Genomic DNA, 72,089 nt, shown 5'->3' with positions numbered 1-72,089 from the left:
GAACAGAGGAGAGCAACAAAGCAGCCGCCCTGTGGGAGGGTCCCCCACGCCGGACCTTCACAAAGGCTTTCCCAACACAGGCCGCTGAGTGGCTCAGAGCAGAAAGGGCAGGGAGGGGACCCAGACAAGCCAACAGTCTCCTGCTGTCATGAGGCCAGCACCAGATCCATCCTTGGCTGGCCTTGGAGGCCGTAGTGATGAACACAGATGGGCCCGTGTGGGGCGAGGCCACCTAATTCCCCCTGACAGGAGAGACCAGGCTATAAGGGCAAGTGACAGCAGCCTTCAGAAGAAGTGACAACATGACAGTGTCATGCTGGAGCCCTGCTGGGGGAGGACAGGGAAGCCAATCAAAGCAGCAGCCACTTCACACTTTGGGGAAAGAGATGCTTTTACTCCATAACAAGATAAGGGGGAAACTAAAAGAAATGACGTTTTCACTCATAAAATTTCAAGCCTCCCATTGAGGGAGAGGAGGGGCTGCTGTCTTACAAACACAAGAGGTTCGCCCAGGGAGCACCCCAGAAACCAGGAGGTGAGTGTCCCCAGCAGCTGGCATCAAAGAAATCTCATCAGGGCCGGGCGCAGAGGCTCCCATTTGTAATCCCATCACTTCAGGAGGCCGAGGCACGTGGATCACCTGAGGTTGGGAGTTTGAGACCAGCCTGAGCAACATGCAAAAACCCTGTCTCTACTAAAAATACAAAATTAGCTAGGTGTGGCGGTGCATGCCTGTAGTCCCAGCTACTCGGGAGGCTGAGGCAGGAGAATTGCTTGAACCCGGGAGGTGGAGGTTGCAGTGAGCCGAGACCATGCCACTGCACTCCAGCCTGGGTGACAGAGGGAGACTCGAAGAAGAAGAAGAAGAGGAAGAAGAAGAAGAAGAAGAAGAAGAAGAAGAAGAAGAAGAAGAAGAAGAAGAAGAAGAAGAAGGAGGAGGAGGAGGAGGAGGAGGAGGAGGAGGAGGAGGAGGAGGAGGAGGAGGAGGAGGAGGAGGAGGAAAAAGAAGAAGAAAGAAGAAGAAAGAAGAAGAAAGAAGAAGGAAGAGGAAGAAGGAAGAGGAAGAAGAAGAGGAAGAAAGAAGAAGAAGAAGGAAGAAGAAGAGGAAGAGGAAGAGGAAGAAGAAGAAGAAGAAGGAGGAGGAGGAGGAGGAAGAGGAAGAGGAAGAGGAAGAAGAAAAGAAGAAGAAGAAGAAGAAGAAGAAGAAGAAGAAGAAGAAGAAGAAGAAGAAGAAGAAGAAGCAGCAGCAGCAGCAGCAGAAGAAGCAGCAGCAGCAGCAGAAGCTCATCAGGAAGGCCAAGGCTCAGGATAATCTGGGGCCTGCCAAAGAAAGTAAGGACAGGAAAGCCTGCTGTTTAAAAAACCAGGTACAAACTGTTCACAGGAATTCTTTATAGGGATTGCCTTGTACTTATTTGGAAGAAATTCCTTAATAAGTCACTTGGGATAGAAGCTGTGGGCTGTAGAGAATTTGCCAAAAGCCAATTCAGAGAAAGTTAATTCTCCAAAACACAAATTGCTGAATGTTTAATTCACTGAATGACCAATTTGCCCAACTGTCAGACAAGTACTGTACGACTGACCCTCGGCAGTTTGCCACAGCTGTGTCTCTGCATCCAACCAAAGTGAAGTGTGCTGGCGACTTCCTCCATAGTTTGGTCTCATGACCTTTGGGGATGAGAATTTCTCATTGCTGTGATTTCAGGTGTTGGGCGATGCCTTCTGTGGTCCATGGAACAAGATTTCTGACGGCTAGCATGTTTTCACTCAGGCCTCTGACGTCTCACTATCACATAAACCAAGGAGGTGTGAAGTAGCTACATCAAATGAATATTTTAAGCACAGTTCACACTACAGACAGTTGGTTGTTGAAACTGTTTAATATTCCAGATGTGAAAGAATGGCTTTGCTCACTCACCACTTTACCCCAGCGCAGGTTCTCTCTACCTTATAGACAGTGTTCTCAGCCTGCCACATAGAAGCGGGCACGCCACACAACCTTAGACAGAAAACTGACCCAATTGTCCCATAGAACTCATACTAACGGTTTTTTAAATAAATGTAGAAATTGACCCTCCCTGGTCTTAAAACTTGAAACTTACATTTGTCTGATTGGAGTTCCTTTCTCACGAAACTGACCCTCAGGCAAGGAACTGAAATTTATCAGGTCACCTCATCCAGACAATGAGATGCCAGACTCCTCATCCATCATGACTGCTTCCTTATCCCTCCCTAATTCTTGTTTTCCTGCCTTCCCAGCTATATAAGCCCCCCAGTTTTAGTCATTTAGTGAGACAGACAGATTTAAGAAATCTCCCTTTCTCTCCAGCCACAGCACCCAATTAAATAGCCTCCTTCCCTGGCAATACTCGTTGACTCCGAGATTGCTTTTCTTTTCTTTTCTTTTCTTTTTCTTTTTTCTTTTTTTTTTTTTTTTTTTTGAGATAGAGTCTCACTGTGTTGCCCAGGCTAGAGTGCAGTGGTGCAATCTCAGCTCACTGCAACCTCCACCTCCCAGGTTCAAGCAGTTCTCCTACCTCAGCTTCCCGAGTAGCTAGGATTACAGGTGTGCACCACCATTCTCAGCTAATCTGTGCATTTTTAGTAGAAATGCGGTTTCACCATGTTAGCCAGGCTGGTCTTGAACTCCTGACCTCAGGTGATCTGCCCACTTCAGCCTCCCAAAATGCTAGGATGACAGGCATGAGCCACCATGCCCAGCAAGAGACTGGTCTTCTATGCAGTGAGCAACAGGACCCAGACTGCACCCCTGGCATTTCAGTAACAGACATAGAGCACACGGGTCTGCCTTGGGCATAAGTGTGCACAGAGGATGGCAAACTGCACCACTCAGATCCAACTTGTTGGTCACCGGCATAGAGCTCAGCCTCTGGAATATGAAAGGCATGAAACACTGACATCCAACATCCCCACACAAACACCACAGCATGACCTCTGTCATGCCACTTTATAATCCTGGACTCTGATCATCCAGTGAGTTGACTTTTGGTGAATTACTGTCCATCCAAAAAGGGACATCCCATATCGGCCAAAACCATCTTGCGCAAGACAAACAGAGATATGTCTTCATTGCAAAGGGACAGTGGAGAAGGCTTAAGCAGAGAGGAGAGGAAAAGCAAGTGGGGCAGGTAAGATGGGAAAGGAAAGATGGCCAGCAGCATGACCCTTCCCTGGGGTCCCCAAAGTGTCAGTGGCACTTGACAGAAAACCATGAAAGGCATGGTGTACATGGCTTTCTTAGGGAGAAACAGAGTTCTGCATCCAGAGTGGGAACAGGGTGGAGCAATGTCCTACAGAGCAGAGTTGTCCAAACAGAGAGAAACCATGGGAATCTGCAGACAGCCTGTGGAGGAGGGCTCTGGGCTGACACAGGTCAAAGAAGTTGGGTTCAGTCTGGTTCAACCACATCTCCAAAAGGCAGGAAGTTCAGGTGACATCTGGACTGGATGATCAAGGGGAGACCATATTGACCCACTGGCCACAGACTAAGAGATCTCAAATATGTTCATTATTTACGTATATTTGGAGCAAAGAGATGGACAATGAAAGAAACATCCCACTGCTTAGTGATGCTCTAAAGTTTATGAGATGAAAAGAAATAGAATGACAAACATCTGACCTTGTGTTCATTTTCTCTCTCTGGAAAAATAGTCAACAAGCTTGGGACTATTATATGAAGCAAGGGAATTGCAAAGTGAGTGAGGTAGGCAGAGTAATGTTCCCCCAAGGAAGTCTAAACTCCTGTCCCGGGCAAGCAGAAGGTCACTGACTGAGACCATGCTAGGCAGGGAAGTAGACAGTGTTAGGAGCAAAAAGGAACCAGAGACAATTTCCTAAGAAAAACAGGCACAAAAAATGCTGCAAACTGATGAGCAGAGACAAGAACTAGAAGTGAATGGATGGAGGCAAATTGGAACAAGACAAGGAGGCACTGTCACTAAAGGAGTGCGTGGATACACTAAAGGAAGAGGCCTTGATGGAGCCCATGCCTTTCCTGAGGGTGTGCAGGGAATTGCTGAAAGCCTCAGGTCAGTCCAGCTCTGGGTTCCGTTTCTCACTTGATTTGGATCCACATCATCCAACCTTGCACATAGAATGCATTCATTCAACAGATAGTTGTTGGGCTTCAGCGACGTGCCAGGCACTATTCTAGGTGTTGGGTGTACACAGTGAACAAACAGGTCACAACTCCAGCTCTCGAGGAGCTTGTGTTCTGGTAGGATGAGCCAACCAAGCAAGAAATTCAGCAGAAAGCCTGAGATGGTGAGAAGTGCTAGGATGAAGGTAAAAACAGTGACGTGACAGAGACTGGGGCGGGTGCTGCATGTGGCTCCTATAAGCTGGTCAAGACCAGGAGACTTCCCTGTGAAAGTGACTTGAGCTATTTCCTGAATGACAAGCTTCCAGGCATGAGGCAATCCGGGGACAGAGTAACCCAGAGAGAGGGAACAGCAGGGTGAAGGCCTCGAGGCTGGAGCCCAGCTGGGTGTGCTCAGGGCAGAAAGCAAGCCAGCCTGGCTAACCTTAATAAATGAGGGAGGCAGGGACCAGATCAAGCAGAGATGGAAGGGATCAAAGCACACAGAGGAACAACTGTGCGTGCTCTGCCCAGAAGAGTGGAGAGCAATGGAAGAAGGCATGTGGAGGCGGTGCAAACTCCCCCATGACCCTCAAGGGCTCGTGCTTACTGCTGCCATCGTGCCTTGGGCCGTGCAGTGCCACAGGGCAGCAGGGATGGGCCCCTCTGGGATATCTCGGCATTATTTGCAAGGTTTCTTTATGTTCCGCTCCAGGGCTCACTGTCCCCCTCATATTCCTACAGCAGAGCTGTCCTGCCCCTGCTCTAATCTGGGAGAGCCAAAGGAGATTAATTGCTGAGTGGAAAACGCAGATTCTCTGCTTCTACAAGGTGTGCAGGGTTTTCCTCCTCCTGTCCTTTCTCTGCAGTGAGCTTTGCTCACCGGCCCAGTCAGCGCCAGCGTTCTGGGGAGATGTGATAAATGAGCCCATCCTCTTCGGAGACACTGTGTTTTCTAATGGGTTAAAGAGCAAAATTTCAAGATGTTATTGGTATAGCTGGCAGCCAGTTCTGCCCCATTTAATCACATTATCTTGAGGGCCAAGAGGGCAAAAGAGTTTGGGGTGTTTTTTTGTTATTTGTTTTTCAACTGGAACTCACACAAAGGATCACAGAAAGGAGTTAACAAACGTCTAAAGGCAGAGGAGGCAACGGCACCTGCCCTCCAGCGCTGCTTCTCCCCTCTACCTCCCCGTGGCCTGGAGTCTGATGCTTGCTGGGAAACCCAGGCACGTTTGGCAAGTACCAGCAGGAAAAGGTGTCACAAGCCTTAGACCAAATCATCAGCTAGGCTGTTGCTCCCAGAGAGGAAGTGGGGACCTAAAGAGCAACGTAGGTGTACCAAATTTCCCCACATAAATTGGAGAATGGGGAATTCGTTTATTAGGAAGCACACTTTGCATCATGAAGACTGTCATTGTTATAATTTCCTCACAGTTGAGGCTGACACTAGGGCATAAGAGAAGATCAATTATGTGGGCAGCTTAGGAGCTCATAGATTGTTTACCAAGTAACCATCTGCACCTCTGACAGAAAAGGCTTTTGTGTGTGTTTAGAGGTTGTGAACTCTGCTGCAATTTAGATTTGGTTTGAATATGCTGTTCAGGATTGCCTTGGCGGTATTTCTATTACTTTTAGTTCATAGCTTTTACATCCATCACGATTAAAAAGCATCTTCATGGTTGAAATATGTATTTTTAAAATAATTTTGCAATAGCAAGTCTGAAACTCTCTGACTTCTAACTCTTTTTCCTACTGAGGCAATTATTTTTATAGTGAAGCAGATCTATGACATTTTCAAAGGGTTGTTGTAAAGAAGAGTGAAGAATTTGCGAAAGGTACATAGTAGATACTCAATAAATGTTAGTTCTCTTCCTTCCAGATACCCTGACCTTTATGGAGAGTTTGAAATTATCCTATAACATTAAGAACCAGCAGGACTTTAATGAAGCTTCGAGGCTTAGTGGCTAACATTCAAACTTCGAAGCCAGCCAGATTTAGTATAAAGACATGAATCCCACTCTTATCAGTGGTGTGACTTTGAGCAAAGCACTTCATCTCACCAAACTTCAGTTTACTCATAGGTAAAATGAGGGAAGTAATTTATATCTTGAGGAGTTTGGTCAAGATGAGGAGTATCAGGAAGTCATCTATCAAATCTATCATCTAACAAATGAAAGGTGTCATTACATCACCTATCGAATGAAAGGTGTCATTACCTCTCAATGCCTGGGAAGGGATGGAAGGAAGGGCCAACTCCAACCCAGCGCCCTGCCCTCCTGAGACAGAAGTTCTGGTGCGCCCTGAACTGTCCATATTCTCTAGTTCCCTTGAAGGGAGTTCCCCAATTCCAGATCTTTGGGATCCCGTCCTGAGCCAAGAGCAAGCTTTCTTTTTCAGAAGCAAATGCATGCACTCGGGATTTATAAAGGAAAATGTGAAGCCGTCATTTACTCATAGGGTCACTAGGCATGAGGCTGTAAACGTGATTTATATCCAAGGTTTGGCCCTTGAGAGTAATATACTTCATCATCACAGCCCAGCAATGGCTTCCCCCAGAAGCGTTCTGTTTTCTCTCAGAACCCAGAAGTCAATACCAGATCTTCAGAGAATTCTGAACTCCCACAGTCTGGCAGGAAGGAGGTGAAAGGTCGTGCAGTCCCCTATTATCTGTGTGCACTACAGGAAGGGACTTGCCCCTCGGAGCCTCGCTGTTCTCCACTGTGAACTCGCTGCCTCTTCATGCAAATGCCCCCGGGCCAGTGACCGTGTGTGCAGCCACAGTAGGTGTTAGGGGAGCAGAAGCAGGTAGCACCTGGACGTGGGGAAAAGAGGGAAAAGAAGAGGAAGAGAAGCTGTTAATGTTGTTTCAGGACTAATTCCTAACAAAACTCTAAAGGAGGAGACACCTGGTCCTCGGCTCTCAGACCAGCACCACACCTGCCCCCCACCCATAACCCAGCTAAGTGCCCCCCAACCTCAGCTCTGCTCCTCATGGAGGGCAGTGTGCTCTCCACACTTGTAGGAGACCAATCGCTCTCATCAGAAGGTGGAGGCCTCTCATGAGTGGGCTTTATGTGAGTAGTGCATCCCTGGGAGAAGAATTTCAAGATGGCCTTTATAGGGATGAGGGTGATTCTTCAATTGTCACCCTTTGCGGATGGGGCCTCTCCGTGGCTGGAGTGTTCTTCTGGTTCTCCATTTCAGTCACTCACAAAACACATGCTGAGTATCCACTGTGCGCCCTTGGGAACCATGCACACCGGCCAGCAGGACAGACATTCAGATGAATGGACACCTGTAGTGGCCTTCTCTCCCTGGGGCTGAGCATGAGACCCCGTGTCTAACAGATCTGAAGGCGGGCTGTGACTCTGCCCACAAGAATGCTAACCTCTCAGCCTGTCTCCTCCTGAATGGGACAACGTTAAGATCCATTGTTCAGAATTTCTGTGAGAGTTCTATACATTCTAGTTTTATTCTACAGCCTTGCTCGACTCCCCATCATCCACCCACGTTTACAACTCTAGAGCCCCAAAGTCAGCAGCCCACCTTAAGCCACGTGGCCAGGATCTCACAAGGATGAAAGCTAGCATCTTAGTCACGGCCCGTTCCTCCTTGGCCAGCCTCATGCTCTGCTTCCCGGCAGCCTCTTGGGATGATCTCAGCCTGTGCTCCTCACACATAATGTTTTGGCTGACCCCACCCTTCCTCCTCTGCTGGGACTCTCAGGACCTGCTGGGATGGTGTCTGCTCTCAGTGGCTCTGGGCTTCTCCCACAGAGGTCCTGGAGGCCTATATTTAGCCAGGTCTACTACAGCCCTTTGCAAAGAGGAACCAAACATCAAGAGTAAAAATCTCATCTCTGAGGGTCTTCCCATTCTGAACCAAGCCCTGGCTGTAGACCCAGCTCCCCCAGGCATTCCGTTTCCCCCAAACAAAGATGGAGAGCAGATCTTATGTGGACCCCACAGGGTAGACAACTACCAAGATAGAGTAATTTCAGGGGCACAGAAAGGCTTGCATACCGTGAAATTCCTCCCTTGCTTGCTCACTGGTGCCTGAAATTACTTCAGCAGCAAAGAACATGCTTTATTCCACAATTAGAAGCAAGGCTTTAACATAGATTTCTCTGGTCAAGAAAACACCATGCTTACGCTCACACTGAAATATGAATGAATGGTTCTCGAGGGAGTGGAGGAGTATGTCATCATCTCAACAGGTCCGGGATTGAGGACATGTGCGATTCTTCCACGGACACACTCAATAGCACAGCCTCAGTTCAGGCCTTCAGAAGGGCAATTTGGTAGCACATATTAAAATGTTAAATGTGAATACCCTTTGACCCAAAAATTCCTCATCTAAATCTCTGGGGAAACTCTTGTGTGTAAGCAGAAAGAGGCATGTACCAGAACGTCTCCTCCATCATAGTTCGTAGCAATAAAAATGTATATATAAGAACCCACTTGCGTGCCCATTCATAGGGACCTGGCTTAAGAACCTGGGTGTTTCTGTACTAGGGACTACTAAGTAGCTGTTAAGGGAAAGTAAAGTAGATCAAGTGCGGTGGCTCATGCCTGTAATCCCAGCATCTCGGGAGGCCAAGGCAGGTGGATCATCTAAGGTCAGGAGTACAAGACTAGCCGAGAGAGAGAGAGAGAGAGAGACAGAGAGAGAGAGAGAGAGAAAGAAGAGAAGGAAAGAAAGAGAGAAAGAGAGAAAGAAAGGAAGGAAGGAAGGAAAGAGGGAGGGAGGGAGGGAAGGAAGGAAGGAAGGAAGGAAGGAAGGAAGGAAGGAAGGAAAGAGGGAGGGAGGGAAGGAAGGAAGGAAGGAAAGAAGGAAAGAGAGAGAAAGAAAAAGAAAGAGACAGAAAGAGAAAGAAAGAGAGAAAGAAAGAAAGAAGGAAAGAAAGAGAAAGAAAGACAAAGAGAGAAAGAGAGAAAAAGAGAAAGAAAGAAAGAAAGAGAAAGAAAGAAAGAGAGAGAGAGAAAGAAAGAAAGAGAAAGAAAGAAAGAAAGAAAGAAAGAAAGAAAGAAAGAAAGAAAGAAAGAAAGAAAGAAAGAAAGAAAGAAAGAAGAGAGAAAAGAGAGAAAAGTAAAGCTATCTGTACTGATATGGAAGGCTTTTAAGACATTTGGTAAGTCGAAAGAAAGCAAGCTTCAAGGCAGTGCACAAAGAATAAATAACAATTAAGTAGAAAGACAGTAAACCTACTTGTTTCTGTAGATAGTTATGTTCATATGTAAATGCATAAGGAAAAGATCTGGAAAGATACATGCTGGAGATAGGTGTAGTTATCTCTTAGAGGTCTTGGATTTGGGGGTGGCATTGAAGACAGACATTAGCTTTATGTAAACTTTATTTACAGTCATAATACGATCATTAAATACTTGCTAATTTAAAGTATTTTAGGAATGTTAAATAATCTTATACTTGGAAAACAAAGTAACTCCTTATAATCATAATACAAACTAAAGTATTAAAGCTAGACAAAAATCTTTTTAGGCAGTGAGTCACAGGCTAAATAATTTGACAAACACAGAAATGATAGCAATTTAATAGGAATAATATTTTGAAAAATATTTAATTTTTTCTTTTGCCTTCCTGAATGTATCTTCTTCATCATAGTCAGTCAGATGTACTTGTTTATTTATTCATTCATTCAGGACTCATGTGTTATAGAAAGAATGCAAAGGAAAAAAATGAGGAAATTAGTAGTCTGCTTCCGGCATGCAAAAGAGGATTCTGCAGCAAGGAGATACACTTGGAAGACGAGATTTGGTAGTGAGCAAAAGGTTTCTAATTCCTTTAGCTCTGACTTGGTATATGAAGAACAAAGCCTAGAATGACCATGGCGTGGAGACCCCCACAGCCCCCACCAGTGAGGGAAGACAGACCTACTGCACGTGACAGCCAAGTCATGGAGCTGCTGCATCAAAGGAGGAACGGAATTAAATTCCATCCCATTACAGCCTGAAAGATTGCAAGAAAGCAAAGCTGTTGGGTGTTCTTCCCCACCTTTTTCCCCAGGATGAGGTGTTGTGTTCAGCTTGCACGGGGAGCCCTGACTGTATTTTGGGATCTGTGTGATTCCCAGCGTGTGGCCCTGCAAGCTGCCCTGTAATAACTAGAGGCCTCAGGGGCCAGAGAACACCTTGCCCAGAATCCCTACCCTTCCTAGTTCCTGCAGTGTCTCCTCCCAGCTCAACCTCACTCCATGGTTGTCTCAGTCCATTCAGGCTTCTGTAAGAAAATACCACAGACTGAGCGGCTTTCGAACAACAGAAATTTATTTTTCACGGTTCTGAAGGCTGAGAAGTCCGAGATCAAGGCACTGGCAGATTCAGTGCCTGGTGACGGCCCATTCTTCATAAATAATGCCTTCTAGCTGTATCCTCACATGGTGGAAAGGACAAGGGGTCTGTCTTGGGACTCTTTTGTAAGGGTGCTAATCTCATTCACGAGGGCTCCCCCTGATGGCTTAGTGACTTGCCAGAGGCCCTCAATTCCTAACACCATGACTTTGGAGGTTAGGATTTCAACATATGAACTTGGGGAAGACAAAAACATTTAGACCATAGTAATGGCCACCTTGGAGAGGAGCAGAAAACTGGAGAAACTGAGACACAGGGAATCGACTCAAGGAGATCGAGAAGAAACAAACAAACAAGTGAGGATGTGGAGGAACTGAAACCCCTCACATGCTGGAGGACTGCAAAATGCTGCAATACTTTGGAAAATGGTTTCGCAGTTTCTCTCTCTCTCTCTCTTTTTTTTTTTTTTTTTTTTTTTTTTTTTTTTTTTGAGATGGAGTGTTGCTCTTGTCACCCAGGCTGGAGTGCAGTGACATAATCTTGGCTCACTGCAACCCTCCGCCTCCTGGGTTCAAGCAATTCTCCTGCCTCAGCCTCCCTAGTAGCTGGGATTACAGGCACCCGCCACCACGCCCGGCTAATTTTTGTATTTTTAGTAGAGACAGGTTTCGCCGTGTTGGCCCGGCTGGTCTCGAACTCCTGACCTCATGATCCGCCCACCTCGGTCTCCCAAAGTGCTGGGATTGCAGGTGTGAGCCACCACGCCCAGCCTGGCAGCTTCTCAAATGTGGAACATGGAGTTATGGTATGACAGAACAATTCTACCCTTAGATATATACCCAAGAGAAATGAACATAGAAAAACACATATAACTGTTTGTAGAAGCATTATTCATAACAGACAAAAGTGGAAGCCACCCAAATGTCCATCAGCTAATTAATGGATAAATACAACGTGGCACATCCCTGCAATGGAGTAGCATTTGGCCACGAACAGGCATGAAGTTCTAATACATACTACAACATGGATGAACTTTAAAAACATTATGCTAAGTGAATAAACTGAATCACAAAAGGCTACACATTGCATGCTTCCATTTTCATGAAATGTTACCAGAAGCAAATCTATAGAGACAGAAAGTAGATTCATGGCTGCCTAGAGCTGGAGGCATTGAACTGGGTGGGAATGGGGATTGACTGCTAATGGGCTCGGGGTCTCTTTTGGGAGAAATGAAGATGTTCTAGAGCTGATTGTGCTGATGGCTGCACAACCGGGTGAATATACTGAAAGCCATTGACTTTTATGTTTAAATGGATGAATTGTATGTATGTGAATTACATCTCAATAAAGCAGCTGAAAACAGAAAAAGAAATGTAGGTAATGGAAAATGAATAATTGGATTGTTTTAGGACTGCTTTTGGAACAAGTTAGGTAAGCCAAACCTTGAAAGACACCTGAGAGGCTATTGGCATCATAGCATCTACCCTCACAGTTTTGCTATGTACCAGGTTCATGACATAGGGGCCATTTGTCATTTTCCTGGGGCACAAATTAGAATATTTCACCCACATGGCGGCCTGGAGGGAGGAAGTGGCTAAACTTCCTAACTTTCTTTTTCTTTTTTTTCTTTTTTTTTTTTTTTTTTTTTTTTTGAGACGGAGTCTTGCTCTGTCACCCAGGCTGGAGTGCAGTGGCCGGATCTCAGCTCACTGTAAGCTCCGCCTCCCGGGTTCACGCCATTCTCCTGCCTCAGCCTCCCGAGTAGCTGGGACTACAGGCGCCCGCCACCTCGCCCAGCTAGTTTTTTGTATTTTTTAGTAGAGACGGGGTTTCACCGTGTTAGCCAGGATGGTCTCGATCTCCTGACCTCGTGATCCGCCCGTCTCGGCCTCCCAAAGTGCTGGGATTACAGGCTTGAGCCACTGCGCCCGGCCAACTTCCTAACTTTCTAATGGGTAGAGCAGACTGCCAACAACTTCTCTTCCAAAAAGATTGTTACTCAGTCTTTCATTGAAACATCCATAAAAGTTTTTGAGAATAATGAGCACTGTCTTTGTTTCTGTTTTTGTTTTTTGAGACGTTTCGCTTTGTTGCCCAGGCTGAAATGCAGTGGCATGATCACAGCTCACTGAAGCCTCAGCATCCCAGGCTGAAGCATTCCCAAGTAGCTGGGACTACAGGCATGCGCCACCATGCCTGGCTGATTTTTTTATTATTGTTATTTTTTAGAGATTGGGTCTCATCATGTTGCCAAGGCAGGTCTCAAACTTCTGAACTCAAGCCATTCTCCCACCTCAACCTCTCAAGGGCCTGGAATTACATGTATGAGCCACCACACCCAGCCCACTTTGTTTCTTTGTGGAAAATGACATGCAAAAGAAAGCCAATTGCACGTGCTGGTGAAGGCAATGAAGAGAGAATGAAATGGTCTAATAAAAAGTATGTGCTTTGGCCAGGCATGGTGGCTTATGCCTATAATCCCAGCACTTCAGGAGGCTGAGGCGGGAGGATCACTTGAGCCCAGGAGTTTGAGACCAATCTGGGCAACACGGTGAGACCTCTAAAAAATTTACTGTAACTTTTTTTTTAGTCTTATAAAAAATCGATATGGTGATGCAGGCCTGTGGTCCTACCTACTCAGGAGGCTGAGGCCGGATGCCTGCTTGAGCCCAGGAGTTTGAGGCTATAGTGAGCTATGATTGTACCACTGCACTACAGCCTGGGTGACAGAACAAGACCATATATATATATATATGGTCTCGTTCTTATATATATGTATGAGATTTGATATGATTTGGCTGTGTCTCCACCCAAATCTCAACTTGAATTGTAGCTCCCATAATTCCCACATGTCGTGGGAGGGACCAAGTGGGAGGTAATTGAATCATGGAGGTAGATCTTTCCCATGCTGTTCTTGCGATAGTGAATAAGTCTCGTGAGATTTGCTGTTTTTATAAGGGAGAGTTTCCCTGCACAAGTTCTGTCTTGCCTGCCACCATGTAAGACGCCCCTTTCCTCTCCTTTGCCTTCAGCTATTATTGTGAGGTCTCCCCAGTCATGTGGAACTGCAAGTCCATAAACCTCTTTTTGTTTTTGTATTTTAGTAGAGACAGGGTTTCACCATGTTGGCCAAGAAGGTCTTGATCTCCTGACCTCGTGATCTTCCCGCCTCTGCCTCCCAAAGTGCTGTGATTACAGGCGTGAGCTACTGCACCCGGCCCTCTTTTTCTTTACAAATTGCCCAGTCTCGGGTATGTCTTTATCAGCAGCATGAAAACAGACTAATACATATGTATACACACATATACTCATACATACGTATACACACATATAGTCTTCACAAGAAATGGTAAACATCTCAAGACATAAACTTCCAGCATGACAAGGATCCGCTTTGAGGGAAATAGATAAATTGAGAAAAGCAGAAACAGAGATGAAGTACACAAAGGCATAATAAAATAACCAGTAAGAAAATCACGTTCCCTGGCCTTCCCCAAAGCCTGTTCCTTGCCCCACTCCAGGCATGGTGGAATGCATGGAAATCCAGGCACTTGCAACATAAGTGTAACTTAAGACCCAAACACTTGAAAATTCAAACGGGAATTCAAGAGAGAAATAGGACTTTGGGAGAGCAGTAGAAGAGATGCCACAGCACAGGGCATGATTAATCATTGAATGAATTGAGTGGTTGGCCAGCCCTGGAGTCGCTCAGAGGCAGGAGAGGTCATTTCCGGGCAGGCTGAAACCTGCGCAGAGAGGAGGCAATTTGAGCAAGACAAATGCAAGGGACTCTAAGAATGGTAGCCTGGAAACACTTTGCCCTTTGATATCTTTTGATTGAACTTCTCCTTCCATCACAGATTCAGATCCTTTTCATGGACCCTGGGGTCTATGCTGTAGCCTGGACTCTCGTCCTCTATGAGCTGTTCACCTCTTGACAGGGAGGAGAACAGGAGGGGAAGAGAGAGGCTTGTGTTGGTTCCATTATCTATCTCCATCAAAGCTTGCTGCTGCCTCCCATCCTCTTTCACCACCTTCCTGCTAAGATCGCCTGGCTAACATCTCTTTGACTTCCTGCTGCATGCCCCAAAAATCCTATAACCTTGAGTCAGCATGACTCATGACACTGTCAGTCTTTATGAGATCAGCAAAGCCTAGCCTTGTTGCATGATTCCTACTGACAAATGCAGCAAGAATGTCAAGAAGGCCTTAAGGAAAGCAGTGTGGTTGTCTTAGTCCTTCGCTGAATGGCCAGAGCCAATGTTCCTAAAGGAAGCCACTTCCATGAGAAGGAGCCTGTGCGTTTCCTTGAGGCAGCCTATTGTGGAAATGAGTGGGAAAACACAAACTGTGAAAAAAAAAAAAAAAACAGTTTTTCCTCTGCTTTCACACCACAACAATCAAAGCAGACTTCTGTGAGCAAATGTGTTGAGGTTCCTCCCCACCAAGTAAGCAAGCAGTTCTACAGCGGACACAAGCTGGGCATCCTCCAATTCAATTCCATTCCGACACCATCTGTCTGGAGATTGCCTCAGATCCCATAAGCAGAGAGCTCAGTCTTACAAGACTGGCCCTTCTTCAGACACCAGTCACGAGGCACAGGTTGCCTCACCTGTGCTTCTGACCAACTGGTCTAAATCAAAATTCCCACAATCCCCTCCTCAGCTTCAATTTATTATTTACTAGAGCTGCTTACAGAATTTAGGAAAACACTTATTTGTATTTACTGGTTTATTATAAAGGATATTACAAAGGACACAGATAAAGAGATGCACAGGGCAAGGTATGTGGGAAGGGGCGTGGAGCTTTCATGGCCTCCTGGGCACACATCCCTCCAGGAGCCTCCAGGCATTCAACTACCTAGAAGCTCTCCTAACTCTATCCTTCTGGATTTTTTGGAGGCTTCATTACATAGGCATGATTGACAAAATCATTAGTCATTGGCGATCAACTTGACCTTCAGCCCCTCTCTCCTCCCTGTAGGTTCAAGGGTGGACTAGAAATCCCATCACTCTAATCCTGCCATGGTCTTTCCTGGTGACCAGCTCCCATCCTGAAGCTACCTAGGGACTTCAGTCATTAGTCAACTCATTAGCACTCAAAAAGACGCTCAGCACATTGAAGAGTCCAGTGATTTTAGGAGTTGTATGCCAAGAAACCAGGAAACAGACAAAGACCAAATATATATTGGAAACATGCAGGGAAGCAAAAAGAAAGGAATCATCTGTGTGCCAAGGTACTTGCTACACCCTTTACAGGCTCTTTTAATCTTTGCAATAAGCCTGCAAGCTAAATACAATTATTCACATTTTACAGTTGTAGAAATAGACTTAGAGTGATTACATGGTTTGCACAAAATCGCACGGCTAGTAAGTGTTGGGTTGGGTTATAACCCTAGGTCTGCCTGATCCCCAAAACCATCTTCTTTCCATCTTATTGTACTGCCCTGAGTCCACGTCCTATCAAACCTCATCTCCAGACTCTGCTGAAGAAATTAATTTAAAACGTTCATTATTATAACATCTGTAATATTGTTCCAGCTTGGATGCTGGTGCCAGGGACTCCATTTGTATTACTGTTAAACTTCAAAAAAGAAATATGTCAGGGAGTGATAATGATTCTCATTTTACTACCATGGATACTGAGGGTTATTTTAGTGAGGTTGGGCTAGGCTCTGTTGCAGTAACATGTAACCCCAAAATCTCACTGTTTTCACGAAATTGATGTTTAGTCTTTGTTCATGTAGTGTCTAACATGGGTTGATGGGGCTTTGCCCTATCACTCACTCAAGGACCCAGATAGATGGAGGCTTACACCCTCTTGCAGATTCACCGTCTGGGACCCTGGCTTCCTCATCACCCAGGCAGCAAAAGTCAAGTACAGTTTCCTCACACCTGTTCTATTCTTCAGCACAAAAGAACTAATCCTTACCTCAATGCAAGGAAGTACACTGTGACACGTACATGAGCACATGGATATTTGATGAGCAACAAATGTCACGGCCACAATTCTCCATTAGCTTCAGAATATTGTGCTAAACCACAGAGCTGAGACTTGAAACTGGTCTACATGTCTCTCTCCAAGGTTCACAAATCATTGTGGGATCCAGAAAAGCAACTGCTCAAATCCATCAGAGCTGTTGCCACGTGAAGTCAGTCCTGCGATTCATCCAATTTAGAATTCAGGGTCCAGAAGGAACACACAGCGTTGCAGGAAACTACAAATGTCTTACTGACTTCAATCGTGGACTTTCGTGACATCCCAGAGATGACCTGATTCATCTCAAATCTCCAGCATGATGCTCTCTCCTTTGCAGGTTACCTTGGCCTCTGTGGAACTGCTTTTATTTCTGGCCCGTCTTGCCTCTGCAGGCAAATGATTTTATGCTGCTAGTTGCTAGTCTCTTAGTTTGGATGCTTATATGTATCACCACATTCTAACAAAGACTTGCTGCAGTGTAACAAAAAATGCATAGAAAGTAAGTTTAAAAAATAAATGTGAGAAAATAGATATGGGAAAAATAAGACAAAGTCAAGGATAACATTATACATAGTGCATACTGTGGGGTTCTGTGCACTTGCTTGGGGAAAGTCCAATATGCTTTCTGAGCTTCCAGGCAGCCAATGAAAGAGTGCTATATAATCCAGAAATACTCATAAGATAAAACTTCAGCCAGATATTCAGGGGACGCTCAGCTAGTTCTGGTACTTATACCTGACAGAACTCTTCCTCATGGGACCACCCAAAGGGAATATATTATGAGAGAGTGAAGGGAAAAAGAAAACCAGAAAACGGAATTCCAGAAAACCAGTGGCATGTTGGGAACTCTGGGTAAAACTCTGAAGCATCCTGGAGAACACAGAACACAAGTTGATTGGGGCTAGAAAGCCTTCTCAGAGGGCGGGGAAAAAAATCACTTCCACAGAAGAGGGAGGCGGAATGATACCAGAGTGTAAGAAAGAAGACAATGGAAACTTCAAGCAGATTCAAATGATCTCTGCTGCCTCTGATGGAATACGATTGAGTTTAGTTGCATGAGAGACTCAATTTGGAAATGAGAGGCAAAACAATATGGCAGCCGGAAGCTTCTTTGCAGGCTTCAGAGTCCAAAATGGTGGAACTAAAATTGTCCCATGGGAGGCTGAGCAGAAGCACCAAGAAAGTTCGGAGCCAAAGTCCAAACTCCTTTCAAACATTGTAGCTGGCTGACAGATGTCCACTAGATTATGAACATGTCTGCTTTAGGAAAGACTTTTTCACGTTTCATGTACCGGCCACCAAATACATGTTGCCTTCTCTTGTTGAAGGCATATTAGTAAAACTCTGCAGGAAGTGCTGGTCCTAAATTTGACATTCTCAGGAGTAGTGGGAAAGAATATGTCAAAGGAAAGAATATATCAAAGCCAACAGAATTGGAGAGTCAGGCAAGTTATATACATTATCTTTAATCCGCATCACAACCCAAATAGTAAGTATTATTACTTTCCAATCACTTTGACTACAATGACTACTTTACAAATGACTGTACTCAGGCTGAGAAACATGGAATAGCCTGAGCAATATTACACAACTCGTAAGTAGGGAACACAGAATTCTGACTTATCTCTGCCTAGTGCCATTTCCTTTGCCTTTTAATAACAAAATACTGCCTTTAGATACCAGGTAAATTGAAGAAATGAAAACTGAAGTAAAAGAGGCATTAAAATCCCAAGAAAAGATTAAAAAATAAACACTTGCTTTTGTCACTGGTAAACTGAGTTTTTTTTTCCCCTGCTTTGTATAGGTTGCAAAGAAAGAACATCCAATTGGAAAAAAATAAATAAAGAAAAAGCAACCGGGTTTTATTCAATGGCCAGAGAATGGAGAAGGGGTAGCTCTTGCTCCAAAGGCATCTTCTTTGCCCTGGAGTGTTGGGAGGCGGGGGAATCTTAGAGTTAAATGCGGGCCAGGAGAGATGTAGGCGTGCAGGCTGGAGTTCCAGACACGCAGGTGCAGTCCCAAACATAATTCTCCATACACCGCATGTTTACAAAATGGTAGAGATTTTCTTTTACAGGAGGAGATTTCAGCATTATAATGGTATGTTCATGATCTAAAGGTAACTAGGGGTCACTTGTTCCGGTTTGCACCAGTTCCATGCAGGTCTTATCTTCTTCTGGTATTTGGCAAGGGGTCACAAAGCTCTTGCAGTGCCTGGTTTCTTCAAGCAGCTGTGCCTATAGATAAAGAGACGAAAGAAAAAAAAAAAACTGGAAAAGTAAAATTCCTATTGCTTAGATGAGGCTGGGTTCATTCGGTGACACTTTTACTTTTGTTCCCTCCAAAACCCAATTAGAAATGAATTTTTAAAAATGTAAAGTCATGAAGACAGAGCAAACAGAAGATGAAATCACTGCTTCCAAATTTTGGAAACTGGAAGGCAAGATGAATGAGTGAGAATGGACTTAGAAAGTTCGAGAGCACAGAATCCTTAGCTGGTTGTATAGGGAGAGCCAGGAAGCACCCAAATTACCCTGCACTGCCCCTAAAAGATTCAAGAAGTAGAGGTACCTAATACTTCTGGAAGTGGCAGAAAAATAGGACTGAAGAAAGAAGGATGAATAAAATGTCTATATAAAAGCTAGTAACCTCCCCACTTCCACACAGCCTGGGACTGCCCCTCATCACCAAGCAGAAAGCTGGAGGCTTATTCTCTGGAGAGGATAAAGCAAAGGGGCTTTAGACCAAAGGCACCAGGCATAGGCCAGGGTGGAGAAACTATTTTCTTAAAAATAGTGAAGTGGGCATTTACTAATAGAATTCAGAGGCTCACAGGGCGCTGTCAGCTAGGTGCAAATATGCTAAACCAGAGATGGGGAAGGTCTTCTCTGAGAAAAAGACCCAAAGATGCTGATGTCAGAGGCTCCCCAGTGGAACAGCCCAGCCAGATGAGCCTGTGTTGATGACCATTCACAGTGTCCAAACTGCCGGTCAGCCTCCAAGCCCCAACTACTGATCAGGAGTAAACAGGGAAAGTTGCCAAACATCTGAGTGAAACATCCAATGAGAACACCAGATGCCAAAACAGAGTAAAGCAAATTGGAAGAAACAGAAGTATGCACGAGAAGATAACATCAAAATCAACGGTCCTTAAGATCCTCAGCTAAATAAGATCAAGTGTTCTACCCAGGAAATAAAAACAGAGTTTTCTTTTTCTAAGTTCTCATTCAGGAAACAAAAAGAGCTCTTGGAAATTAAAAATATGAAAGCAGATATAAGAAATATATCTTATATAGTAGAAAGTTTGGAATGTAAAGTTAAGAAAGTTTGGAATATAAAGTTAAAAAAAAAATCCCAGAGTAGAGTGAAAAGAGTCACAGTAGACTGAAAAATGTAAAAAGTTGAGACGTTAAAATTACCACATGTCAAAGATTCATAATTAGTAAGAGAACCAGTAAGATGTTACAAATGGTTCAGTGGAGAAATCAAACAGCAGACACGTAGACAATAGAGAATGCTGAAGTGAATATGTTAATCAATGCAAAACTGGCTTTTTGGGGAAAGAGGGATACCAATATGCCGCTGCACCAGACAAAGTATATTTGCATCTCTATGAAAAGGAGGCATTTACATTACTCGCAGTTTTCCACAACTCTAGCTCAAAGACAATGGAGGTGGAAGCCTTTATAGAATCAGATAACCCAGAAGAGTACACTAAATAGGAACCCAAAACTCTTTTCCCTGACAGAGAGAAAAGACAAGAAAATTAGAAGATTGTTCCAGGATGTCTAATACCCAAATAATAGAATTTCCAAAAAAGAAAGAACAAAGAAAACAGTCAGGGAAAAGATTATCAAAGAAATAATTCTAGAAAATGTTTCAGAACTAATAAATTAGAAGAGTGAGTCTTTTATACAATTATCAAAACTCATGAAAATTTTTCACAAATGTTTGCATTTGTTGTATGCAAATTAAACCTCAATAAAGTTAATTTTTTAAAAAGAGCTGGCTCAACTAATACCTCTAAAGTGATGAGCTAAGACCCAAACAAAGACACTTCATCACAAATTTTAAATCTCTGGGTACAAAGACAAGAGTCTACAAGCTTTCATAGAATAAAAATGTCACCAAAGGCCGGGCGTGCTGGCTCATGCCTGTAATCCCAGTACTTTGGGAGGCCTAGGCTGGTGGATCACGAGGTCAGGAGATGGAGACCATCCTGGCTAACATGGTGAAACCCCATCTCTACTAAAAATACAAAAAATTACCCGGGTGTGGTGGCGGGCGCCTGTAGTCCCAGCTACTCGGGAGGCTGAGGCAGGAGAATGGCGTGAACCTGGGAGGCAGAGCTTGCAGTGAGCCGAGATGGTACCACTGCACTCCAGCCTGGGCAACAGAGCGGGACTCCATCTCAAAAAAAAAAAAAAAAAAAAAAAAAAGTCACCAAAAACAAAGAATTTTAAAAAATCAGATGGTTTCAAACTTTTCAAAAGGTAGAAGATAATAAAGCAAAGCCTTCAAAATTATGAAAGAAAACAATTTCCTATTTAAAATTCTATACTCAGCTAAACTATCATAAGCATATATAAAATCTAAAAAAAAATACTGTGACTGCCTGGCACTATTTCTCAGGAAAATGATGGAGCCTGTGTTCCACCAAAATAAGCAAGTAATCACCAAAAAATAAATAAATAGATAAAAGCCTTGGGACACAGCACAGGAAAGGGTTGAGGGAATCCTCTGGATGATGCGTAGAAACTCCATGATGACACCGTGCACCAAGACCAAAGGGCAACCAAGACCAAAGTGCAAAATCAGCAGACCTCAGGAGATGAAGCTGATAGGACAGCCGATGAATCTGAACATCCTGAGAAATTTAGATAACTGGCAAGGAGTTTAGGGGTTGAACGAATGATAAGCAGATGGAACATTCAGCAAACAAACCTAAAATAAGACGTTTCCTAACTCCAAGGAAAAACAAAAAGCAAGCTAAGAAAGCAAGTGTAATCTTAGTGTACTACTTACTCACCTATCGATGTCTTCACATTTTCATAATAATGTAAATACCAAATAATAATGTAAGCAAAATTCTAGTATAATTATACTGGGGAAATGGAGAGCACAGATGGGTGCTTGTGTTCATGTTGTAGGATAAAGGAGTCAAATCCTTACCTCATCTTCACTGTCCATATATCATTCGAAAATTGCTAAAGTTGGCCGTGCACGGTGGCTCATGCCTGTAATCCCAGCACTTTGGGAGGCTGAGGTGGGCGGATCACTTGAGGTCAGGAGTTCGAAACCAGATTGGCCAACATGGTGAAGCCCCGTCTCTACTAAAGTACAAAAATTAGCCTGGCGTGGTGGCATGTTTCTGTAACTCCAGCTACTAAGGAGGCTGAGGCAGGAGAATTGCTTGAACCCAGGAGGCAGAGGTTGCAGTGAGCCAAGATTGTGCCATTGCATTCCAGCCTGAGCAACAGAGTGAGACTCCATCAAAGAAAGAAAGAAAGAGAGAGAGAGAGAGAAAGAAGGGGGGAGGGGGGAAGGAGAAAGGGAGGGAGGGAGGGAGGGAGGGAGGAAGGAAGGAAGGAAGGAAGGAAGGAAGGAAGGAAGGAAGGAAGGAAGGAAGGAAATTGTTGAAGTCAACAAGTAGTGGCTGGGCACAGTGGCTCGCGCCTGTAATTCCAGCACTTTGGGAAGCCAAAGCGAGAGGACCTCTTGAGCCCAGGGGTTCAAGACCAGCCTGGGCAACATACTGAGACACCATCTCCACTGGAAATAATTTTTTAAAATTATCCGGGCATGGTAGTGCGCATCTGTAGTCCCAGCTACTTGGGACGTTGAGGTGGGGGGATCACTTGAGCTCAAGATTTCAAGGTTACAGTGAGTTACAATCACACCACTGCACTCCAGCCTGGCTAACAGAGTGAGACTCTGTCTCAAAAAAAAAAAAAAAGAGAGAGAGAGAGAAGTAGCAATAGAAACATGTTATTTGTTTTTTGTAAAAATAATCAGCTTAAGGATGTTTTGAAAGTGCTTATCTGTGGAGAGGATCAAATGGAGGGGACCCAGGGTGCATAAGAGAGGGCGTGGTGTTTCCTGTAGATCTATTTGTCTCTTTAAACTATGTGCATGCAAAGCCCACCTCTGGGACCAATTCCAGGAAGACTGATGGCCAAACTCTCCTGGGAACAGCTGAAGAAAGAGAACCTGGATCCATCCCTGTTGATCCTTTGTTCTTTGCCTTGGAGATTTGAGAGTTAACATCTAGATGCAAAGAAATAAAGTCCAAACACTAACACTGACTAATTTTGAGTCTTTGTTGTGGCCTGGCATGGTGGCTCACACCTGTCATCCCAGCACTTTGGGAGGCCAAGGCAGGCGGATCACCTGAGGTCAGGAGTTCGAGACCAGCCTGACCAACTTGATGAAACTACACCTCTACTAAAAATACAAAAACTAACTGGGCATGGTGGCATGTGCCTGTAATCCCAGCTACTTGGGAGGCTGAGACAGGAGAACCAGGGAGGCAGAGGTTGCAGTGAGCCGAGATTGCACCATTGCACTCCAGCCTGGGCAACAAGAGCAAAACTCTGTCTCCAAAATAAAATAAAATAAAAACAAATTATGTGCATGCACAACTTTGATCAACATAATTTCTGTAAGAAGAAGAATGCATTGAAAAAGCTGTTACTGTAACTTTTACAGACCCAGGGAAAGTAGAATTTCCTGTTGTTGATTCCAACATCCATCTACCAAGTTTCCAGAGGTCCTCAGTCTTAATATTCGGGGGTATGTCCAAGTCACAGCAGGCCAAAAGCTGTCATGTCCCAAGCAGAGGAAAAGTAACCCATTCTCTGAATTTTTGCCTTTAATAACACATGATGCAAGCCCCATTGGGTGGAAACAGGACTGATGTGCGACTCAGAACATCAATATTTTATTTCCCACTCATCAATCATTCACCACCTGCTGGCAAACAGCACCTTCCAGCCGGTGTCTCCAGGTCTCCATCCAGCGCCAAGACTATCAATATTTTATGCTTGGGAGATGAAGTTGCTGCACAGGCGCATTATCCCCTGCCCAAGCAGTGTACAGAAAAAGCTCTTCTTTCCTGTAGGCAGCTCTGGGAGAACACAGCAGGCAGTATCTGTCACACTGCTCCGGCTCCCTCTGTGGGCTCCCAGTTCTACACATGATGCAGCAGGCACAGTAATGCACTTGCAGAGATGGACTTCTGAAGAGGGAAACTGAGGCAGCCTTTCCAGTGTCCCTAGCACTTTGTCTCTACTGCCCATAGAATTCTTCAACCAGAATATCATTCCCTCCCTGCCCTCGGGCCCCAATTGTGATGTAAATTAAGACTGACTCATATGGCTGGGCACAGCGGTTCATGCCTGTAATCCCAGTACATTGGGAGGCTGAGGCAGGTGCATCACCTGAGGTCAGGAGTTCAACAACAGCCTGGCCAACATGGCGAAACCCTGTGTCTACTAAAAATACAAAAATTAGCCGGACGTGGTGGCATGCACCTGTAGTTCCAGCTACTTGAGGGGCTGAGACAGGAGAATTGCTTGAACCTGGGAGGCAGAAGTTGCAGTGAGTCAAGATCATGCCACTGCACTCCAGCCTGGGCGATAGAGCGAGAGTCCGCCTTAAAAAAAAAAGGGGGGGTTGATATGACCTAAAATCTCTTTAATTCACCAAAAATCATTTATAGAACACCAACAATGTGTTGGGCATCCAGAGAGATCCTGGGAACACAAGTACACGTAAGACACATTTGTGGACATGTCTATTTCCATGGTGATACAGTAACATCTGTCATTTTCCTAGCACTGTGTACCAGGCACTGTCCCGGGCATTTGACATCTATTGCCCTTAATTCTTACATCAAATCAAAAGGTAATCAAACTCAATTTCAAGAAAGACTGTATTTTTTTTCCTTCTCGAGTTTATTGAGAAATAATTTACATACAATAAACTGCATACATTTAAAGGGTACAATTCCAGAAGTTTTGATAGTTGTATACGCCCCAGAAACCACCACCACCATCGAAACGCCCGACATTTCTGTCACCTCCAAAAGATTCCTTGTGCCCTGTTGCAGTCCACACTTCCGTCTCCCTCCATCTGCAGGCAACCACTCTTCTACTTTTTGTCACTGTAAATTAGGTTGCATTTTCTAGAAATGGAAGCCTACAGAGTGATCTCTGTGCCTGGCTTCTTTCACTCAGCATAATGATTTTGAGATTCATCCACATCCTTGCATGTATGAGTAGTTCGTTCTTATTTGCTGCTGAGTGGTTTTCTATTGTATGGAAAGACTGCATTTTTATACCCATTCACCTGTTGATGGACATTTGGACTGTTTCCAGTTTTTAGCTATTATGAATACAGCCGCGGAGAACATTCATGTCAAAGTCTTTGTGGGAACATAGGTTTTGATTTCTCTTCGGTAAATGCCTAGAAGTAGAACAGCAGGGTCATACTGTAGATTCATAAAGTCTTCCCTTTTTAGCATATTTTTACGGTCAGACATGATGCTTTTGAATGACACAGTGAGAATTCACAGGCCTCAAGTTTATCTGTCAAGGATTATAAGATCAACAAAAATCAATTGGATACCAAAAATAAACAAATAAATAACCCTATGCAACTCTCAGTATCATTCGTTATTATCATAGTTTTTATTTGGGCTGGGTGCAGTGGCTCCTGCCTGTAATCCTAGTACTTTGAGAGGCTGAGGTGGGTGGATTATCTGAGGTCAGGAGTTCGAGACCAGCTTGGCCGACATGGCGAAACCCCATCTCTACTAAAAATACAAAAATTAGCCGGGTCTGGTGGCAAGTGCCTGTCATCCCAGCTACTCAGGAGGCTGAGGCAGGAGAATCACTTGAACCTGGGAGGCAGAGGTTGCAGTGAGCTGAGATTGCGCCACTGCACTCCAGCCTGGGCAACAGAACGAGACTTCGTCTCAAAAATAATAATAATAATAGTGCTTATTTACACCATCAAGGAATAAGTGAATCCCTATAAGCAAATTTTGTAAAAACTGAAACTTACCCTTTCAATCTTCTCCTTTTAAATTCTTTTAAGTATTATCTATTCCTGATACTATCAGCAATTTATTAGCATTCCTATTCCTCTAGAAATCCTTGTGACAGGTTTACAGCCTTTGCTGCGTGCCTTATTAAAATGTGTCCTGGCCATGCTGCTACTGACACCCCGGAAGTGTCATGCTGGCTGCCCAGTGCTATCCCCGTGAGCTGCCCAGGCAGGGGAGTTTTGCCCCAACACCATGGTGGCTCAGGTGGCTGTGTAGATTTGTCTGCAGCTCAGAGATGTCCTATATTCTGTCCTACTCCACACCTTTATTTTTCTTAATTGTCCATCACTAATCCAGTCTACAGACACAGGCACACATGTGCTCCCACATGCACACACATACACAAACACGTCCACACAGAGGCATTTCTCCAAGCACTTCCTAAATCTTTGGGTGAGATAAGAAAGCAAATGACCAAGGGTATCAGAATTTTGTGGAATCCAGTCAAAAAAAGAGAGCTGCACTTATGCACCAAGATTTTTCTAAAACGACATTCACAGCAGTGGTATTTATATCACAAAGGAAAAAAATGTAAAAGAACAACCACACTGTTCATTAGTAGGGAAATGGACACATCACGTGATCAGTACTAAATCAGGAGTTTTGACTGAGGTGCCAAGAGACAACTGAGAGCACACAAGCAGGAGACCGTGTGAAAGATCAGCTGTGAGAACTTCCCAAGTGGAGTCTGCACAGCAATTGCAGGATCCTGAGACCCCTTCTCAAACATAGAGGGCGATAAAAGAGCTGAAGAGAGATTTAGTGAGAAGGATGTTCAGAGAGCCCCGTTGAAGTCTATGAGACAGACCTCATGCAGAGGGAAGTGGCACCTCCTCTTCACCAGGCATCCAGAGAGACATACTTCCCAGTCAACACTCGGAGAGCCTGCTGTGTATCCCTAGGGTTCAAACACAATCTGAATCCTGCCCAGGAAGTCCACAGGCGAGCGAAAGGGAGCAGCTTCAGTGATGGGGCCTGGGGAAGGTGGCTGTGCTGGGATGGCTGGTGCTCCCAGAATGTGTCAGGTAAGGATATGCAAGGGTTTCGTGTGGCGCAGAGGTGGGCCATTCAAGAGAGAGCCAGCCTGAAGGGTCACCTGAAAGGGTGGAGGGTCTCTAACAAGCCAGGGCTGTGGAGAGGACTGCGGGACACAAGGGCCCCAGGGAGAGCGGCAGTCAGAGATACCCAACGCCCTGCCGCATCAGAGGAGCTGAAGTTGGAGGAGTCCCTTCAAGTGGACTCAGAGTCATCTTGAGACGGGATCAGTTGACGTGGAACTTTATGCTCCCTTTCTCCTCCACCCTTCCCATGTTTAACCCTGGATGAGGTAACAAGAAAGAAAGAAGAAAGTGACCACTCCACCAACGCTTCCTTTCCAAAGGCTGGTGGCCCAACCACACCCATGCCACAGCCTGGCAGGTGCAGGAGACAGGATGAAAAGTTAATATGTTGGATGACGCATTCTAATTTCTGAATCAAGACTGTTTTGCTATAACAAGTGTTGGAAAGGGTGTTAAGAAAAGGGAACCCTGGAACACTGTTGATGGGAATGTAAATTGGCGCAGCCATTATGAAAAACAGTATGGAGGTTCCCCAAAAAGTTAAAAATACAACCACTGTAAGATCTGTCAATCCTACTTCTGCGTATATATACAAAGAAACAAAATCAATATTTTGGAGAGATATCTGCACTCCCATGTTTATTTCAGCATCAGTCACAACAGCAAAAGAAGCAACATAAGTGTGCAGAAATGGATGAATGGATAAAGAAAATGGTAATTCACACAATAGAATATTTCTCCACCTAAACAAGTAGAAAATCCTATCATTTACAATAATATGGATGAACCAGCCGGGCACAGTGGCTCACGCCCGTAATCCCAGCACTTTGGGAGGCTGAGGTGAATGGATCACCTGAGGTCAGAAGTTCGAGACCAGCCTGGCCAACATGGCAAAACCCCATCTCTACTAAAACTACAAAAATTACCTGGGTGTGGTGGCAGGTGTCTGTAATCCCAGCTACTCAGGAGGCTGAGGTAGGAGAATCACTTGAACCTGGGAGGTGGAGGTTGCAGTGAGCCGAGATTGCGTCACTGTACTCCAGCCTTGCTGACAGAGAAAGACTCCATCTCAGAAACAAAAAAAACATATATGGATGAACCCGGAGGACATTATGCTAAGTGAAATAAGCCAGACCCAGAAAGACCAATACTGCGTGATCTCACTTACACGTGGAGCCTAAAAAAAATTGAACTTGTTGAAGCAGAGAGTAGAATGCTGGTTGCTTAGGGCTTAGGGGTCACCGATGGGGTGACATCAGTCAGAGGTACAAGCTTTTAGCTATAAGTGAAGCTCTAGAGATCTAATATACAGAATGGGGATTATAGCTGACAATACTGTATTGTACACTTCAAAATTGCTAAGAGTAGACTGTAAGCATTCTCACCCAAAAAAATGATAAGCATATGAGGTGATAGATATGTTACTTAGCTTGATTTAATCATTTCACAATGTATACATATGTGAAAACATCACATTGTACACCCTAAATATATATGATTTTTATTTGTCAGTTACACTGCAATAAACTTGGGGGGTGGGGAGAAATATTGTTCTGCTGTTTAAAGAGACCTACGAATACATAGCCTAGTCATGGGACCACCTGAGTTTTTATCTAAGACATGGAGAGAAACTCTTCCCTGGCAACATTGGAAGAGACGGTGGGAAGCAAAATGAAGTTGTATTCTGATTATAGCCCTCTAGTCATGCTTACTCAACACACTGGTTACATAAAATATGGACACCCACACTACGGACAACCAGGCAATGCTTAAAAAGAATGAGTACTAATATACAGTCTCCAACACATAATATCGTGGGGGGGTGGGGGGAAACTACTTGCAAAACAATTCTCAAAGCATAATCGCATTTATGTTAAAAAAAAAAACTAAACAAACATCTGTGTGCGTGTCTGTGCATATACATGTGTGTGAGATAGAACAGAATTCACTCCCTTCCATCCCCTTTGCTCAGTCCAATCCTCACCCCTAATGGGAAAGGGGCTTTTAGTTCAGTAGCACACCAAAGGCAATCAGTAGAGCAGGAGACATTGCCTAGCATGTAGGTGCTTTTCCCCAAAGGATGTACAGGACGTGACCTGTGATGACCATCCAAGGATGGGACCGGGAACGTGTCTTCCAGCCTTGCCCCTAGAGTCTGTGGCAGATGGACAGGAGCCCGACTGAAGAGTAGACAAGGAAGGAAAAAGCATAGTGAGACTTAAGAGCACTCCTCCCATTTGGCTGGGCTAAAAGACACCCCATAGGGAACGTTAGGAAGTTTTTTGTATCATTCTCTGAACTTGGAATACTTTAGTTAGTAGCAATAAGGGGTCCTTCAAGTAGGAGATGACAGGCACACCCCTTCAGACACTGGGGACAAAAAATAGCCTTCAGATGAGGATGTTTCAGAAAAGGTGGCAGGATGCCCACTCCTCTGCTAAGGGTGATGGCAGCAGGGCAGGCGGTCGGGAGCTGGTGAGGGCAGAGAGGCTGTAGGAGGAATACAAAGGGGCATTTTCACCTTTCACTCTCGTTTTGAGGTGTTCTCATGTTTATAGCAAATGTGACCATCTGTTGGTTGTGTCATTTTATTGCATAGTGCATTTGAATCAATAAATTGGACCACACAGGGCCCTTCGCTGGCCCTGTTATGGCCTTTGGAGACTGAGCTACTGGGGCTCTTCTAGCAGAGTCAGACTAACATTTGCACGTGTCTCTGAGTTCCCAGCTGCACTCCTTCCAGCAGACTGTGTCTGCACTGGGGAGAAGCCTAACTTTACAGTCACTTGGACATTGCTGTGCAGTGTCTTCATAGCAAAGAGCATTCGCACTGGAGATCACTGCACAAAGCCAAGGTGCGACCACCATCCCCACGTTGAATTTGGCCCTCTTGGAACATCCTGGGCCCATTTTCAAAACTAGACAGCGTTAAAGACCACAGGAAAGCCTCTGGGAAAGTCACCCCCTCTTGCCCTGGAGTTTTCACAACCAATGAGTAAATGCTGCTGGAATTGAAAGGCCTTCCCTGGTGAGGGCACCACTCTGCCTTCCCAATTAACATATTATAGATTCCATACATCTGGCTGCCGAATGAATTCCAGAGCACTGAGTGCCAGCACTGAGTGGCAAGCCATTCAATTTCTTTGATTAAATTCCATTTTTAAAGTCCCATATCTAAGAGGAACACTGGGGACTGCTCTAAATTATATTAATTTTTAAAATCATATAGGTAGTCAAGGGTAGAATTTAAGGATCATTCAAGTCATAAGGGATTATTAGAATGGTGCAGCCACTGTGAAAAACAGTCTGACAGTTCCCCTGAAAGTTAAATATATGGTTACCTTATGACCCGGCAGTTCCACTCGTAGGTATATCACCAAAGGAAATGAAAAGAAGTGTTCACACAAAAACCTGTAACTGAATGTTCATAGCAGCATTATCCATATTAGCCAAAAAGTGGAAACCACCCAAATGCCCATCGTCTGATGAATGGCCAAGGAAAAATATGGCTTAACCACAGAGTGGAACAGTATTTAACCATAAAAATGAATGACGTTCTGACACATGCTACAACATGGATGAAGCTTGAAAACACCATTCTAAGTGAAAGAAGCCAGTCAGAAAAGGCCATATATTATATGATTCCACTTATATAAAATATCCAGAACAGGCGAATCATAGACACAGGGATTACATTGATTTAGGATTGCCTTGGACTAGGTAGTGAGCGGAGGGCTAGGAGATGATATTCAAAAATGGACTATGGTGATAGTTGCACACTCCGAGAATCTACTAAAAACCATTGAACTGAGTGATTTAAATGTATGAATTGGTATGGCATGAGAATTATATCTCAATAAAGTTGCTATTGAAAAAGAGAGAGAGAGATCTTTAGGTAAGGTCCAACTGACCTGCACTCTGGTCTCAAGATAATTTTCCCTAGATATCAGCTAGAATAAAACTCAAGAGTCTGTCATTCAATTTGTCCATTTATTGGACAAGTATATGTTAGGCTGTCACCTGAGTGCCTGGCACTGTTTTGGTGCTGAGAATGCTGCAATGAACAAAACAGACAGACAGACCGTCCCATGGGGCATGTGCCCTCCTGAGAGAGACATGCAATTATAATCAAGCAGATAGGACTACGTCAGCTGGTGATAAGCAACATGAGAAAACATAAACCAGGCCCAGGGGAGAGGAAAAAGAGGGGCAGCACTGCTAGTTCCCAGAGTAGTCAGGGAATTTCTCAGACAAGGAGGCATGTGAGCAGAGACGTGAAGGGAGTGCTTTCAGACCACAATGCTGCCAGTCTGACACCTCTGGAAGGAAAAGGGGAAGGAAGGAGGGCTGTGGAGGAAGAGGCACGGCAGCTGTGCAGGCCAGAGAACGTCTCAAGCAGAGTGATGGGGACCCTCATGCAGAGATCTCCCCGTGGACAAGTACCATTCCAAACAGAAACGGCCTGGCTGGCTCAGTACCCTCGCCGTGCCGAGTGATTGGCAGGAGCAGCCCACAGAGTGGACCCAGCAGGAACACCCCGGCAAACGAAGGTGCAGTGCTGGGGCTGTCCACCAACCACCCTCGTCACAGCAGGTGCTGTTGAAGGGAGACCTGATGCACAGCTCTGGGACAACCACACTGTCCCAAGGACTTTGACTTTTACCTTAAGTGGGATTAAGGTAAAAGTAGGACCATCAGGAGGTTTTAAGTGGAAGAGTGACATGCTATGACTTGCATCATAAAAGAGTCCATCCGCTGCTAGATTCAGAATTAGACTGTCAGAGGGCAAGAATAGAGGCCACAACACCAGTTAGGAAGAACTGGGGAGAGCAGAAGGGAGTTCAGACCATCATACCTTCAGGAGTAGTGTCCATGGTTAAAAATGGTCAAATTCTGGGTATATGCTGAGAGGTAGATCTGATACTATTTGCTGATGGATCATGAGGGATGGTGAGCAGAAAGAAAATATTAAGGATGACTCTAAAACGTGGGGCCTCACCAATTAGAAACATAGAGAAGCTATTTTCTGGAAGGAAGGGCAGGACTGGGACTGCTGGTTGGCCAGCCCTGGAGTCGCTCAGAGGCAGGAGAGGTCATTTCCGGGCGGGCTGAAACCTGCGCAGAGAGGAGGCAATTTGAGCAAGACAAATGCAAGGGACTCTAAGAATGGTAGCCTGGAAACACTTGGCCCTTTGATATCTTTTGATTGAACTTCTCCTTCCATCACAGATTCAGATCCTTTTCATGGACCCTGGGGTCTATGCTGTAGCCTGGACTCTCGTCCTCTATGAGCTGTTCACCTCTTGACAGGGAGGAGAACAGGAGGGGAAGAGAGAGGCTTGTGTTGGTTCCATTATCTATCTCCATCAAAGCTTGCTGCTGCCTCCCATCCTCTTTCACCACCTTCCTGCTAAGATCGCCTGGCTAACATCTCTTTGACTTCCTGCTGCATGCCCCAAAAATCCTATAACCTTGAGTCAGCATGACTCATGACACTGTCAGTCTTTATGAGATCAGCAAAGCCTAGCCTTGTTGCATGATTCCTACTGACAAATGCAGCAAGAATGTCAAGAAGGCCTTAAGGAAAGCAGTGTGGTTGTCTTAGTCCTTCGCTGAATGGCCAGAGCCAATGTTCCTAAAGGAAGCCACTTCCCTGAGAAGGAGCCTGTGCGTTTCCTTGAGGCAGCCTATTGTGGAAATGAGTGGGAAAACACAAACTGTGAAAAAAAAAAAAAAACAGTTTTTCCTCTGCTTTCACACCACAACAATCAAAGCAGACTTCTGTGAGCAAATGTGTTGAGGTTCCTCCCCACCAAGTAAGCAAGCAGTTCTACAGCGGACACAAGCTGGGCATCCTCCAATTCAATTCCATTCCGACACCGTCTGTCTGGAGATTGCCTCAGATCCCATAAGCAGAGAGCTCAGTCTTACAAGACTGGCCCTTCTTCAGACACCAGTCACGAGGCACAGGTTGCCTCACCTGTGCTTCTGACCAACTGGTCTAAATCAAAATTCCCACAATCCCCTCCTCAGCTTCAATTTATTTACTAGAGCTGCTTACAGAATTTAGGAAAACACTTATTTGTATTTACTGGTTTATTATAAAGGATATTACAAAGGACACAGATAAAGAGATGCACAGGGCAAGGTATGTGGGAAGGGGCGTGGAGCTTTCATGCCCTCCTGGGCACACATCCCTCCAGGAGCCTCCAGGCATTCAACTACCTAGAAGCTCTCCTAACTCTATCCTTCTGGATTTTTTGGAGGCTTCATTACATAGGCATGATTGACAAAATCATTAGTCATTGGCGATCAACTTGACCTTCAGCCCCTCTCTCCTCCCTGTAGGTTCAAGGGTGGACTAGAAATCCCATCACTCTAATCCTGCCATGGTCTTTCCTGGTGACCAGCTCCCATCCTGAAGCTACCTAGGGACTTCAGTCATTAGTCAACTCATTAGCACTCAAAAAGATGCTCAGCACATTGAAGAGTCCAGTGATTTTAGGAGTTGTATGCCAAGAAACCAGGAAACAGACAAAGACCAAATATATATTGGAAACATGCAGGGAAGCAAAAAGAAAGGAATCATCTGTGTGCCAAGGTACTTGCTACACCCTTTACAGGCTCTTTTAATCTTTGCAATAAGCCTGCAAGCTAAATACAATTATTCACATTTTACAGTTGTAGAAATAGACTTAGAGTGATTACATGGTTTGCACAAAATCGCACGGCTAGTAAGTGTTGGGTTGGGTTATAACCCTAGGTCTGCCTGATCCCCAAAACCATCTTCTTTCCATCTTATTGTACTGCCCTGAGTCCACGTCCTATCAAACCTCATCTCCAGACTCTGCTGAAGAAATTAATTTAAAACGTTCATTATTATAACATCTGTAATATTGTTCCAGCTTGGATGCTGGTGCCAGGGACTCCATTTGTATTACTCTTAAACTTCAAAAAAGAAATATGTCAGGGAGTGAAAATGATTCTCATTTTACTACCATGGATACTGAGGGTTATTTTAGTGAGGTTGGGCTAGGCTCTGTTGCAGTAACATGTAACCCCAAAATCTCACTGTTTTCACGAAATTGATGTTTAGTCTTTGTTCATGTAGTGTCTAACATGGGTTGATGGGGCTTTGCCCTATCACTCACTCAAGGACCCAGATAGATGGAGGCTTACACCCTCTTGCAGATTCACCGTCTGGGACCCTGGCTTCCTCATCACCCAGGCAGCAAAAGTCAAGTACAGTTTCCTCACACCTGTTCTATTCTTCAGCACAAAAGAACTAATCCTTACCTCAATGCAAGGAAGTACACTGTGACACGTACATGAGCACATGGATATTTGATGAGCAACAAATGTCACGGCCACAATTCTCCATTAGCTTCAGAATATTGTGCTAAACCACAGAGCTGAGACTTGAAACTGGTCTACATGTCTCTCTCCAAGGTTCACAAATCATTGTGGGATCCGGAAAAGCAACTGCTCAAATCCATCAGAGCTGTTGCCACGTGAAGTCAGTCCTGCGATTCATCCAATTTAGAATTCAGGGTCCAGAAGGAACACACAGCGTTGCAGGAAACTACAAATGTCTTACTGACTTCAATCGTGGACTTTCGCGACATCCCAGAGATGACCTGATTCATCTCAAATCTCCAGCATGATGCTCTCTCCTTTGCAGGTTACCTTGGCCTCTGTGGAACTGCTTTTATTTCTGGCCTGTCTTGCCTCTGCAGGCAAATGATTTTATGCTGCTAGTTGCTAGTCTCTTAGTTTGGATGCTTATATGTATCACCACATTCTAACAAAGACTTGCTGCAGTGTAACAAAAAATGCATAGAAAGTAAGTTTAAAAAATAAATGTGAGAAAATAGATATGGGAAAAATAAGACAAAGTCAAGGATAACATTATACATAGTGCATACTGTGGGGTTCTGTGCACTTGCTTGGGGAAAGTCCAATATGCTTTCTGAGCTTCCAGGCAGCCAATGAAAGAGTGCTATATAATCCAGAAATACTCATAAGATAAAACTTCAGCCAGATATTCAGGGGACGCTCAGCTAGTTCTGGTACTTATACCTGACAGAACTCTTCCTCATGGGACCACCCAAAGGGAATATATTATGAGAGAGTGAAGGGAAAAAGAAAACCAGAAAAGGGAATTCCAGAAAACCAGTGGCATATTGGGAACTCTGGGTAAAACTCTGAAGCATCCTGGAGAACACAGAACACAAGTTGATTGGGGCTAGAAAGCCTTCTCAGAGGGCGGGGAAAAAAATCACTTCCACAGAAGAGGGAGGCGGAATGATACCAGAGTGTAAGAAAGAAGACAATGGAAACTTCAAGCAGATTCAAATAATCTCTGCTGCCTCTGATGGAATACGATTGAGTTTAGTTGCATGAGAGACTCAATTTGGAAATGAGAGGCAAAACAATATGGCAGCCGGAAGCTTCTTTGCAGGCTTCAGAGTCCAAAATGGTGGAACTAAAATTGTCCCATGGGAGGCTGAGCAGAAGCACCAAGAAAGTTCGGAGCCAAAGTCCAAACTCCTTTCAAACATTGTAGCGGCTGACAGATGTCCACTAGATTATGAACATGTCTGCTTTAGGAAAGACTTTTTCACGTTTCATGTACCGGCCACCAAATACATGTTGCCTTCTCTTGTTGAAGGCATATTAGTAAAACTCTGCAGGAAGTACTGGTCCTAAATTTGACATTCTCAGGAGTAGTGGGAAAGAATATGTCAAAGGAAAGAATATATCAAAGCCAACAGAATTGGAGAGTCAGGCAAGTTATATACATTATCTTTAATCCACATCACAGCCCAAATAGTAAGTATTATTACTTTCCAATCACTTTGACTACAATGACTACTTTACAAATGACTGTACTCAGGCTGAGAAACATGGAATAGCCTGAGCAATATTACACAACTCGTAAGTAGGGAACACAGAATTCTGACTTATCTCTGCCTAGTGCCATTTCCTGTGCCTTTTAATAACAAAATACTGCCTTTAGATACCAGGTAAATTGAAGAAATGAAAACTGAAGTAAAAGAGGCATTAAAATCCCAAGAAAAGATTAAAAAATAAACACTTGCTTTTGTCACTGGTAAACTGAGTTTTTTTTCCCCTGCTTTGTATAGGTTGCAAAGAAAGAACATCCAATTGGAAAAAAAAAAATAAAGAAAAAGCAACCGGGTTTTATTCAATGGCCAGAGAATGGAGAAGGGGTAGCTCTTGCTCCAAAGGCATCTTCTCTGCCCTGAAGTGTTGGGAGGCGGGGGAATCTTAGAGTTAAATGCGGGCCAGGAGAGATGTAGGCGTGCAGGCTGGAGTTCCAGACACGCAGGTGCAGTCCCAAACATAATTCTCCATACACCGCATGTTTACAAAATGGTAGAGATTTTCTTTTACAGGAGGAGATTTCAGCATTATAATGGTATGTTCATGATCTAAAGGTAACTAGGGGTCACTTGTTCCGGTTTGCACCAGTTCCATGCAGGTCTTATCTTCTTCTGGTATTTGGCAAGGGGTCACAAAGCTCTTGCAGTGCCTGGTTTCTTCAAGCAGCTGTGCCTATAGATAAAGAGACGAAAGAAAAAAAAAAAAAACTGGAAAAGTAAAATTCCTATTGCTTAGATGAGGCTGGGTTCATTCGGTGACACTTTTACTTTTCTTCCCTCCAAAACCCAATTAGAAATGAATTTTTAAAAATGTAAAGTCATGAAGACAGAGCAAACAGAAGATGAAATCACTGCTTCCAAATTTTGGAAACTGGAAGGCAAGAAGAATGAGTGAGAATGGACTTAGAAAGTTCGAGAGCACAGAATCCTTAGCTGGTTGTATAGGGAGAGCCAGGAAGCACCCAAATTACCCTGCACTGCCCCTAAAAGATTCAAGAAGTAGAGGTACCTAATACTTCTGGAAGTGGCAGAAAAATAGGACTGAAGACAGAAGGATGAATAAAATGTCTATATAAAAGCTAGTAACCTCCCTACTTCCACACAGCCTGGGACTGCCCCTCATCACCAAGCAGAAAGCTGGAGGCTTATTCTCTGGAGAGGATAAAGCAAAGGGGCTTTAGACCAAAGGCACCAGGCATAGGCCAGGGTGGAGAAACTATTTTCTTAAAAATAGTGAAGTGGGCATTTACTAATAGAATTCAGAGGCTCACAGGGCGCTGTCGGCTAGGTGCAAATATGCTAAACCAGAGATGGGGAAGGTCTTCTCTGAGAAAAAGACCCAAAGATGCTGATGTCAGAGGCTCCCCAGTGGAACAGCCCAGCCAGATGAGCCTGTGTTGATGACCATTCACAGTGTCCAAACTGCCGGTCAGCCTCCAAGCCCCAACTACTGATCAGGAGTAAACAGGGAAAGTTGCCAAACATCTGAGTGAAACATCCAACGAGAACACCAGATGCCAAAACAGAGTAAAGCAAATTGGAAGAAACAGAAGTATGCACGAGAAGATAACATCAAAATCAACGGTCCTTAAGATCCTCAGCTAAATAAGATCAAGTGTTCTACCCAGGAAATAAAAACAGAGTTTTCTTTTTCTAAGTTCTCATTCAGGAAACAAAAAGAGCTCTTGGAAATTAAAAATATGAAAGCAGATATAAGAAATATATCTTATATAGTAGAAAGTTTGGAATGTAAAGTTAAGAAAGTTTGGAATATAAAGTTAAAAAAAAATCCCAGAGTAGAGTGAAAAGAGTCACAGTAGACTGAAAAATGTAAAAAGTTGAGACGTTAAAATTACCACATGTCAAAGATTCATAATTAGTAAGAGAACCAGTAAGATGTTACAAATGGTTCAGTGGAGAAATCAAACAGCAGACACGTAGACAATAGAGAATGCTGAAGTGAATATGTTAATCAATGCAAAACTGGCTTTTTGGGGAAAGAGGGATACCAATATGCCGCTGCACCAGACAAAGTATATTTGCATCTCTATGAAAAGGAGGCATTTACATTACTCGCAGTTTTCCACAACTCTAGCTCAAAGACAATGGAGGTGGAAGCCTTTATAGAATCAGATAACCCAGAAGAGTACACTAAATAGGAACCCAAAACTCTTTTCCCTGACAGAGAGAAAAGACAAGAAAATTAGAAGATTGTTCCAGGATGTCTAATACCCAAATAATAGAATTTCCAAAAAAGAAAGAACAAAGAAAACAGTCAGGGAAAAGATTATCAAAGAAATAATTCTAGAAAATGTTTCAGAACTAATAAATTAGAAGAGTGAGTCTTTTATACAATTATCAAAACTCATGAAAATTTTTCACAAATGTTTGCATTTGTTGTATGCAAATTAAACCTCAATAAAGTTAATTTTTTAAAAAGAGCTGGCTCAACTAATACCTCTAAAGTGGTGAGCTAAGACCCAAACAAAGACACTTCATCACAAATTTTAAATCTCTGGGTACAAAGACAAGAGTCTACAAGCTTTCATAGAATAAAAATGTCACCAAAGGCCGGGCGTGCTGGCTCATGCCTGTAATCCCAGTACTTTGGGAGGCCTAGGCTGGTGGATCACGAGGTCAGGAGATGGAGACCATCCTGGCTAACATGATGAAACCCCATCTCTACTAAAAATACAAAAAATTACCCGGGCGTGGTGGCGGGCGCCTGTAGTCCCAGCTACTCGGGAGGCTGAGGCAGGAGAATGGCGTGAACCTGGGAGGCGGAGCTTGCAGTGAGCCGAGATGGTACCACTGCACTCCAGCCTGGGCAACAGAGCGGGACTCCATCTCAAAAAAAAAAAAAAAAAAAAAAAGTCACCAAAAACAAAGAATTTTAAAAAATCAGATGGTTTCAAACTTTTCAAAAGGTAGAAGATAATAAAGCAAAGCCTTCAAAATTATGAAAGAAAACAATTTCCTATTTAAAATTCTATACTCAGCTAAACTATCATAAGCATATATAAAATCTAAAAAAAATACTGTGACTGCCTGGCACTATTTCTCAGGAAAATGATGGAGCCTGTGTTCCACCAAAATAAGCAAGTAATCACCAAAAAATAAATAAATAGATAAAAGCCTTGGGACACAGCACAGGAAAGGGTTGAGGGAATCCTCTGGATGATGCGTAGAAACTCCATGATGACACCGTGCACCAAGACCAAAGGGCAACCAAGACCAAAGTGCAAAATCAGCAGACCTCAGGAGATGAAGCTGATAGGACAGCCGATGAATCTGAACATCCTGAGAAATTTAGATAACTGGCAAGGAGTTTAGGGGTTGAACGAATGATAAGCAGATGGAACATTCAGCAAACAAACCTAAAATAAGACGTTTCCTAACTCCAAGGAAAAACAAAAAGCAAGCTAAGAAAGCAAGTGTAATCTTAGTGTACTACTTACTCACCTATCGATGTCTTCACATTTTCATAATAATGTAAATACCAAATAATAATGTAAGCAAAATTCTAGTATAATTATACTGGGGAAATGGAGAGCACAGATGGGTGCTTGTGTTCATGTTGTAGGATAAAGGAGTCAAATCCTTACCTCATCTTCACTGTCCATATATCATTCGAAAATTGCTAAAGTTGGCCGTGCACGGTGGCTCATGCCTGTAATCCCAGCACTTTGGGAGGCTGAGGTGGGCGGATCACTTGAGGTCAGGAGTTCGAAACCAGATTGGCCAACATGGTGAAGCCCCGTCTCTACTAAAGTACAAAAATTAGCCTGGCGTGGTGGCATGTTTCTGTAACTCCAGCTACTAAGGAGGCTGAGGCAGGAGAATTGCTTGAACCCAGGAGGCAGAGGTTGCAGTGAGCCAAGATTGTGCCATTGCATTCCAGCCTAAGCAACAGAGTGAGACTCCATCAAAGAAAGAAAGAAAGAGAGAGAGAGAGAGAGAGAAGGGGGGAGGGGGGAAGGAGAGAGGGCGGGAGGGAGGGAGGGAGGGAGGAAGGAAGGAAGGAAGGAAGGAAGGAAGGAAGGAAGGAAGGAAGGAAGGAAAGAAAGAAATTGTTGAAGTCAACAAGTAGTGGCTGGGCACAGTGGCTCGCGCCTGTAATTCCAGCACTTTGGGAAGCCAAAGCGAGAGGACCTCTTGAGCCCAGGGGTTCAAGACCAGCCTGGGCAACATACTGAGACACCATCTCTACTAGAAATAATTTTTTAAAATTATCCGGGCATGGTAGTGCGCATCTGTAGTCCCAGCTACTTGGGACGTTGAGGTGGGGGGGGGGATCACTTGAGCTCAAGATTTCAAGGTTACAGTGAGTTACAATCACACCACTGCACTCCAGCCTGGCTAACAGAGTGAGACTCTGTCTCAAAAAAAAAAAAAAGAGAGAGAGAGAGAGAAGTAGCAATAGAAACATGTTATTTGTTTTTTGTAAAAATAATCAGCTTAAGGATGTTTTGAAAGTGCTTATCTGTGGAGAGGATCAAATGGAGGGGACCCAGGGTGCATAAGAGAGGGCGTGGTGTTTCCTGTAGATCTATTTGTCTCTTTAAACTATGTGCATGCAAAGCCCACCTCTGGGACCAATTCCAGGAAGACTGATGGCCAAACTCTCCTGGGAACAGCTGAAGAAAGAGAACCTGGGTCCATCCCTGCTGATCCTTTGTTCTTTGCCTTGGAGATTTGAGAGTTAACATCTAGATGCAAAGAAATAAAGTCCAAACACTAACACTGACTAATTTTGAGTCTTTGTTGTGGCCTGGCATGGTGGCTCACACCTGTCATCCCAGCACTTTGGGAGGCCAAGGCAGGCGGATCACCTGAGGTCAGGAGTTCGAGACCAGCCTGACCAACTTGATGAAACTACACCTCTACTAAAAATACAAAAACTAACTGGGCATGGTGGCATGTGCCTGTAATCCCAGCTACTTGGGAGGCTGAGACAGGAGAACCAGGGAGGCAGAGGTTGCAGTGAGCCGAGATTGCACCATTGCACTCCAGCCTGGGCAACAAGAGCAAAACTCTGTCTCCAAAATAAAATAAAATAAAAACAAATTATGTGCATGCACAACTTTGATCAACATAATTTCTGTAAGAAGAAGAATGCATTGAAAAAGCTGTTACTGTAACTTTTACAGACCCAGGGAAAGTAGAATTTCCTGTTGTTGATTCCAACATCCATCTACCAAGTTTCCAGAGGTCCTCAGTCTTAATATTCGGGGGTATGTCCAAGTCACAGCAGGCCAAAAGCTGTCATGTCCCAAGCAGAGGAAAAGTAACCCATTCTCTGAATTTTTGCCTTTAATAACACATGATGCAAGCCCCATTGGGTGGAAACAGGACTGATGTGCGACTCAGAACATCAATATTTTATTTCCCACTCATCAATCATTCACCACCTGCTGGCAAACAGCACCTTCCAGCCGGTGTCTCCAGGTCTCCATCCAGCGCCAAGACTATCAATATTTTATGCTTGGGAGATGAAGTTGCTACACAGGCGCATTATCCCCTGCCCAAGCACTGTACAGAAAAAGCTCTTCTTTCCTGTAGGCAGCTCTGGGAGAACACAGCAGGCAGTATCTGTCACACTGCTCCGGCTCCCTCTGTGGGCTCCCAGTTCTACACATGATGCAGCAGGCACAGTAATGCACTTGCAGAGATGGACTTCTGAAGAGGGAAACTGAGGCAGCCTTTCCAGTGTCCCGAGCACTTTGTCTCTACTGCCCATAGAATTCTTCAACCAGAATATCATTCCCTCCCTGCCCTCGGGCCCCAGTTGTGATGTAAATTAAGACTGACTCATATGGCTGGGCACAGCGGTTCATGCCTGTAATCCCAGTACATTGGGAGGCTGAGGCAGGTGCATCACCTGAGGTCAGGAGTTCAAGAACAGCCTGGCCAACATGGCGAAACCCTGTGTCTACTAAAAATACAAAAATTAGCCGGGCGTGGTGGCATGCACCTGTAGTTCCAGCTACTTGAGGGGCTGAGACAGGAGAATTGCTTGAACCCGGGAGGCAGAAGTTGCAGTGAGTCAAGATCATGCCACTGCACTCCAGCCTGGGCGATAGAGCGAGAGTCCGCCTTAAAAAAAAAAGGGGGTTGATATGACCTAAAATCTCTTTAATTCACCAAAAATCATTTATAGAACACCAACAATGTGTTGGGCATCCAGAGAGATCCTGGGAACACAAGTACACGTAAGACACATTTGTGGGCCGGGCGCGGTGGCTCAAGCCTGTAATCCCAGCACTTTGGGAGGCCGAGACGGGCGGATCACGAGGTCAGGAGATCGAGACCATCCTGGCTAACACGGTGAAACCCCGTCTCTACTAAAAAATACAAAAATCTAGCCGGGTGAGGTGGCGGGCGCCTGTAGTCCCAGCTGCTCGGGAGGCTGAGGCAGGAGAATGGCGTAAACCCGGGAGGCGGAGTTTGCAGTGAGCTGAGATCCGGCCACTGCAGTCCAGCCTGGGCAACAGAGCAAGACTCCGTCTCAAAAAAAAAAAAAAAAAAAAAAAAAAAAAAAAAAAAAGACACATTTGTGGACATGTCTATTTCCATGGTGATACAGTAACATCTGTCATTTTCCTAGCACTGTGTACCAGGCACTGTCCCGGGCATTTGACATCTATTGCCCTTAATTCTTACATCAAATCAAAAGGTAATCAAACTCGATTTCAAGAAAGACTGTATTTTTTTTCCTTCTCGAGTTTATTGAGAAATAATTTACATACAATAAACTGCATACATTTAAAGGGTACAATTCCAGAAGTTTTGATAGTTGTATACGCCCCAGAAACCACCACCACCATCGAAACGCCCGACATTTCTGTCACCTCCAAAAGATTCCTTGTGCCCTGTTGCAGTCCACACTTCCGTCTCCCTCCATCTGCAGGCAACCACTCTTCTACTTTTTGTCACTGTAAATTAGGTTGCATTTTCTAGAAATGGAAGCCTACAGAGTGATCTCTGTGCCTGGCTTCTTTCACTCAGCATAATGATTTTGAGATTCATCCACATCCTTGCATGTATGAGTAGTTCGTTCTTATTTGCTGCTGAGTGGTTTTCTATTGTATGGAAAGACTGCTTATACCCATTCACCTGTTGATGGACATTTGGACTGTTTCCAGTTTTTAGCTATTATGAATACAGCCGCGGAGAACATTCATGTCAAAGTCTTTGTGGGAACATAGGTTTTGATTTCTCTTCGGTAAATGCCTAGAAGTAGAACAGCAGGGTCATACTGTAGATTCATAAAGTCTTCCCTTTTTAGCATATTTTTACGGTCAGACATGATGCTTTTGAATGACACAGTGAGAATTCACAGGCCTCAAGTTTATCTGTCAAGGATTATAAGATCAACAAAAATCAATTGGATACCAAAAATAAACAAATAAATAACCCTATGCAACTCTCAGTATCATTCGTTATTATCATAGTTTTTATTTGGGCTGGGTGCAGTGGCTCCTGCCTGTAATCCTAGTACTTTGAGAGGCTGAGGTGGGTGGATTATCTGAGGTCAGGAGTTCGAGACCAGCTTGGCCGACATGGCGAAACCCCATCTCTACTAAAAATACAAAAATTAGCCGGGTCTGGTGGCAAGTGCCTGTCATCCCAGCTACTCAGGAGGCTGAGGCAGGAGAATCACTTGAACCTGGGAGGCAGAGGTTGCAGTGAGCTGAGATTGCGCCACTGCACTCCAGCCTGGGCAACAGAACGAGACTTCGTCTCAAAAATAATAATAATAATAGTGCTTATTTACACCATCAAGGAATAAGTGAATCCCTATAAGCAAATTTTGTAAAAACTGAAACTTACCCTTTCAATCTTCTCCTTTTAAATTCTTTTAAGTATTATCTATTCCTGATACTATCAGCAATTTATTAGCATTCCTATTCCTCTAGAAATCCTTGTGACAGGTTTACAGCGTTTGCTGCGTGCCTTATTAAAATGTGTCCTGGCCATGCTGCTACTGACACCCCGGAAGTGTCATGCTGGCTGCCCAGTGCTGTCCCCGTGAGCTGCCCAGGCAGGGGAGTTTTGCCCCAACACCATGGTGGCTCAGGTGGCTGTGTAGATTTGTCTGCAGCTCAGAGATGTCCTATATTCTGTCCTACGCCACACCTTTATTTTTCTTAATTGTCCATCACTAATCCAGTCTACAGACACAGGCACACATGTGCTCCCACATGCACACACATACACAAACACGTCCACACAGAGGCATTTCTCCAAGCACTTCCTAAATCTTTGGGTGAGATAAGAAAGCAAATGACCAAGGGTATCAGAATTTTGTGGAATCCAGTCAAAAAAAGAGAGCTGCACTTATGCACCAAGATTTTTCTAAAACGACATTCACAGCAGTGGTATTTATATCACAAAGGAAAAAAATGTAAAAGAACAACCACACTGTTCATTAGTAGGGAAATGGACACATCACGTGATCAGTACTAAATCAGGAGTTTTGACTGAGGTGCCAAGAGACAACTGAGAGCACACAAGCAGGAGACCGTGTGAAAGATCAGCTGTGAGAACTTCCCAAGTGGAGTCTGCACAGCAATTGCAGGATCCTGAGACCCCTTCTCAAACATAGAGGGCGATAAAAGAGCTGAAGAGAGATTTAGTGAGAAGGATTTTCAGAGAGCCCCGTTGAAGTCTATGAGACAGACCTCATGCAGAGGGAAGTGGCACCTCCTCTTCACCAGGCATCCAGAGAGACATACTTCCCAGTCAACACTCGGAGAGCCTGCTGTGTATCCCTAGGGTTCAAACACAATCTGAATCCTGCCCAGGAAGTCCACAGGCGAGCGAAAGGGAGCAGCTTCAGTGATGGGGCCTGGGGAAGGTGGCTGTGCTGGGATGGCTGGTGCTCCCAGAATGTGTCAGGTAAGGATATGCAAGGGTTTCGTGTGGCGCAGAGGTGGGCCATTCAAGAGAGAGCCAGCCTGAAGGGTCACCTGAAAGGGTGGAGGGTCTCTAACAAGCCAGGGCTGTGGAGAGGACTGCGGGACACAAGGGCCCCAGGGAGAGCGGCAGTCAGAGATACCCAACGCCCTGCCGCATCAGAGGAGCTGAAGTTGGAGGAGTCCCTTCAAGTGGACTCAGAGTCATCTTGAGACGGGATCAGTTGACGTGGAACTTTATGCTCCCTTTCTCCTCCACCCTTCCCATGTTTAACCCTGGATGAGGTAACAAGAAAGAAAGAAGAAAGTGACCACTCCACCAACGCTTCCTTTCCAAAGGCTGGTGGCCCAACCACACCCATGCCACAGCCTGGCAGGTGCAGGAGACAGGATGAAAAGTTAATATGTTGGATGACGCATTCTAATTTCTGAATCAAGACTGTTTTGCTATAACAAGTGTTGGAAAGGGTGTTAAGAAAAGGGAACCCTGGAACACTGTTGATGGGAATGTAAATTGGCGCAGCCATTATGAAAAACAGTATGGAGGTTCCCCAAAAAGTTAAAAATACAACCACTGTAAGATCTGTCAATCCTACTTCTGCGTATATATACAAAGAAACAAAATCAATATTTTGGAGAGATATCTGCACTCCCATGTTTATTTCAGCATCAGTCACAACAGCAAAGAAGCAACATAAGTGTGCAGAAATGGATGAATGGATAAAGAAAATGGTAATTCACACAATAGAATATTTCTCCACCTAAACAAGTAGAAAATCCTATCATTTACAATAATATGGATGAACCAGCCGGGCACAGTGGCTCACGCCCGTAATCCCAGCACTTTGGGAGGCTGAATGGATCACCTGAGGTCAGAAGTTCGAGACCAGCCTGGCCAACATGGCAAAACCCCATCTCTACTAAAACTACAAAAATTACCTGGGTGTGGTGGCAGGTGTCTGTAATCCCAGCTACTCAGGAGGCTGAGGTAGGAGAATCACTTGAACCTGGGAGGTGGAGGTTGCAGTGAGCCGAGATTGCGTCACTGTACTCCAGCCTTGGTGACGGAGAAAGACTCCATCTTAGAAACAAAAAAAACATATATGGATGAACCCGGAGGACATTATGCTAAGTGAAATAAGCCAGACCCAGAAAGACCAATACTGCGTGATTTCACTTACACGTGGAGCCTTAAAAAAATTGAACTTGTTGAAGCAGAGAGTAGAATGCTGGTTGCTTAGGGCTTAGGGGTCACCGATGGGGTGACATCAGTCAGAAGTACAAGCTTTTAGCTATAAGTGAAGCTCTAGAGATCTAATATACAGAATGGGGATTATAGCTGACAATACTGTATTGTACACTTCAAAATTGCTAAGAGTAGACTGTAAGCATTCTCACCCAAAAAAATGATAAGCATATGAGGTGATAGATATGTTACTTAGCTTGATTTAATCATTTCACAATGTATACATATGTGAAAACATCACATTGTACACCCTAAATATATATGATTTTTATTTGTCAGTTACACTGCAATAAACTTGGGGGGTGGGGAGAAATATTGTTCTGCTGTTTAAAGAGACCTACGAATACATAGCCTAGTCATGGGACCACCTGAGTTTTTATCTAAGACATGGAGAGAAACTTCCCTGGCAACATTGGAAGAGACGATGGGAAGCAAAATGAAGTTGTATTCTGATTATAGCCCTCTAGTCATGCTTACTCAACACACTGGTTACATAAAATATGGACACCCACACTACGGACAACCAGGCAATGCTTAAAAAGAATGAGTACTAATATATAGTCTCCAACACATAATATCGTGGGGGGGTGGGGGGAAGCTACTTGCAAAACAATTCTCAAAGCATAATCGCATTTATGTTAAAAAAAAAAAAACTATACAAACATCTGTGTGCGTGTCTGTGCATATACATGTGTGTGAGATAGAACAGAATTCACTCCCTTCCATCCCCTTTGCTCAGTCCAATCCTCACCCCTAATGGGAAAGGGGCTTTTAGTTCAGTAGCACACCAAAGGCAATCAGTAGAGCAGGAGACATTGCCTAGCATGTAGGTGCTTTTCCCCAAAGGATGTACAGGACGTGACCTGTGATGACCATCCAAGGATGGGACCGGGAACGTGTCTTCCAGCCTTGCCCCTAGAGTCTGTGGCAGATGGACAGGAGCCCGACTGAAGAGTAGACAAGGAAGGAAAAAGCATAGTGAGACTTAAGAGCACTCCTCCCATTTGGCTGGGCTAAAAGACACCCCATAGGGAACGTTAGGAAGTTTTTTGTATCATTCTCTGAACTTGGAATACTTTAGTTAGTAGCAATAAGGGGTCCTTCAAGTAGGAGATGACAGGCACACCCCTTCAGACACTGGGGACAAAAAATAGCCTTCAGATGAGGATGTTTCAGAAAAGGTGGCAGGATGCCCACTCCTCTGCTAAGGGTGATGGCAGCAGGGCAGGCGGTCGGGGGCTGGTGAGGGCAGAGAGGCTGTAGGAGGAATACAAAGGGGCATTTTCACCTTTCACTCTCGTTTTGAGGTGTTCCCATGTTTATAGTAAATGTGACCATCTGTTGGTTGTGTCATTTTATTGCATAGTGCATTTGAATCAATAAATTGGACCACACAGGGTCCTTTGCTGGCCCTGTTATGGCCTTTGGAGACTGAGCTACTGGGGCCCTTCTAGCAGAGTCAGACTAACATTTGCACGTGTCTCTGAGTTCCCAGCTGCACTCCTTCCAGCAGACTGTGTCTGCACTGGGGAGAAGCCTAACTTTACAGTCACTTGGACATTGCTGTGCAGTGTCTTCATAGCAAAGAGCATTCGCACTGGAGATCACTGCACAAAGCCAAGGTGCGACCACCATCCCCACGTTGAATTTGGCCCTCTCGGAACATCCTGGGCCCATTTTCAAAACTAGACAGCGTTAAAGACCACAGGAAAGCCTCTGGGAAAGTCACCCCCTCTTGCCCTGGAGTTTTCACAACCAATGAGTAAATGCTGCTGGAATTGAAAGGCCTTCCCTGGTGAGGGCACCACTCTGCCTTCCCAATTAACATATTATAGATTCCATACATCTGGCTGCCGAATGAATTCCAGAGCACTGAGTGCCAGCACTGAGTGGCAAGCCATTCAATTTCTTTGATTAAATTCCATTTTTAAAGTCCCATATCTAAGAGGAACACTGGGGACTGCTCTAAATTATATTAATTTTTAAAATCATATAGGTAGTCAAGGGTAGAATTTAAGGATCATTCAAGTCATAAGGGATTATTAGAATAGTGCAGCCACTGTGAAAAACAGTCTGACAGTTCCCCTGAAAGTTAAATATATGGTTACCTTATGACCCGGCAGTTCCACTCATAGGTATATCACCAAAGGAAATGAAAAGAAGTGTTCACACAAAAACCTGTAACTGAATGTTCATAGCAGCATTATCCATATTAGCCAAAAAGTGGAAACCACCCAAATGCCCATCGTCTGATGAATGGCCAAGGAAAAATATGGCTTAACCACAGAGTGGAACAGTATTTAACCATAAAAATGAATGAAGTTCTGACACATGCTACAACATGGATGAAGCTTGAAAACACCATTCTAAGTGAAAGAAGCCAGTCAGAAAAGGCCATATATTATATGATTCCACTTATATAAAATATCCAGAACAGGCGAATCATAGACACAGGGATTACATTGATTTAGGATTGCCTTGGACTAGGTAGTGAGCGGAGGGCTAGGAGATGATATTCAAAAATGGACTATGGTGATAGTTGCACACTCCGAGAATCTACTAAAAACCATTGAACTGAGTGATTTAAATGTATGAATTGGTATGGCATGAGAATTATATCTCAATAAAGTTGCTATTGAAAAAGAGAGAGAGAGATCTTTAGGTAAGGTCCAACTGACCTGCACTCTGGTCTCAAGATAATTTTCCCTAGATATCAGCTAGAATAAAACTCAAGAGTCTGTCATTCAATTTGTCCATTTATTGGACAAGTATATGTTAGGCTGTCACCTGAGTGCCTGGCACTGTTTTGGTGCTGAGAATGCTGCAATGAACAAAACAGACAGACAGACCGTCCCATGGGGCATGTGCCCTCCTGAGAGAGACATGCAATTATAATCAAGCAGATAGGACTACGTCAGCTGGTGATAAGCAACATGAGAAAACATAAACCAGGCCCAGGGGAGAGGAAAAAGAGGGGCAGCACTGCTAGTTCCCAGAGTAGTCAGGGAATTTCTCAGACAAGGAGGCATGTGAGCAGAGACGTGAAGGGAGTGCTTTCAGACCACAATGCTGCCAGTCTGACACCTCTGGAAGGAAAAGGGGAAGGAAGGAGGGCTGTGGAGGAAGAGGCATGGCAGCTGTGCAGGCCAGAGAACGTCTCAAGCAGAGTGATGGGGACTCTCATGCAGAGATCTCCCCGTGGACAAGTCCCATTCCAAAGAGAAACGGCCTGGCTGGCTCAGTACCCTTGCCGTGCCGAGTGATTGGCAGGAGCAGCCCGCAGAGTGGACCCAGCAGGAACACCCCGGCAAATGAAGGTGCAGTGCTGGGGCTGTCCACCAACCACCCTCGTCACAGCAGGTGCTGTTGAAGGGAGACCTGATGCACAGCTCTGGGACAACCACACTGTCCCAAGGACTTTGACTTTTACCTTAAGTGGGATTAAGGTAAAAGTAGGACCATCAGGAGGTTTTAAGTGGAAGAGTGACATGCTATGACTTGCATCATAAAAGAGTCCATCCGCTGCTAGATTCAGAATTAGACTGTCAGAGGGCAAGAATAGAGGCCACAACACCAGTTAGGAAGAACTGGGGAGAGCAGAAGGGAGTTCAGACCATCATACCTTCAGGAGTAGTGTCCATGGTTAAAAATGGTCAAATTCTGGGTATATGCTGAGAGGTAGATCTGATACTATTTGCTGATGGATCATGAGGGATGGTGAGCAGAAAGAAAATATTAAGGATGACTCTAAAACGTGGGGCCTCACCAATTAGAAACATAGAGAAGCTATTTTCTGGAAGGAAGGGCAGGACTGGGACTGAGTGTTAGAAATCGGGAGTTGGATTTAGGACCTTTCATCTCTGGGAAGCCTGTTAGGGGTCAAGGTAGAGTCATGGAGCAGGTAGCTGCTGTGAGAATATGCATTCAAAACAGATCACTGGTTGCAGGTCCAGATTGGGCAGTCGCCAGCCTTTGAATGGTCTTTGAAACCATGAGACCCAATAAGACCACCTAGGGAATAAATGCAAATACAGAAAAGAAGTGATCGGAAGATGGATCTGGGGACCTTCAGCATTTAGAAGTTAGAAAGATGGACAAGAATCAGCAATGGCAACTGAGAAGGAGCTGGCAGGAGTGTAGGAGACAGCCGAGAGAGAAACCCCCGGAAACCAAGTGAGGAAAGAATCTGAGGAGTGAGGCACTGTGCAAAAGCAATTGATAGGCCAGGTAAGGTGAAGACTCAGAACTGACCCATAAAGGCCACCCAACAAGAACAGTCCCAGCGGAGTGTAAGGACAAGCTCATGACGCAGGTGCATTCAAGAGAGGAGTGGAGGCGGTGGGAATCCAAAGAGGGACGTGGGCTCACAGGACGTTCTCTTTACTAGGCGATTTTGCACAATGAGGGTGTCCAGACAGACGTGGTCCAGGACAGAAGGGGAATTGTTGGAGCAAAGTTGTTGGGGCATGAGTTTCCTATTGCTGCTGGAATGAGTCACCACAAATTGTACCTTAAAACAACATAAATTTATACCCTTACATTTCCAGAAGTCAAAAGTCCAAAATGGGTCTTCCGAGGCTGAAACCAAGATACTGACCAGGCTGTGTTCCTTCTAGAGGCTCTAGGGGAGAATGTGTTTCTCACCTTTTCCAGCTTCTGAAGGCCAACGCATTTCTTCTTCCATCTTCAAGTCCAGGAGCACAGCATCTTCAAATCTTTCTCTGACTCTGAACTTCTGCTTCCCTTTTCCATCTTTTAAGGACCCTTGTGATTATCCAGAATAACTCCCCATCTGAAAGTTTTCAATCACATTTGCAAAGTCCCCTTTTCCACGTAAAGTAATATATTCACAGGTTCTGGGGACTGGGATGTGGACATCTCTGGGGGCCATTTATTCTGCGTACCACGTTGGTAGGAAGCAGGGGATGTGGTCTACGGTGCATGTAGGTATGGTCCTCACTCAAAGCACAGTTAGTTCATCTTTAATAACCACAGTAAAAGGAGAAGAAATGATGCAGGTGCAGGTAAGGGTGACACAAAGAGCAATCACCCCTCCCACTGGCCGAGGAAGAGCATGTTTTATAAAAACTTGAATGGTGAAAATACTAATGGTGATGACAATGTTGATGGTGGTGGTGATGGATGAGGTGGTGTGGTGGTGACGGTGACAACGGTAATGGTGACTACCATGCTAGCTACAATGTATCTTGCATTTACCAAATATTAAGCGCTTTTATGCTTTACCTCTAATCCTCATAATCCCCACTCTGGAAAGAGGATAGCTGAAGCTACGTGAGGTTAAGTAATATTAATCACTGGCAAGTCTGGTACAGGAACTCAGTTGCCAGCTAAGAGGGGGTGGGGTAAATTCAGTTTCCCAGACCAAACTCAATATCCTTTGTTTCTCCCCATTCTCTCTCTCTCTCTCCCTCCCTCCCTCCCTCCACAGTCTGCTTCCATTCCTCTAAGGAGTGTTTGTTCATTAACTCTGATTGGAAAGGAAGCAGCTTCCCCTGGTATCTGTTTGTGGAGGGCAGTGAAAACTTTAGTTTGCTCCTGCCCTTATATTGAGGGGTCTGAAATAAATTAATATAGATATGAAACTTCTTCAGAAACATATCTTAAAGCATATAAAGAACCTGAGTGTCCCAGGCAGTGGGAACTTTTTCCAAGCCCTATGTTTCCATAGGAAACATCCCGAGATGTTCTCAAGTCAGGAGCTGCATGCCCAACCTGCTCCAACATTTCTGAGCCCTGAGACTTCTGGGCTCCGGTTTCCTTCTCTGTAGAATGCCGACTCTCATACCCACTCCCCAGCATTCTCATGCTGATGGACCTAAATAGCTAACACTGTAGAGGGCTCCCTGTTTTGAAAGGTCTACTGTGTGCAAAGCCCTGCTCGAAGCACTTTACCTTCATTCATGCGCAGAGTCCTCCTCCCCATCCGACATGTAGGTGCTATTGACAGCCTCATCTTATTATACAAATGGGGAACCCCAGGACTCCCTTCCAGATGGGTCACCAGAGTCCGGATTACTGAGCCCCAAGGAGAGGAAAGGAATCAGATGGTGGTGGCGAGGGAGGCGCGGTGGCAAGAGTGAGAGCGGAGGGACTTCTTTTAAAAGTTCAAGCCCTGCCATCGCCGGGCGCGGTGGCTCACGCCTGTAATCCCAGCACTTTGGGAGGCCGAGACGGGCTGATCACGAGGTCAGGAGATCGAGACCATCCTGGCCAGCACGGTGAAACCCCGTCTCTACTAAAAAATACAAAAAACTAGCCGGGCGAGGTGGCGGGTGCCTGTAGTCCCAGCTACTCGGAGGCTGAGGCAGGAGAATGGCGGGAACCCGGGAGGCGGAGCTTGCAGTGAGCTGAGATCTGGCCACTGCACTCCAGCCTGGGCGACAGAGCGAGACTCCGTCTCAAAAAAAAAAAAAAAAAAAAGGTTCAAGTCCTGCCTCTTTTAACTTAAACGGTCTGTGTGCAAAGAGAAAGCAAATGTAGAGCAACAGAAAGTAAATTAGTGGTTACCTGGGGCTGAGAACAGGATTAACTGTAAACAGGCACAAGGGATCTTACTGGGAGGAATGAAAAAGTTCCAAAGCGGGATTATAGTAATGGTTGCACAACTCAGAAACTTTACTAGAACTCATTGAATTATTCACTTAGAATGAGTGAATTTTATGGCATGTAAATTTTACCTCAATAAAGTTGGTTTATAAGAAAAAGTTTGCCTGAGATGAAAAAGCAAAATTTGGTTGGGGTGGGGAGTGTCTGCAGTTTTAAAACACGGCTAAAAATTTTTCAACACTTCTCCCACTGAGAGATGGAGTTTGTGTCCCTCCCATGAATCTGGGCAGACGTATGACTGCATTGACCAAGAGAGGACAGTGGAAATGACACTAGTTGACTTTCACCTTGTTCACTGGGAACATTCTCATGGTGGATAATTTTATGCATCAATTTGACTGACGGTCAGGACCCAGAATAAACATTATTTCCAGGTGTATCTGTGTGGATATTTCCATGAGATTAGTGTTTGAATCGGTGGGCTCAGTCAAGTAGACTGCCCTCCCTGAGGCAGATGAGCATCTTCCAGGGCTGGAATAGAACCAAGGGTGGAGGAACTTGGGAATTTGAGCCTTTTTTTCTGCCTCACTGATGAGCTGGAGTCTCTCATCTCACCTTCTCTGACCTTCAGACTGGGAGTTACATCTGGGTTCCCCGGGTTCTCAGGCCTTTAGATTTGGAATGAATTATACCGCTAGCTTTTCTGACAGCAGGTCATGGGACTTCTCAGCCTCCAAAATCCCAAATTCCTCATAATAAATATATTTTAAATAAATATTTTTTTTATATAGTCATGCTTCGCTTAATGACAGGGATGTGTTCTGAGAAATGCATCGTTAGGCAATTTTGTCACTGTGTGAACATCGTAGGGTGAGCTTACACTAACCTGAATGGCATTGCTTACTACACACCTAGGCTAAGATGGTCTAGCTGATTACTCCCAGGCTACAAACCTGTACAGCACGTTAGTATACCCAATACCGTAAGCAACTATAACACATTGGTAAGTATTGCTGCCTCTAAACTTATCTAAATGTAGAAAATGTAGAGAAAAAATACGGTATAAAGATAAAAAATGGTCCACCTGTAGAGGGCACTTGCCATGAATGGATCTTGTAGGACTGGAAGTTGCTCTGGGTGAATCAATGGGTGAGTGATGAATGAATGTGAAGGCCTAGGACACTACTGTCCACTACTATAGACTGGACGCTGTACCATTAGGCTACTCTAAATTTATTTTAAAATGATAAATTAACCTTAGCTTAATGTTACTTTTCACTTTGCAAACTTTTCAATTTTTTAGATATTTGACTCTTTTATAACAACTTAAAACACAAACACATTTACACCTGTACAAAAATATTTTCTTTCTTTATATCCTTATTCTTTTTGTTGTTGTTGTTGTTGAGATGGAGTTTCGCTGTGTTGCCCAGGCTGGAGTGCAATGGTGTGATCTCGCCTCACTACAAGCTCCGCCTCCTCCCAGGTTCACGCCATTCTCCTGCCTCAGCCTCCAGAGTAGCTGGGACTACAGGCGCCCGCCATCATGCCTGGCTAATTTTTTTTTTTTTTTTTTTTTTTTTTTTTTTGTATTTTTAGTAGAGACGGGATTTCACTGTGTTAGCCAGGATGGTCTCGATCTCCTGACCTTGTGATCTGCCCACCTCAGCCTCCCAAAGTGCTAGGATTACAGGCGTGAGCCACCGCGCCCGGCCTTTATATCCTTATTCTATAAGCTTCCTTCTACTAAAAAAAATTTTTTTTCACTTCTTAAACTTTTTTGTTAAACACTAAGATACAAACACACACATTAGCCCAGGCCTACACAGAGTCTGGATCTTCAACATCAACATCACTGTCTTCCATCTCCACATTCTGTCCCACTGGAAGGTCTTCAAAGGCAATAGCATGCATGGAGCTGTCATCTCCTAGGATAACAATGCCTTCCTTTTTTTTGAGGTGGAGCTTCTCTCTTATTGCCCAGGCTGGAGTGCAGTGGCGCAATCTCAGCTCACCACAACCTCTGCCTCCTGGGTCCAAGCGATTCTCCTGCCTCAGTCTCCCCAGTAGCTGGGATTACAGGCATGCACCACGATACCCAGCTATTTTTGTATTTTTAGTAGTGACGGGGTTTCTCCATGTAGGTCAGGCTGGTCTTGAACTCCTGACCTCAGGTGATCTGCCCGCCTCGGCCTCCCAAAGTGCTGGGATTACAGGCATGAGCCACCGTGCCCAGCCAACAATGCCTTCTTATGAATACCTCCTGAGGGACCTGCCTGAGGCTGTTTTATAGTTAACTTTTTTTTATAAGTAGGAGGAGTATACCGTAAAATAGCAATTTAAAACATAGTATAGTAAATACAGAAAGCAGTAACATAGTCATTTATTATCATTATCAAATATTATGTTCTGTACATAATTGTATTGCTAGACTTTTATATGACAGGCAGTGCAGTAAGCATTTACTTCAGTGCCTCCACAAACACATAAGTAATGTGCTGTGCTATGATGTTATGATGGGTATGGCATCACTGGGCCATAGAAGTTTTTCAGCTCCATTATAACCTTAAGGGACCACTGTCGCATACACGGTCCATCATTGAACAAAATGTCCTTAGGCGACATATGAGTGTATGTGCATATATATGTTCTGCTTCTCTGCAGAACCCTGAGTAGTACAACCCCTCTGTTAAAAAGGAGTTGTAAAAAGATGTAAAAAGTCCAACTACCCTGGTGCCATGAGGAAGTCATGCAGCTCAGAGAGTCCATGTGTCAAAGAAGTGAAGAAGCCTCTGGATGATTTCAGACCCCAGTCATTTGAGTCTTCCCAGTTGACGTGCAAGACATCATGCAGCAAAGTCAAGCAGTCCTGGCAGTGCTCTCTTTAAGCTCCGGACCTGCAGAATCTGAGAGCATAATAAAGCAGCAATGGCTCTACATCACCAGGTTTGGGATTTTTGTTGCACAGCAACAGTAACTGGTGTGGAGTCCTGATTCGTATGCAACAACGAGGAAGGGCCCCCAGGTAGGGGAGAACAATTGTTCTGAGAGATGTGAGATGGCTGATCACAGATGATCCACTGGCACAACATGCTTTTCCCAAATACCTCCTCCCGCATGTAGCCCCCTCAGCACGAACTTATAAAACTTCCTTCCAGCCCCTGCCTCTTGGCAGACAGCCTCTTCTCTGCTGTACTGCCCATTGCACTCTTGTAACATATTTTCATACTGTCTCTAATAAACCTGCCTTTTTTTTTTTTTTTTTTTTTTTTTACCTACAACTATCTTGGTAAATTATTTTACCACCCACGATGCCAGCCCTAGCCAGTCACATCTGCAACAACTAGAGCATCAGGTCACTGCAATTCAATTTGAAGGCCCTCCTTTGTAGCATACAGCTGTTAATAAAGTAGCAACAGCAGTGCTGCAGAGGCAGCTGACTAAGCACTCGCAGCTGAGCCTGAGTTCATCACAAACAGCTGAAGATAGAACTCCTGTGCTGCCTGTTCCCTGGGCGGGCACCAGCACCTCTTATCACAGAAGGCTATGCCTATACTTGCCACTCAACTTTATCGTAAGCCATTGAAGACATCAGCCACGCCCTGCGAGTTGATGAGCATCTCTACCTCCTTCCCTACCTAAGTCTTCTTTGCTGCAATCAGAATGAAACAGTCAGCCACACAATGAAGGGCCTCTGGGTCATCGTTTTGCAGCAACTGCTGAATACCAAGGACTGAGACAGAGAGATGAAAAAGAAGTGGTGGTCCTTGACTTGACGAGTTCCCAGTCTAGTGGGAAGGACATATAGATCCCCTTGAAGCTCACTCTCATTTAGACTAGCTACGAGCTACCCGGGTCCGCTTCACCCACCTCCAGGCTTCAGGATGGAGAGAAATAAAACAGGCCCACCTGGACACAAGTAGTACTAAAAATAATTGGTGTTTGCTTTCACCAAGTTCAGGAGGAAGAGCTACAAAACCACGGGTCTATCTTCTATGTTTTTATTCCTAACAAATCCATCCCAATTAGGTGAAGAATCTCTTTTTTTCCTCATTCTAAAGTTCCAATTGTTTCTAGATTCATGGAGACCCTCTCTGTCTCACCCCCCAGATCTGGTGAACAAACTCATGTTTGTGAGTTTGTAATTCTCAATTGTTTCCCGCATCAGCCACAACCTCCTAAAACTGAAGCAGCTTCATGCTTGCCACGTGAACTCAGATCACAGGCTTTCGGCTCTCCTCCCTTGATCATTCTCGTTTTTATGCTGGATGTTACAGACCCTGTCAATATCAGAAATGAGGAATGCCGCCTCAGATGAGCGCATGGAAGACACACACACTCGTAGTCCTGTAAGCACACACTCAGCCAAAGAAGCTCCAGGATGGCTGAGATGAGAATAGCCCTGCATTTGAAGCAGAGTCTGGAGTGAATTCTAACCAGGTCCTCTGCAAACCCCGGCAGCACAGATAACAACACTGCTGACACTCAGGCAGGCTTCGTGCCTTTTCCTTTGGTCTGGCATTCAGTATATCTTCCCGCTGTAATTAGATCACTGGAGATTTGGCCAATGAAAATAAGATTTATTCTGGCCTCCTCTTCCTTCCCAGCTGCGCCTCGAGGACTCACGTTTGACTGCTTAATCCCCTGAATCAGGTCTCCCCTCTGGGCTCAGAGTGAGAAAGCAGGGTCAGAAGACATTCCCTTCTAAAGACAGCTCCTTCCTAAACCTTGTCAGTGATGCCTCCTGGCTCCAGAGGAAACATTGTTTTTTTCCTATTTGGCTAAAATAAAAAAAAAGATTCTAAATTTTTGTTTAATTTCTCTCCTGAAAGTATTTTTAAAAGGAAATTTTGGGAGAGTTCAGGAAAAGTTCAAGGGCTTACGAAATCTGTAATCCTGTGTTATTTCCTTTTGTCTCTTCGGTTTGCAGACTGAGCTGTTTGCCGACTTTGCTTCCCCCTACCTCCACCTCACCACCCCCGCCGGTAAACCTGTCATTTTTCACCCAGAGCAGCCACCCAACCCGGACTGGAGAGACCCCTGGGGCAGGGAGGGCTTCAAAGCACACCAGGCGCCCCTAGGCCCACTGGCTTGTTCACCCTCTCTGTGCCTTGGTTTCCTCATCAGGAAGTGATGTCCACCTCATAGGGTTTTGAATGGACTAGATGAGATGGCAAGTGCCATGCCTGCACCAAACACATGCTCAATAAATGTTATCTGCCTCCCTCTCTCGTAGCTCCATCCCTCAACCATTTTTATTTTTATGGGGCTCTAAAGCTACAACCCAAGGAAGACTATGATGTCAAAGTCACCAAGGCGAAGACATTAAAGCCATAGAAATGTCTATTTGAGCAGGTGATTGTCACCTCAGATCCCCTCAAAGCTGTTTTTGCTCCTCCTGCGACCCTTGTTTTAAAGTCATACCCCATTCCCCTATCCCCCATACCCCACCAGCCATACTTTCCATCTCACCACCACACCAGTGAGCTGCCATGGGTCAGAGAAACAGAAGGCGAGGAGGGGAGGAGGAGGAGGCAGAGGCATGTGGAGAGGTGTCTGGCAGCCGGTGAGACCCAGAGAGAGTAAAGGCGAGTTGGGGTTTTGGTGAGCTAGGAACATTCTTGCACACGTTTCCAGTTAGAGTTATAACTTGACAGTGAAAACTAGAGAGGAACAATCAAGAAGGTGGATGGAGGTGGGCGCAGAAGCCGGCAAGAATACGAGGACCCATAAGAACGCATGTCCAGTTCGGGGAGGCAGTCTCTCCAGAAATAATTTCAAAAGTTCAGCTTTTAAAGAAAAGTGAACACAGGAGCTTAATGATACATAATTTATGAAGGGCAATTTTGTAATATGCAGTAAAATTCTTTAAAAATGTATATACTTTTAGCTAGCCATTTCACTTCCCAGAACTTATTCTGAAGATTCCAGATTCCAAATGCAATGTGCGGACCTGGTTTCACTCCTGCTTCCAACAGACTAACTGTGAAAAGACATTTGTGAGGCCATGAAGGAAGTTTGAATTCTGGCTGGATATCTGATGATACTCAGGTTATTAATAACTTTTTATTAACTAAAGTCAATATTTTATTCAGATTGCCTTGGATTTTTAAATATATTTTTAATTTTATCTGATTTTATTGTTAGTTGTGGCAAAGTACACATAACATAAAGTTTACCGTCTCAACCATTGCTAAGTGAACAGTTCAGTCGAGTTAACTACATTCACATTGTCGTGCAGTCATTACCACCACCCATTTTCTGAACACTTCGTTTTTTAAAATTTAAATGCGGCTGGGCACAGTGGCTCATGCCTATAATTTTGGGAGGCCGAGGTGGGTGGATCAGCTGAGATCAGGAGTTTGAGACCAGCCTGATCAATATGGTGAAACCCACCAGACCAATATGGTGAAACCCTATCTCTACTAAAATTACAAAACTTAGCCAGGCATGGTGGTGCACCTGTAAACCCAGCTACTGGGGAGGCTGAGACAGGAGAATCGCTCGAATCCGGGAGGCGGAGGTTGCAGTTAGGTGAGATCGCGCCACTGCACTCCATCCTGGGTGACAGAGTGAGACTCTTATCTCGAAAAAAAAAAAAATTTTTAAACGTAATACCCACTAAATAATAGTTCTTCATTCCCTCTTCCCCTGGTTACCTCTATTCCTTCTGACTCTAAATTTGACAACTCTAGGTACCTCATCTGAGTGAAATCATATAGCATTTGTCATTTCGTGATTGGCTTATTTCAGATAGCGTAATGTCCTCGAAGTTCATCCACATTGTAGCATGTGTCAGAATTTACTTCCCTTTTAAGGTTGAATAATATTTCATTGTATGTGTGTACTACATTTTGTTTATCAATTCATTTGTTGATGGATACTTGGCTATTGTGAATAATGCTGTTATGAACATAAGTATACAAATTTCTCTTTGAGAAATTGCTTTCAAGTCTTTTGGGTAGAATTATTATTAGGTGTTAATTCTATTAGCAATTTATAATTTCAGTATGTATCTATAATTATAAATTCATTCAATCATATTATAAATTCATACTGAAGTATTAATGGGGAAAATACTATGAGATATTAGATTTGCATTAAATATAGCAGTAGTGGCAGAGTGTAAAATTAAACAAGACTGAAGATATTTTGATAATTATCGAAGCCAGAGAATGGATAAGTGAAAGTTCACCACCCTAGTCTCTACTTTTGTGTCTCCTTGAAATTTTTCATTTAAAAAAGTTTAAGCCAGGCACAGTGGCTCATGCCTGTAATCCCAACACTTTGGGAGGCTGAGGCGGGCAGATCATCTGAGGTCAGGAGTTCCAGACAGCCTGGTCCAACATGGTGAAACCTTGTCTCTACTAAAAATACAAAAATTAGCTGGGCATGGTGGCAGGCGCCTGTAATCCCAGCTACTCAGGAGGCTGAGGCAGGAGAATCGCCTGAACCCAGAAGGCAGAGGTTGCAGTGAGCCAAGATTGCACCACTGCACTCCAGCCTGGGTGACAGAGCGAGACTCTGTCTCAAAAAAAAAAAAAAAAAAAAAAAGTTTAAAAACAGTTGTAATAATGGGTGCAAAGATGTATATTCATAGCAAAATAAAAAACTCACTAAGTGTACAATAATGGGAGTTTTCTAAATAAATTATGATACATTTATATTATAGAACAGATATATTATCAAAGCGGCCTTTAAAAAACTGTTACTGAAATATATGTTACATACAGGGATAGATATTTATAATATATTGTGCAATCTTAAAAAGAAAGTTTATAAAAATTATGTTCAATGTGTCGCCACTTTTTTTTTTTTTTTTTTTTTTTGGAGAGAGGACCTCACTCTGTCACCCAGGCTCGATCATAGCTCACTGTTGCCTCAAACAACTGGGCTATAGTGGTCCTCCAACCTCAACCTCCTAAGTAGCTGGGACTGCCACCATGCCAGCTAATTTTTAGACTATTTTCATAGAGGCCATGTCTCCCTGTAGGCTGGTCTCAAACTCCTGAGCTCTAGCGATCCCTCTGCCTTGGCCTCTCAAAGCACTGGGATTACAGGCACGAGCCACCAGACCTGGTTGTTTTTCCATTTTGTTTAAAAATTAACATAGATCTATACAGAAGGATGTAGCCAAAATGTTATCAGAGATTACTTTGGGGTAGCGGGATGAAGGGTAATCCTTTCCTTTGTCTATTGGCTTTTTCTAATTTTTCCACAATGAGAATGAATTACTTGTTTGCTAAAAAAAAGATTGTTTTTTGTTTTATGTATCCTATCATTTTAACGAAAGATTGTAATAGACCATTACAACAATATTTGAGATTCCAAAGAGAACTTTCATTTTTAAAAGGCCTTTGTTGAAGCATTTGAGCTTTACCTCTCGTGAACTGAGGAAATATGGAGGTTTCGAGCATTTCTGTCAGCACACAATCATTCACGGCCACATTCTAGAAGCTTCGTTTCCACCTTTCCCTATAGAAGGTAATGCCCACTTCCCAGAAGGCCACCCCACCAGAACCACCACCGAGGGATTCAAAGCTCCAGAGTTCAAAAGTGATCAGAACCCACAATTAGCAGTCCATAGCTTGGCTTCCATGTTTGAAGAAGAGCAGACACCAGAAAATATAATTCCAAACAGAATATGATTGTCTCTATGAGGTAATAACTACAACCACCTCGGACTGAAGTTTTCTGTCCACAGTTTCTTTTAGTACAATGCCTTCATTCCCAATGCTGCTTATAGCATCATAGGTTTCAGAAATTAAACAATATATTTTTAACATTCCACAGTAATCATCACTTCCAAAACTGCAATATGCATCTGCATGCTACACTGACATATGATACTTAAGTATTTCATCATATATCTACTCTTGGTCTCAAATAACAGAATCAAAAACACTATACAGGACAAAACACCACAGAACTTTGTAATATCCCCTTCCCCAGTTGTTAGGAGGTAGCGCTTTTTCTAAAAAGGAAGTGATGAAAAATCCAAAAGTTTTACATCCAATGTTTGACATCGCATTTCTGCTTTATCAGCTTCTGGCACCACCATATCCCGAAGCCACTCTGGTTTTCATATGTGAGTCTGAATATGCAAAATGGCTGCCTGAGTCTTCATGAAGCAGCAGATAAGCGTGGCTACTCCACGTCCTGGAGCATAACGGAGGATAGGATGGGAGGATGATGAGGATAGGATGGGAGGGTGACGCAGGATAGGACGGGAGGGTGACAAGGATAGGACGGGAGGGTGACGGAGGACAGGACGGGAGCGTGACAGAGGACAGGACGGGAGGATGACGGAGCACAGGATGGGAGGATGATGAGGATAGGATGGGAGGGTGATGGAGGATAGGATGGGAGGGTGATGGAGGATAGGATGGGAGGGTGATGGAGCACAGGATGGGAGGATGATGAGGATAGGATGGGAGGGTGATGGAGGATAGGATGGGAGGGTGATGGAGGATAGGATGGGAGGGTGATGGAGCACAGGATGGGAGGATGATGAGGATAGGATGGGAGGGTGATGGAGGATAGGATGGGAGGGTGATGGAGGATAGGATGGGAGGGTGATGGAGCACAGGATGGGAGGATGATGGAGGATAGGGTGGGAGGATGACGGAGCACAGGACGGGAGAGTGACGGAGGACAGGACGGGAGTGTGACGGAGGACAGGATGGGATGGTGATGGAGGATAGGATGGGAGCGTGACGGAGGATAGGACGGGAGGGTGATGGAGGATAGGATGGGAGGGTGAGGAGGATAGGATGAGAGGATGATGGAGGAAAGGATGGGAGGTGCCATGAGCCTGAGAAGGGCGTTGCTGCTCTATTGCTGCCAAACAAATATTCTAACATTCGTCCAGTTTCCAGGACCTCAACTTTCTTGCAAAAGTACTGCCAAAACCAGAAGTTGCACCACAACCAGGATTCTGCGGTCCTGTGAACTCAGACTTTGAGCCTGGGAAGGAGGTCCTGCTGAGTTGGTGAATCTCTGATAACAGTGGGAGGATGGAGGACACTCAGAATACAGTGCAGCAGAACACTGACCACCACTGAGGAACAACTTATACACCACAAAGGCAAGAGCAAGGAGCACACGATGCTGATCAACCTGCCCACGCTGCGGGAATCTGGGGACCACTACTTACAGTGACCAGTGAGAAAGGGGTAAAGCCGTGGTGTTTTCCAGACTCTCCCCATTTCTGCTCACCAAGTTCTGTAAAATCTAGATTATGTTCCCAAACACAGGAACCTCTTAGTACATACTGGTCTTCAGAGGACTCATAGCCTTCACAGCTCACCAGCTTTTCCAAATTTGCATGCAGTATCTAAATCGATCTCACATTCCCATAGCAAGGTTCCAGCCCGGGGCAGGGCCTGCAATTGGCAGAAGCAAAAGCAGGTCAAAGAGTGGCCTTAGCTCTTGGTGAAGACAGCACACAGCTACCAGGCGCCCGCGGCCTGAGCTGGGCTGCACTGCAAGGCTGGGAGCTCCAACAGCGGCAAAGGGAAGGTCCTTCAAAAATATTTTAAGTGGCCGGGTGCGGTGGCTCACGCCTGTAATCCCAGCACTTTGGGAGGCCGAGATGGGAGGATCACGAGGTCAGGAGATAGAGACCATCCTGGCTAACACGGTGAAACCCCGTCTCTACTAAAAATATTTTTTAAAAAAATTAGCCGGGCGCGGTGGCGGGCGCCTGTAGTCCCAGCTACACGGGAGGCTGAGGCAGGAGAATGGTGTGAACCTGGGAGGCGGAGCTTGCAGTGAGCCAAGATTGCGCCACTGCACTCCAGCCTGGGCAACAGAGCAAGACTCCGTCTCAAAAAAAAAAAAAATATATATATATATATATATATATATTTTAAAAGGAAGGCATTACCCCTGTATCCATGGCATTGACATGTCATTAGCTTCTCCTCCTATGCACTTGTTCATCTGTGTGTGTGTCTGTGTGCGTGCCTGTGTCTCTGTACGTGTATGTGTCCATGTGTCTGTACATATGTCTCTGTGTGTGTCTGTGTATCTGTGTGTGGTGTGTGCCTGTGTGTGTGTGTGTGTCTGTGTATGCCTGTGTCTATGTATATGTCTCTGTATGTCTGTGTGTCTGTGTGTCTGTGTGTGCCTCTGTGTCTGTATATATCTGTATATCTATGTGTGTGCCTTGCATGTTTGTGTGTCTCCATGTGTGTCTCTGTGTGTGTGCCTCTGTGTGTCTGTGCATATGTGTCTCTGTGTGTGTCTGTGTCCCTGTGTGTGTCTGTATGTACTTGTATATTTGTGTGTCTCTGTGTGTGTGTCCATGTGAAGGCTACTTAAGTGACTGCCATCTACTCACTCTCAGAAAATCAGGAGATGGTGTTTGGATTACATATTTATTAATGAACTCTTAGCAAAGTGAAGCTACCCTCCTCAGGCTGACACTGGCACTTAAGGTCAATCACTGTCTTAGTTAAGACCCTTTGGTTAATTACATAAACCAACCTCAGAAGAACCTAAGTTGGTTTATCTAAAGTGTGAGGACAAAACTATTTTCATTATATTTCAAAAACACGATCTGCCTTTTTTTTATTATCTGCCTTTTTAACTCTCATTCACTCATGAGGATGCAGTGGAGTTTTCCAGAGGCCACGTGGCATGGCAAAAGATTGTATGTAGAGGCAAAGATAAGAATCTGGCCATCCTAGCCTGGGCACGGTGGCTCACGCCTGTAATTCCAGCACTTTGGGAGGCCAAGGCGGGCAGATCACGAGGTCTGGAGATCGAGACCATCCTGGCTAACACGGTGAAACCCCGTCTCTACTAAAAATACAAAAAATTAGCGGGGAGTGGTGGGCGCCTGTAGTCCCAGCTACTCTGGAGGCTGAAGCAGGAGAACAGCGTGAACCCGGGAGGCAGAGCTTGCAGTGAGCCAAGATCGCGCCACTGCACTCCAGCCTGGACAACAGAGTGAGACTCCGTCTCAAAAAAAAAAAGAATCTGGCCATCCTTTGTGAGGTTTGACATGAAAGAGATCTGCAAATGGGTTTATGGTTATTTTTCAATGAATTAATAAATATTATTTAAATTTCTTAGTTTTAAATTCTAAATTCAGGACATGCCAATACATATAATCCACAAAAACAAAGTTTGTTTGGGGTCCTCCACAAGATTTAAAAGTGTAAAAGTTTTCCTGAGACCAAAACTTTTTAAAAACCACTATCTTAAGTGAACTAACATCACAAGAGAAATCCTAAATAAGGATACTGAGTTTCAACACAGACCCAGCCAAAGCCAGGGAGCCCCTTACGAGCCTGGGATCTGGAACCCAGAACTGAGAAGCGGTCAGGACCCCAGGCAGCCTTGTCTTGGGTTCCTTCTTTTCTCGGGTGGCCGGCATCTGGTCTCTGTTCCTCTCTGTAAGTCTGTCTCTCCCTCCACCCTCTTCAGCTCTTTGGTCATCGTTCTGTGCCGCACATCACAGAAACAGCTGCCCAGGGGCCCTGTACTCCACTCATCTCAGAAACTATCCCACCCGCCCCGTTGGTAGAGGAAAGCACTTCTCAGAGGAGAAGGTCTCGGTAAACTGAAGACATCCCGAGGGTGCCATATTTCAATCATTCCATTCACTGGGTGCTTTACTCCAGTATCTTCTACACCCCTCCAGGCTCTGCCGGCCTCAGGACACCCTACACAACACTGCCAGGCAAGCCATCTGACGGCTTAGCTCACATCAAGCTGGTCCCTTCATCCAGCACTTTTTCGAACCCAAATCACAAAGAGGAAGACGTTGTAAGGGAAAGTGATGTTGATTTGGGAATGGACACTGCGATGGGAATTTACGCGGGTGTACTCAGGGAGGTAAAGGAAGACAAGGATTTTTAAGGGGGAAACGAGGAGGGTTACATAAATCATTTTGAGAAAATTATCCTTGGCCACAAGGATCAAGAACAAGAGTGGTGTCAGTCCAAGGTTGGACAGGCAGTTGCTGGGTAAATGTCCCTGCAGAAGTATTTTGAGTGTGTGTAAGGTTGTAGTGGCCTTTGTGCAAGGTTGTGGTTTTTGCAGAACCTTTTGTGATAGTTCTTATTGTCCGGCATTTGTGCATGAGAACCCTTCCTTCCTGGCCTGCCCCTGCTCCAGTGTTAATGTTTCAACACAAGTGACTCCATTTTGATTGACAACTTTCACAACCTGAGTGGCCCCCTCTGGATGTGAAAAATCTAATATTCAAGGCTCCCCACGGCCAGACCCCAACAGACCACCCTAACACCAAGTCCCTTACCCCTCTTCCCGGAACCCACACTCCAGCCACAGAGAATGCGGGTCTCTGATGCTCTGGACATACCTGCCTCTCTTCCTTCCCTACACCCGCCTTGCTGGCATTGCCCGACAATACAAATGTCCTCCCTCCATTTCTGGGTGACGAGTCCCCGTCTTCCAAACCACTGCCCCAGTGCCACTCCCTGCAGGAAGTATTCCCGCTCTTCCCTACCCACCATCTCACCTCTTCCCATCCCCTCCTGGGACACAGCTCAGCTCACCCTGCACCTTATTGTCCTGGTTCAGGCACAGAACCCCTAAAACCCTTTGAATGTTTATATTCTGAGATGGCTTCTAGAGGGAGGCATACCCTAGAGAGCTTCAGGATGGGGGCTGGTGGCCAGAAAAACCAACCCTGTGATTAGAGGGTTAGAATTTCAACCCGATCCCCAACTGCCTCCAAGGAGATGGGAGGGACTAGAGACCAAGTGCAATCCCCATTGGCCAACGATTTCATCAATCATGCCTGTGTAAAGAACCTCCATGAAGCCCCTCATTTATGGGGTTTAGCGAGCTTCCAGGGTGGTGAGCACCTCCCATCAAGGAGCTGGAAGGGTGGAAAGCTTCCAGGGTGGTGAGCACCTCTCATCAGGGTGCTGGGAGGGTGGTGCACCCAGAGAGGGCACGGAAATGCCATGTTACCCCACCCCCATACATGACCCTATGCATTTCTTCATTTTGGCTGTTCCTGAGTTAAATCCTTTACAATAAACCAGCAAACAAAAGTGAAGTGTTTTCCTGAGTTCTGTGAGCTATTCTAGCAAATTAACAAACCTGAGAAGGGGGTTGTGGGAACTCCCAAATGTATAGCCGGTCAGTCAGAAATACTGGTGGCCCCTGGAACTTACATGGCATCATAGTGGGGAAGTATTCTGGGACTGAGTCCCTAACCTGTGGGGCTGGCGCTCACTCCAGAGGTAGCGTCAGATTGGAATTGAATTGTTGGATGTGCAGTTGATATTCGAGCATTGCAGAGTTGGTGTGGAAAAAAAACAAGCGGCCAGGGGCGGTGGCTCACATCTGTTATCCCAGCACTTTGGGAGGCTGAGGTGGGTGGATCACGAGGTCAGGAGTTTGAGACCAGCCTGATCAACATGGTGAAACCCCATCTCTACCAAAAACACAAAAATTAGCCGGGCATGGTGGTCCGCACCTGTAATCCCAGCTACTCAGGAGGCTGAGACAGAATTGCTTGAACCCGGGAGGTGGAGGTTGCAGTGAGCTGAGATTGCACCACTGCACTCCAGCCTGGGCGACAGAGCAAGACCCTGTCTAAAAACAAACAAACAAACACACATTTGATGTCACAAGCAGTGTCCCCTTTGTGTGCCCCAGGAACTACCCCACGGCCTCCCTTAAAGTGAGCTCCCAATAAGTACGGAGTGGCATGATGTGGGGTGGAGGAGGAGCAGCACACTGGAGAGGCAGTGGGAGTGCCTGACAGGGCCTGGACTGCACTGCCACTCAAGCTCATGGTCTCCGTGCCTCATCTGTACAATGAAGAATGGAAGCTCATAATCCCCAAGGTCCCTCATATCTAAAATGGGTTAGTTCCAGTCTATGATTTTATGAAGGCTTGGAACCCAGGTCATTGTTAATAACGCTGCTTTCCAGTACTGTATTTGATGAGTTAAGTGTCTACGCACACTGATTTAGAGGAGGGGGAAAAAAGCACTTAATTGATTTTTGGGGGAAAAAATCAATTTTTGAAAAAAATTAGTAACAGTTTTTAAAACCACACAAACTTTTTAAAGAACTGAATTCAGCTAGGGGAATTTTCTTCTCTTAAGTAGGCACAGAGTCAGTCATTCAATATCTACTGGGTTTTCTTTTTCCCAGGGAAAATTCCTCTTTTTTGCTACCCATATATTTTCAACCTCCTAATTTGGGTATTAATTTGTCAGTCCTCCCCACCGTGGTTCCCAAGGCTTCCCAGCTCAGAATCATTTGTGACTTTAACAAAGGCACTGTTGGGCTCTCTGTCCTGGATCATTAATAAACCAGCGTAGGGAGGCAGGGGTCCCACACCGTGCCGGCGTGATGGATGACTATGGAACTTCACCCTTCATTTCAATTTCTCTAACTTTCTAAGCCACACTATCACACCCCTCCTCTTGGAGCCCATAGAAACCATCATTTTTCAGGCAGCTTCGAGGAGAAGCTCATCGTCCTGGCTGCATCTGTTTCCTCCCACATCTGTTTTCTCCAGATCTTCATCATTCATCTCCATTTTCCCACGGCGTCTCTCTGCCCTTCCCTGTAACTTCTAATGGTGTCAGTGGAGCCGCTAACTGGCCCAGTTTAGAGAAATCTGCATGCCATTTTGCACTGGGGCTCCATTTCATTCTTCCTTCTTCATCTGTGCATTGGGGTGCGCACAGGAAGCTTTCTTTTTTCTCAGTACCCACCACCAGCTGGGCTCGCTCACAGCCCCACCCCCACTTCCCATGGGGGAGCGGCTCCCTTAATGACATCGCAGTTGGATTCCATAATTTTGTGGTCATTTCAGTTAATGAAAGCAATCTCATTCTGGTTTTTAAGGCTCAGTCCTGTTCATTTTACAGCTTCAATCTCATTTTCGATTCAGAGCACTCCCTGTCCACCCCTCCTCCCGCATAGACCAGGTTCATGGGCCCTGGAGTTGGTGGGGGGCCTGGGGCAGGGCTGATTTGTTAACCTTCCCTCCCCTTCCCAATGTTCATCCCTCTGGGGATGGGTGGGAGAGAGAACAGCTGCCCTTGCATGACCGCCCAGGAGGCTGCAGCCCTCTCCTGGCCTCATGCTGCTCCTCAGGAAAGACACCAGATCTCCCAACTGAAGCCTGACTATGGGCCTCTCTCCACATCCCTCTGATGGCAACACCTCTGGTTTGGGCTGCAGACTGAGGTCTGGGCCAGCCACGCCCATCCGTCCACTCTCCATGGAGCCTGCAGGCAAGCAGTTCCAGCTCCCAGGTCTGCCAGGGACTCGGAGGGGGTGGTCTTGGCCCTGCTCTCAGCTGCCTCCCATCAAGCTCCAGCGCAAGAGTTTAGCAGCGTCAGGCCGTCTAGTGGGTCATGTTTCCCAGAAGCAGACTCTGAGATGAGGATTTGTGAGCAAGTGAATTATCAAGGCGTGCTCCTGGGGAAAACCTGTTAGGGAGTAAGGGAAGCCAGACGGGAAAGGAGAAGGAGCCAAGAAAGGTTCCCACTTTATCCCAGGCAAGTGTTAAGGCAGGGGTCAGCAAATCAGGGCTTGGGTAGCTAAGATCAGCCCACCAACAGTTTTTGTGTGGTCCATTAGCTAAGATTTTTTTTTTTTTTTTTTTTTTTTTTTTTTTGAGATGGAGTCTCACTCTGTTGCCCAGGCTGGAGTGCAGTGGTGCAATCTCAGCTCACTGTAACCTCTACCTCCCAGGTTCAAGCGATTCTCCTGCCTCAGCCTCCTGAGTAGCTGGAATTACAGGCATCCACCACCATGCCCGGTGTTTTTTTGTTTTTTTTTTTTTTTTAGTAGTTTTTAGTAGTTTGTATTTTTAGTAGAGACGGAGTTTCACCATGTTGGCCAGGCTGGTTTCGATCACCTCAGGTGATCCACCTGCCTCGGCCTCCCAAAGTGCTGGGCTTACAAGCGTGACCCACCATGCCCAGCCCTAAGAATGATTTTTAGATTTGCAAACATAAAATGTAAAAATCTTTAGCCTCCTTTGATTTTGTCTCTTGACCTGCAAAACCTAAAGTACCAGAAACCCTTGAACAACGTCTGTAAAATATATTTTGAGGATAATGGGGGAAAATGATCCATGAACTGGTGTTGGTGACACTGGAGATGTCAGGGATGTAGACTTAATTAAAGTAGTCCCTGCTTATCAGAAGTTTCACTTTCCTCCATTTCAGTTACCCACAGTCAACCATGGTCTACAATGGAAATGGGGAATTTTAGGAGTCAATAATTCCCAAGTTTTAAATTGCACACTGTTCTGAGTAGCATGATGAAATCTCATGCTGTTCCGCTCCATCTACCTGGGATGTGAATCATCCCTTTGTCCAACATATCCACGCTGTGGACACTCCCCTCCCCTCCCCACCATTGCCACCATTACTGCATAGGAATAAACAGTGTTATATAGGGTTTGGTACTATCAGTGGTTTCAGGCATCCACTGGGCATCTGGAAACATATCCCCGGAGGATAAGGGGATACTATTGTATTTAGAGTTGAAATGTCACGATGATTATCATTTACTCTAAATACTTCAATAAAGAAGATGAGGCAAATATGGCAAGAAATGATTAAGTCTAGGTGATAGATTTAATTACACCAGTCTCATTACTGTATGTTTGAGATTTTTTAATTAAAAATATGAAATTAATACTCATCCTCCACTTTTCACCTTCCATATCTAATCCATCACCTAAGTCCTGTCTATTTATTTTACTCTCTAAATTTTTCTCCAATGCATCGCTTTTTCATTCCTGCTGCCATTTAGCCCAGCACCTCATCAAAGACCACATAGCAGAGGCCACAGGCGAAGACTGCTTCCACCCAAGATTTCAAGGCTGCAGTCAGCTCTGATCACACCATGGCACTCTAGCCTGGATGACAGAGTGAGACACCACCTCTTTAAAAATGGATATAATTAATAAAAATAAAATTTTGGGAAAAAAAACTTTTAAGACTGAGCAAGGTGGTTCATGTCTGTAATCCCAGCACTTTGGTGGGGCAGGGCAGGAGGATTGCTCAAGACCAGGAGTTCAAGATCAGCCTGGGAAACAGCCAGATCTTGTATCTACAAAAAAAAAAAAAAAAATTAATTAGCCAGGCATGATGGTGTACCTCTGTTGTCCTAGCTACTCAGGAGGCTAAGGCAGAAGGATTGCTTGAGCCCAGGATTTCAAGGTTGCGATGAGCCCTGATCACACCACTACACTCCAGCCTGGGTGACTGAACAAGACCCTGTCTCTAAAAGAGAAGAAGAAAAAAGGTCACACAGCAGTGCAGAGCCACTTTGTATGTGGATAAAACACCCACCATGATGCCTTCTTCCAGCAAACAGTCCCTAAGTGCCTACTATGTGCCAAACACTGGGCTGGGCCCTGCGAGGCTGGTGGTGACACAGCAGAACTGTGCCCTCCCGGAGTTCCCAAACTTCAGAATCCGCCTTCACTAGCACCACTCACCACACCCATGAGGTTCACAATGATGCCCTCGCGTCACTGAGAAAGGATTACGTTACACCTGGTATATGCTGTATAGGAAGGCAAGGGTTTATGTCACCATGCCAGAAAGATTTCCATGAAAATATTCTTCATTTCTTTTTTAACACTGGCCACTGAAAGTGGTGCCCTCTTACCCGCTTTCTGGCCACTCCCAGAAGTCGTTCTGCCAAATCTGGGTCCTCAGGACTCCCTCCCCCACTGCACCTTCCCGGCCTCCACATGCCCCATGGGTCTACACAGTGGTGTACTGGTAAATCTTTACAAACTGGCTCTATGGAAAAAAGAGAAAAGCCCCAAGTTGTATGTTTGCCAATTTCTGTGGTATAAATACTCCCACTTACAGGATGCTATCAATGACATCCTGGAATACAAAACTAGGGAGAGATGCACAGTAGCACACACAGTATTTCTATAGCCACCTAGCCACAGTAAATGGAAATAACCTCCAGGGCATTCACTACTACACATAGTAGCAAAATAATGGGGAAGTGATGAGCTTTGAGTATTTGTTATCTTTTTAAAACATAATTTAGGCCAGGCACAGTGGCTCACACCTGAAATCCCACCTCTTTGGGAGATTGAGCCCAGGAGTTCTAAGACCAGCCTGAACAATATAATGAGACCCTGTCTCTATAAAAAAATCAAAAACTAGCCAGGCATGGTGGTGCAAGCCTGCAGTCCCAGCTACTCCAGAGGCTGAGGTGGGAGAATTGCTTGAGCCTTGGAGGTCAAGGCTGCAGTGAACCGTGATTGCACCACTGCACTTGGCCTGAGCGACAGAAAGAGACTGTCTCAGAAAAAAAAAAAAAAGAAAAGAAAAAATTAAAATAGTTTCTGTCATTGAAGCTTATATAATTTCATTTTTAATAATGGCTGAGTTTAACAACTGGCTTGCACAAATTCCTGAGCGTTTAATAATCATCTCCCATGAGCGGGTATGAGCCTGCCCCAGCACACTCGGGGTGCCACTCAAAGGAAGCCCTTCTGCTTCCACTGGGGCAAAGGATTTTGATTTGTTCCTAAAGTTTTCCTCTATCCCTGAGGCTTCCTCTTTCATTGGGAGAAAGCTTGCTCCACCCACCGCCACATGATGTCAAATTTTAAAACGAAGGTGAGTGAGCCACACGTTTTACTGACATCATTCCCATTTGTCACGCTCACGTGGGTCAATTCACATTATAGAAGCAGGTGCCAAGGCAAAGCTCACTTCAGCTACGGCTTAGAAATAGTTAAGCAGAATGAAAATCATTCCCCTTCTCCCCAGAAGCCTCATATCCTTGCCGAGCCCTCGTAGAGGAGTGCTGGGGCTTCAGGAATGATGGAATCTAAAACACAGCCTTCTTTACTTAGCAATATTCATCCCTCATTAAGCAAACCTATATTTAGGA

At 44.8% G+C, this 72,089-nt stretch overlaps 1 pseudogene; it reads right to left on the bottom strand.

The window, feature by feature from the left end:
- Positions 1 to 31,782: 31,782 nt before the first annotated feature.
- LOC126932406 (store-operated calcium entry-associated regulatory factor-like) lies at positions 31,783 to 64,581 on the bottom strand (annotated as a pseudogene).
- Positions 64,582 to 72,089: the final 7,508 nt, after the last annotated feature.

The sequence above is a fragment of the Macaca thibetana genome, chromosome 12, assembly GCF_024542745.1.
Source record: "Macaca thibetana thibetana isolate TM-01 chromosome 12, ASM2454274v1, whole genome shotgun sequence".
NCBI lineage: Eukaryota > Metazoa > Chordata > Mammalia > Primates > Cercopithecidae > Macaca > Macaca thibetana.
Note: the sequence above shows the minus strand (reverse complement) of the source record. Positions and strands in the feature narration are given on the sequence as shown.